The sequence below is a fragment of the Pyrus communis genome, chromosome 12 (genome assembly GCF_963583255.1).
Source record: "Pyrus communis chromosome 12, drPyrComm1.1, whole genome shotgun sequence".
NCBI classification, from domain to species: Eukaryota; Viridiplantae; Streptophyta; class Magnoliopsida; order Rosales; family Rosaceae; genus Pyrus; species Pyrus communis.
The window spans coordinates 19,054,869-19,126,354 of record NC_084814.1 but is presented as its reverse complement, the minus strand read 5'-3'; the positions used below and the strand labels follow the sequence as shown (position 1 = coordinate 19,126,354).

The window sequence follows — 71,486 nt, the reverse complement described above, 5'->3', positions numbered from 1 at the left end:
TTTCTGCAAAAAGTTCCAATTCGAACGAAAACATCAAGAAATCACACTCTACCCATCAATCAATACCTCAAGAATTTCAAGCCTTTTCACAAATCGTAAGATCCCATTTAATAACCATTCATAATTCATTAAGATCACACTGTAACTGTAACAATCAATCGAAAACATAAAGATTCAATCTTTATTCATAAATCATGAACCCCACATAAAAAAATAAAAAAATAAAAACATACATCTCTATACAGGAATAAGCAGAAAAAACAAAATCACACGCTACTCTAACTATCATCCAAATATGGAAAGATTCAATCTTTTCTCATAAATAATAAACCCAATATCAATAAAACTTGCATATTTAACTTGGAAACACAAATAAAGCAAAAAATGCAAACTTCACAAAGCAAGAACAAGATCCAGACACTTGGAAGGCAAAGCTAAGAGATCCCATTAAACAAAAAGATAAACATAAAAATTAAGGAAATGGAAGGAAAAAGAAACGAAAAAGAAACGAAATGCAATCAGAAATGTACCTATTTCCAGCAACAGAAGTTTGAAGCTAGAAACAAAACAAGTACTCAGTACCCTAAAGTTCTCTCAAAATCTTAAAGAAACTACACGGAGGTCTGCACCTTTCCTCTTTCCCTTTTTTTTGTTATTCTTTGCTTGTTTCTGCACCCCAAGTTTTATGGCAAAAAACACCACAAACCCAACAAATCAACTGGAAACAAGCAAAGATTTGTACTGGGAACCAGCAGCTGCAAATTGGGTAACTTGTATTTCTCTAAAGAAAAAGCTGCTTAAATAGAAAGTGCTTTTTTTACCTGATGTGAAAAATATCTCAGTCAAGGCTCTCTATATAGGCCGTTCTGACCTCCCCCAGTACAATACTACCTCAAACGGAACCTCTCTACTGCAGAAACCAAAAGGGTAATTTCAAGTGGTATTTGTTGCCATATTTATTTAATCAGAAAGATTAAAAATTGGAAAGAGGAGGCAGAAAAAGGTTATTTAATAAGAGTAGGAAACATGGAAGGAAAGAGGGCAACTTTAAAGGGGCTCCCCGCGATTACAGGAAGAAGGTAAATAGTGATTGGGGCGTGCAAAGCAATAATCTTTGTTTCTTAACCATGTTTTGTTTTTGTTTTTTAATGAAATGGGAAGGTAAAAGAACAAGGAAGCAGTAAGTGCAAAGAGATTTAGAGAGAGAGAGAGAGAGAGAGAGAGAGAGAGAGAGAGAGATGGAGGAGTTGTGATTGGGTGTTTGGTTTTGGTTTAGCCTTCGAGTAATTTTTGTTTTTTGATCTAAAAAAAGAGGGAAGAAGTTAAGGAGACTGAGACTTGTGCGGCCTTCTCAAACGAGCGGAGACTGACCAGCCTCAAATCGCTCCTCACCATCTCGCTAAACTTGCATTTTCTTCATATATATTTATTGAAGAAAAACAATTAATTAATTTTTGTTTAATTTATTTACCATCTTTCTAGGTTACTATTTATAATGGATTAGGATTTTTTTTTTTTTCTATCCATTTTCATATTCTCTATTTTGTCTTTTTTTTTATAAAAAAAATTAATATAAGATATTGATTTAATTTAATCATGATCGTTTAAATAAAAAAAAAGAAAATGATGAAAAAAATAAAAAAATAGAGAATCCTACTGTATTTGTAATTTTGTAATAACTCGAACAATGTGAAAAGCCACTGGCAGACTGACATAGTTGTTTCTTATTTAAATTAAGTGGTCGCGGTTCTCTGCAAAGTTGAAACATTTTTTTATGATATTTTTGGGGCACATAGTTTATGTTTTATTTTCACATTCTTACGAACACAGTTTTGTTTAAGAATAATGTTTGAGAAATTAAAATTTTAAATTAAATTTTGTTTGTAATTGTTTATAATTGAATTATTATTTAAATATTCGTTAACGTATTTATTTCGTTTTGATAAAATACATCATTTAATTTACAAATTTAATCTAAAATTTTAATCTTCCTAATATTATCATTTGTTTAATCCGAGGTTATATTAAATTACTAAACACTCCAACCATTTCACGTCCCACGTTCCAATTTATGTTATGAAAGAGAGATTAATTTGGCATCCCAAGATGGTATTATACATTTCATTTTTGGAGAGTAGTAGTTGAAAAGGAGATCATCTCTCAAAGAAAAAAAAAAGAGATAAAATCTTCTGTATCCACTTTACGGGTGGCATTTCAATAATTTTCATCATTGAATAATACGTGTTAATTTTATGTTAATAAAATAAAAGAGAGCTAAGTTTATTAACACGTGTTTGTCAATAATAAAAGTTATAAACAGATCACACACAAAATGAGTTCAAAAAATTTAAACTTGTTTAAAAAGATATATGCATGCAGAAGAAGTATGTTTCCGCTTCTCCAACTAGCGTCGGTGGAGTAGTGACTAGTGAGACACTGCAATTGCAAGGGTAATAATGTTTTCTCCATTATCGGGAGATTTGCACTAAAAATCATCGCATAATACAACAAAAAAAATGTACGTGCAATAAATCTAACACAATAAATATGTTCATGCAAATTGAAATTTCAATTTGATAGATTGATGAGGTTTTGACAGTTTGACAAGAAAAAAAAAAAAGGATAAGGTTGAGAGCGACACAAAGAGTGAGCTAAATATGCAGAAAGAGATCACGTGATACTCAGGTGGGGCTCATGTTTATGTTGGTGCTAAATTGTGTCTTGTAATATTTAGTTTTTAGAGTTGGACACCACTACGTATTACATAATTACATATGGGTCCAATTTGAGGTCCACTTTCACGTTCCCATGATTTTGGTTGCATTATTATCGATGCATGCAAGGCGGTGAGCCTACGTACGAGAAAAATTAAGGTAGGTCCCTAGCTATGGATGTTGTCATGAGGTCATTTTTCAAAGTGGTTTAGATTAGCATGGTGTTAGGTGAAACTAAAAGATAAGGGTGTGTTTATTGCACCGAATTATCTCGAACTAAATTAGTTTCAATACTAGAATTAGATTGGATTGGGTTGGACTAAACAGAATAAGAATTATGAAGTGTTTGATACAACGTCGGACTAATAAGTAGAATAAGGAATCATTAATTTTTTGTAATTATAAAATATTGATGCTTCATTTTTTAGTTCACCGTGCAGAAATAAAAGAATTCACAGCAACATCATCCCTCTCACCGACCACCTCAATGGCTGTATGATTTTGGGTAAAGTCGGTTCGACGCTCACGACCATTCAATTTCCAACGGACGAGAATGTCGTCGAAGCACTGTCTTCCAGACGTCGGTCTTACGCTTGCTTGTCGAGGCTCTGTTGGTCAGGCTGCTGCTGGCGTGCGAAGGAGAAGATGAGACTAGCAGTCCTCTCATTTTGGGGGGGCCTGGCTAATACCGCCTAGTGAAGGTGTTAGGCCACGCGAGTTCCATTAAACTTAGTGTCTCTCTACAACAAACGTGAGACTTCACTAATAACTAGTTCAATCCAGTTCAATGAAGGCTAGTGATGCCAAATAAATACACCCTACGAGTCTTATTTTTTTGGAAGAATTGCTCGACATAATGATGTAGTTAGGTTGTCTTATTGAAAATTTTCTCTACACAAGATGGTGACGTGTGGTTCTATATTATGCACTAGTGCAAGCCCAATTTAATTATCAATGTTTATGAGTGTGAATTGCAAGACTATATGTATACTTTAAACTAATCTAATTTAAACAAAGAGAGATTAAAACTTGAGAACTAACGCATATACATTGCTTTAATCAATGATCTTAACTTATATCTGCAATTGTTCGTAAAAATAAAAGGTGTTAATATGACCTTAAAGTCAATTAAGATAAGCAGTACTTTGGATGATTGGAATGATACTCCAATTTTCGAAAGTCGTGATCATGGCTTATAGAGGCCATCTGTGAAAATTACCAACTGGATTCTCCCTAACATAATCTTGTATGAAAATATTAAGATTTTTTAAATAATATACTGAGATTAGAAAGAAAAATTTATAACTTAAACAAAAGAAAATTTAAAAACTGAATTCATTACATCAGTTAACAAAAATAATTGAAGTTTAGCAAAACTACGAAGACATCATAATTTCGGGGATTATTATAATACTTAAAAGACCTCAATATTATGTATTTTTAGGAAAGTGATATTCTAAATTATTATAGGGAATTGTTATTGGTACTCCAAAATTTTTATTCTACACTCCAAACTTTCTATATTTAGAAAGAAAAATACACTTGTGAGGAGTGTAGAATGAGAATTTTAAAGTGCCAATAACACTTCCCTTATTATAAATGTGAAAATAAATATCCAGACTTGGAAGGGATTTTGACATAATCAACTGTATTAAGTGTGTAAGCATTAATAGGTGTTTGAGAACATCTATAGGTGTGTGTTTGTAAATACTTTTAAAGTGATTGAAAATGCTTTAATAAAAGTGCTTTTAGAATGAATTCTTAGTAAAAATATAAGTAAATCATGGGAAAAAAAAAAAAAAAAAAAAACCCTCCAATTGCTTTTGAAATTCCAAACGAGTGCGAAATTGAGTGTTTTGGAGGTTGTGAGAGAGAGTAGTACGCAGGCATTTTATTTGCACGGTGATAGAACTGAGAAGATAATGACACTTTTGAGTAGGGAATGAGAGGAACGGAACAATCTCTCTATGATCATCCACTTTCGAAGGTCCCCTCCTTTGCAATAGAGGACACTCATCCACTCTCGATTGTCAGGAGTTTACGTGTTCAATCAACCAATTAGAAACTGGAAATATGCAGAAGAGTGTGGAGTTGAGTTGGGTAAGATCCGTAACAAGGAAATGAGTATGTAATTTGCACTCTGTCGCACTGGCACGCATTGCATGTATACATAGTAGTAACAAGGAATATTACATTATTATTATTACTATTACTATTACTAGCATTTGCCTTGTGTGTATGAACACATTTTTTTAGAAAATGAGAAGGAGAGAGGGAGAGAGAGAACATGGGGGGAGTGGGGGAGGTTTTTGTTTTTATTTTTTTTTGTTTTTTTAATTTAATATTGGAGGTATTTTAACATCACCTATATGTGAGGTTTCAATAAAAAACAATCAAATTTGGACATGTGAAATTACATTTTTGCTCATCATTTTTTTGTGTGATAGAAGACTAAGTAGTATTTTCACCCTCTTTTGGTTGACAAAGAGAGTTTCATTAAATAATAGATATTATTATTATTATTATTATTATTATTATTATTATTATTAAAAGATTAGGCCACATCATGTTCCTTCTGCTTTCTTTGTTTTTATGGATTGAAAAATGGGGCTAAATGCTAATAGCCCAAACAACACTATCTAATAACAAATCTAAACCAGAACATCTAAAGTCAATTTTTACGAACAAAACTAACTAAAGAAGAAGGAGGATTATCCAAGTGAAAATTATCTAAATCTAAATCAAGATTATCCGTTAATAGATTGCTCAGTTATTCGCCACAAAATTTTTTTCTCTGTAGACATGCCTAAGTTTGCATTGTCAAGATCTTGAAAGAAACTCTTGACATGCCAAAATAAAGGGACCAAACGATGATTACTGCTAGCAACTTGCAACCAAATGAACTATGAGTGCAGAGTTTGATTTAAGCAGTAATTTATCAATCCATAATCTTCATGCCAACTATAAGTCCAAATAAAGTCCTTAGGGCAGTAGTGAGAATCTCAAGAGTTCAAATTGGCTCAAAACCCATAAATTCATTTACTATCAGAATCTCTGAAAACACCGCATGCTCCAATAGAATTATTATTTCTCTTCTTGCAACCATCAACATTAAGCTTAAACCAATCTAAAGGAAGAGCTTCCCAATAGAGCAAAGATTCGGTCCTATAAGGTTTATCAAATGTGTGAGTATTAGCTGTCAACCATTCATGAAGTTAAGTACAAATAGAAATTGTAGGTTCCAGTCAGTGTAAAATTCTACTAAAAAACAAATTTATCTCGTCAATTCCAAATAAACTAATAAGCAACGAAAAAAAACTAACATTCACTTTAAACCACCCCCCCCCCCCCAAAATGAATGATTTAGTGGCGAGATTAAAATGAAGCCAATCATGAAAATCACTGTAGTTTGACTATTGATTATACATTCTTAACTTCTGCCAAACTTCTCTTGCCTGAGGACAATCTTTAAAAGATAGCCACTGATTCAAAGCCCCAAGTACATCTTTGACAACCATAACAATGACAAAGCCTTATCACACTAAGTGAGGTCCGCTTTATGAATTATAGAACCCTACTGCGCTTGGTTTTGCGCCACGTCTTAGTTAGCTCCAAGTATTCCTAGTGTTTTCTTAAAGTTTCTTTCAAGCTTTCTTAAGTCTTCATCTACCCTTTTTGCCCTCGAGGTTATTAGTCATACTCTTTTTCACATTTGATCATTAGTTAGGAGCTTATTAAGAGATAGCATTAAGGCCCAACATATAAGTAAAATTAACAGAAAAATTAGCATCACTTGTTCCAGTCCAAGTACACGTATCAGCCAAAGTATCATAACCATCTAGAATGCTAAGAATTTGTTTAACAATCTCCTTTGGTAAAACAAGTAATAGTTTACCAATATCCCAATCATTATTGTAACAATAATAAGTTCCAGTAGCCTTAAGCATATTAGTGGAGAGCAGGCAACTAGCAAGATGAAGCAAAATACCATATTTAACACATTTGTTAGTCCAAAATTTTACTTTACTACCATTTCGAATTCGCCATAGTAGCCCTTCATTGCAAAAGTTTAGTCTCTTCAAGAACACCTTTCCAAGTGTAAGAAGAGCCTAAAGCAGTTTTATCATTGAGCAACTAATCCACAACGCCTTTAATATACTTGCCATTGAAAACTTTTGCCCAAAGACCGTTATACCCCTACATCAATCTCTAAGTGTTCTTATCAAGAAGAGCCGAATTCTTAACCGTCATGTTTTTCAAGCCAAGCCCGCCCACCAAGAGACTTCGGAAGGCAAACTTGGCTCCATTTAACCATGTTATTTTATTTATTTTATTTTCCGATTAAGTGGAGCCCAGGACAAAATTCTTATTCAACTTGTCTAGTTGATCACAAATGGTAATTGGTAATTTCACTGTCTCCATAGCACATGCTGGGATAGAGGAGGTGACAGACCGAACAAGAGTGGACCGTCCAACAAAAGATAACGAATTCACTTTTCAAGTAGAAAGTCGAGCTTGAGTCTTTTCTACCAAGCCTTTGTAGGTGGTTCTAGTGATGTGATAATGAATGAGTAGAACTCTCAAATACTTCTCCAAACCATTAGTTAGAAGAGAACCACAGATGCAACTAACCACAGATGCAACTAAGATCAAGAACCAATGCCGAACCGAATATTAATAGATTAGTTCAGTTTTGTATCGAAACTTAAAAAAAAAAAAAAAAAACCCTTATTTGAAACTAACCGACCAATTTTTTCCGGGTCAAACCAAGTTCGGTTTCAGTTTTCGGTCCATTCTGCCACCCGTACCCAAAAAAATTTGATCCTTTTGGATTTTGGTTTCTTTTTTTCCTCAATAGTTTCAGGATAAAGCAGTGAAAATCTGCCTCATAATAATTATGTAAATTATATTTCAGTCCTTTTTTACTGGACCTTAAAATGCACAGAATATACTTGTCCTCACAACAGCAGCAACTAAATGCTTGATTAGTCAGAGAAACTCGGATACTTGTTCTCACATCCGCACGGAACTAATCTCAAAACCAAACACATTCTGGAAATGCTCGTAAATGACACTAACTGTAGCGAATGGTCTCATCATATATATAGCATCTTCCCTTGGTATTGATATGTCGTATTATACCAGTAGCAAATGGTCTCTTTGATAGGGAGAAGGACTTATACAAAACGGGTTTATGAAAAGTCTACTTGCTTACGGGATCCTTTTGTTTTCTAGTTTGCTTGTGCTTTTAGTTTGAGTAAACGATAGACCAAACATTACAAAGCTAATAACTCTTAGCGGAGCGAAAACGGTTTCCATGAGATAGAAATGAAAACTATTAGCTCCACAAAAAGTTTGTGAATAAGTGACTGTTTTATAATGAGCAAAGAATATCTATCTTTTTGCTAACATGACGTCCTGTATCTTGTAATACATTATTAAGTGCAAGATTTTCTTTACATGACAATGTATTATTAGATTAAGACGTCACGTTGCAGTGAACTCATTCTATATAAGTTGTTCTTCTTGAAAAAATGTAAATTAATAGACCGTATATATCATGAATTGTTAGCTTTTGCTACAGTAATAGAGAATTTTGATAAAATATATTCGATTAGGTCAAAGGTTCACAATAATTTATCAACCAAAAGCCCCAAGATCAGTCCGAGTAGTGAAGGGAGGCATAAGAATAAATTAGAACTAGGTTAAGTCAACGGTTCGATTACAAATACATCTTTCTTTATATACAAAAGAAAAACAACCTTTATTTATTTTTCTATTTCCCATTTTTGGCAGTGTTGCTTTCTATACTCTCAAAGAATTTATACGTCATCCAGATTTGTTGACACTACAACTGATGGCAAACCATGATTATCCACTTCTTTCGGAGGCCGAGAAAACTCGCAAAGGTATTTCAACCTCCTCCTGATCACAAATCTGGCTTTCACACCAGCAAAAGTTTCGAACATATGAAGTGGCTTACTTTGCATAAACGTTCATAATTTGGGGCCGAAAGTAGCGTTCTATATTTTAGTCCAGATACACCATAAAATAATATATATATATATACACACACACACGCCCAACAATACAACCTATATAGGAAATAGGTCCTATCCAACCCCCTCCCATGAAAAGGGCACAGAAATCCAATCTCATATGATCCTCAAGAGTCTTGTATGCTGCCAGCGCATCTCCGAGATATCGTGCCGCCATGAAAAATTTGCCTTCAAAGGGAGGCATTTTTCCAGTATATGTGGCTGTGCAAGGACCTTGATCACAAGGTTGGCACGTACAGCAGGAGTATGAAAGTCAACCGAGAACTCACTAGATGCTGTTCACTAACTTCTCAAATTTCTGGGCAATTGCATGATGCTTCCTACTATTGTACAATTGGATTAGCGACCCAATTGCGTTGCATATCATCTCGTTCTTCGGATTCCCGGTGGATTTATTCTCAAGTTCAGCTTGACTACTCGTCTCTCCAAGTGACGAGCATAGCACCTTGAACCAGTCTTCGAGGAACGAGGCTTTCTGTATCCGCAGAAAGAAAATGAGTCCAAGAAAATGGACAGATCAGCAAACATGAACATATGCACACATGACCATTTTCTTCATCTCCGAAATGAAAACTGTTATTATGGTTCACTTGGTCGCTTCGTGAAAATGATCTAAGGTATGACACCGTAAAATCTTTTTCTACAATAAAACTCGTGGATAGGTAACCATGAATGTTATACTGGGCCAAGTTAATTCAATGTACGTGTAAGAAACACTTACTTTTACAAGGAAATCTTTGACGGGTTCATGATCGGAACTTGAAGTGAGGATAAGAACATGCAGCACGGTTGAGGTCAACTGAACCAGACAGAAGAAAAAACTATTAAACACATCATATAACCCAAACAGATGCACATTAAGCCAAAATGCACTATTTCAACCAATATTAATACATAACTGCTCAGGTGCATTACGTACCTGGTTTTCAAGTGCAACCCTATATTTGAAATTTGATGGTGATGCAATTCGGTCTGAACTTTGATTCTCTAATATATGCATAAGACCCTGGACGACATCGGAGAAGGATTCTCCATAATCTACAACAAACCAAAAGGCTTCTCTTTTAGTTTCCAGACTATATGAAGCAATGATTTACAAGATTCTCATACAAAACATAACGAGCAAGATTTTCTTGATCAAGAATGCATCCAGAAGATGTCAGTCAACTAATTGAACCGATAACAGTAAAAAATGAACTTTGGTGGAGACCAATGTTTTAAAAGGCTCGCCGCAGGGCGTGCCTAGGCGCCCTGTGAGGCTGGGCTTGAGAGTTGCCGCCTCTGTTTTGAGGGAGTGGGCGGAAGGCGCTGCCGGAGCAGCTTAGGCGCACCTCAGGGGATTTTATTTATTTATTTATTTTTGTTCTTTTACTCCCAAAGTTAATGTTTTAAAAGGCTCGCCTCAGGGCGCGCCTAGGAGCCCTGTGAAGCTGGCCTTAAGGGTTGCCGCCTCTGTTTTGAGGGAGTGGGTGGAAGGCAGCGTCGGAGCCGCCTAGGCGCGCCTCAGGGGATTTTTTTTTTTTTTTTGTTTTTTTACTCCCAAACCCAAATTTTGGGTAGGGTTTTAATTGCCTCATACCTCTTCCTTGCGCTATCATCTCTTTGCCTTTTTTTCTTATTTTTATTTTTTTATATAATGGATGTGTGTGTTGTCTCCATGCATTGTTATATGTGTGCTCAATGTGCTTTTCATCCTTTATTATATATATAATAAAATATAATATATGTATATATGTGTGTATATGTATTTATAATATATGTGTGTGCTCAGGGTGATTATTGATTAATAATCTTTTTTTTTTTTTAATGTATATATGTGTACGCTCAATGTATATATTAAAAAATTTAGGTCCCGTGAGGCTTTGCCTCACGCCTAGGCTGGGCTATCCCTCGGACACCTCGCCTACGCCTCACGCTTTTAATACATTGGTGGAGACTGACAGCTGGCATATAACATTGTGAAGTTACAAGGCAACCACGACATAGAAACAGGGGTAAATCCAACTACATACCAAATACTGATGCTGGCACGGCCAAAGCAGAAGCAGCTTGAATCCTGATCTTAAAGTTGGAAGAATCGCGTAATAGCAGTAAAAGAATACTAAACACAGACGAAGCCCTGTCAGAAAACAATGCATAGTTAGCTTTTTTTTAGTTATGATTTATGAGCTTACTTTCGTACTTTAGGAGAATGCGGAGAAAACAAGCTATTATTGTAAACACTAGTAAAATATTGGGCATTTCAACCTCATACATCAATAAATTGATTTCCAACAGGAAAAAAAAAAAAACATCGTAACCATGCCAGCATAAGATTCAAACTATACCAATCCATGTCTCGCAGTCTTAATGTCTCATTCAGAAATAGGTTGCTTAAAGCATGACAAACATTCCATTGGACCTGTTAGATGCACAGTAAAATTAGAGTTGAAAACAGAAGATAATAATGAGGATACAGTCTCATCCATTCCACTCTAATTAGAATAAAATCTCAGCAAGTTAGAACTGTCAGGATGATACCTTAACATTACCAGTCGTAACACAAGAAATAAATGCCTGAACGACCCTCTCTAGCCAACGCGAATCTCCCAAAGAAGCTGGATGGCATGATATTGATACATCTCTTTGACTTCCTTCCCTGTAATTGCTTGATGATATTTTGTCAGGTTTAGTGCTCTTTATTGGCATACCATTATTGTCTACTATCCTGTCACTATCGCTTCTATATTTGATAGATCTTGAAAGATTCCCTAGAGCCCTTACAGCATTTGATTTAATCTGATTGTAGAAACGAAAAAAAAAAAAAAAACTCAGAACTGTGAGATATACATAAATTATCGATGACTATAAATGAGCAGACACTATGAATTCTTTACATCTAAGTGTCTAACTGATAACTTGGCTTATTATCATCATATTCAACTAACATATAGAAAGGAGGAAAAAACGAAATGACTTGACTTATTAACATGTCCAACCTTATCTCCATCCTTTGTCAGACGCAAAGCGCACTCGGTTAATAATGTGAATAATTTAGAGATTTCAGGATAGCCTATACAAAAATGAAAAAAGAATAAGAAAAAAGAACAATAGAAAGAAGATTAGTAGTTTGAATAATCAATGATACAGTGTGAATACCATTGATATATCACGCTTCTAAATTAAGCTCACCTCCAGATTGTTTCAAGCCAAAATCATCAATACAATGACGGATAGAATCACATATGTTTGCCAGAGCCCAAGAAGCAGTTATTCGCACCTGAAATAAGAATTATATGAAAGGTTTTGACTGCTTAAGAAGTAAAGGTTTTGACTGCTTAAGAAGTAAAATGAAATACGAATCTTAATAAATAGAAAATATAATTAGATAGACAGGAAAATACCGAGATCAGGGGATCACGAGTGTTAATCTCCACAGCGTGAACAAACTTATCAAGGATCTCTGCACTATATAATTTAAGTTCTTAATGAATCTCTGTCAAAGGTTCTCGAACAAAGCATATAATTGGTAGACGACGAAGTCGATAACAGATAAAAGAACTCTGAGAATCATTCAATGCCATTAAAAACAAGTCAAAATCACCTTTGAGAAACTTGAGGAAACATTGATATGACTCCAATGGCTCGACAAGCAGCTGACCTAACCGAAGGCACATCATCACTTATGGCAGCACGAACCTAAAAGGATTTGTACGTATAACCGATAAGAAAAAAAGCTTTCTATTCCATTTACAAAAAACAGAGAGGTTACAGTATAGCACCAGTGATTCGTTACAAGAAAACTTACAGAAGAAGAAAGAATGAAGTCTTGTTTTTCCTTCGACAATGAGAAGAATACAGAAGAAGTTATACCCGCAAAACATGTAACAGAGGCTGCTCTCACCTTCAAGGAAATTTATAAGGTTCAGAACAGTAGATAAAAACGCAAAAAGATAATCTCTACATTTGGTATATTACCCCACTTGGGAAAAAGTCAAACGTTTATAACAACTAACCACTGCAGAAGGATGGTGAAGAATCAGAGCCATATGTTTCTCAATTGTCTCACACCACTGCTCTGTTCCAGATTGACATGATGTGGGTTCATCTGAGTTCTCTGGTTCATAAAAAGGGGCAGATGAAACTTTTTTCATCCTTATGCAGTCAGAAATAAATGGAGCATCAAGTAATTTATCATCTAAAGGGTCTTCAGTTCCTTTAAATCCAGATATTGCCCGTAGACATTCATCCAAAACCTGATAATTGACATCAAGGATCATTATACGTATATGTCCGAGAGGGGAAAAAATCAATTACATGAATATGACCTAAAAATACCATTTTGTAAGGTCTCGCTTGTTTCTAATGTACAACAAACTCAACAAAAATTAATATTATTTATTCACTTTTTGGAGAGGAAAAATAACTGATATTAAAGGACTCTTACTTTAATAGCAGCTGTAATGACTTTTTCCCCAATAAATCCAACAAAATTTCTAGTATTGCCCTTATATCCTGTAGGAACTTCAGGAATAGCTGCCCTCAAAACACCATAAACAATGGTGGAAATTTGTTCCCAACAGGAAAACATTATGCTTGGGTAATTATGGGACACAGCCCTAAGCGCCTACAAGAAACAATATAAGCCTTAAATATAATCACCACATGCGTCAAAATAGCCACACTCCTTTAAGAAAAGAAAAAAGTGCATAGAAGAAAAGACACTACTATAAAAACCACAAGCATTTCATGACAGTTGATGGCATGCTACATGCTTGCCCAGAAAAGAATCAGCACTGCTGCAAAACCTGATTATCATAAATCAATTACCAGAAGAGCCTCAAAGCATATTGTTGGGTTGCTAACTTGTTCTGAAAATTGAAACAGTGTAGAGAGAACACCTGACTTCTTTTTAGCATCGACAAAATCTGGAGAAAGGCACGGAAATAAGACAAAGTGGAAAGGCACAGAAATGAGACAAAGTGTGACGATTTGCAATAGGATGGTGTAGCTTAAGAATTAGCAAACATGAGCACCAGTAAAGTTAATCAGTTATGCTATCAATATTAAGCTCACCATTAGATATCTCTGCCAGAAGCATTTCTTTAATTTGCAGTGAAGAAGGTGAGATATTCAGAGCGGTTGTCAAGCAACTAATAGAAGAAGCCTAATCAACGAGATAAAAATAGTTAAGATATAACAGTGGAGAAGGGCAGGCAATGCAGATATTACCCTTTACCTGAAAAAGAAATAGAAAAAAAAGGACAACTAACCAGCAGACCAGTCTGATCACTTTTGAATGGAAACCCATTTTTCATCCTTTCTTGTAGAGATGTAAAAACTGTTGGCAACAACTCTCCAGGCATTCTTGAATATCTGTAAAATGATCATTGACAGGAAATATAAGTACAAAAGATTTTCCTCAAAAAAGAGTAGGGAGTAACATCATATATCATTTTGTTGTGTACACAAGTGTCTAATAAAATAAATAAAATGCTATTATGAAGAATCCATATTCATAGCGCGCCACTTTTCCTATCCTCGTTGCAATAAATAAAGAATATTGTTTGAAATCAAGATTTGCGGAGTCAGATCCTAAAGTAAAGGAGGTGACTTACTCACCCAAAAGTAAGGGAAGTTGGTAAGGGAAAGATTCAAACCCAAAAAGGCCATAAAGGCAAAATAAAATGCTATTAAAGCTGTAAGCCAAATTGCCCAATTTCAGAATTGAATTAAAAAGTACACACTGAATAGTTCTAACAGGAGGTTTTTGGAATCAGAATACAGCTTAAGAGAAACATAAGATGATACAAATGGTTTGAACACCAAATCACATTTAAACGAAACCAAAGAAAAGAAGCAAATCATTAACAATTACAAAAAATTTGGGGGAGAACTCATACGGTGTAGATGATATCAATAGCATGAGAATCTTGAACAGGGATGCCATCAGTCTACTATGAGTTTCACGTTGAATTAAGTATAAAATACCTACACCAGATACATCATAAAAATTGTGACATCATGAGAATAAGTTACTTGAACATGTAAAAGTAATATTATTGCAGCGAAAGTATGAATTTGTGTGGCATAGTGGCTTTCACATACCTGTATGAAGCTGCATTAGTATATGTCCAAGGGAACTTGAAAGCGATGTGAAAGATCCACGTTTAGAAGATTCCTTGAACTCTGCTACCTGCAGAAAAACAGATGACGGGCCATCCAACATTGCTTCCAGGGTTGATGCAGAAGCAAGCCGTGCCTAGCCACAATAGAAAAGCACATGTCAGCTAGAAGCACCACTGAACATAGATTATTATATAACCATTGGAGTATGTATGAAAGTTGTGAAAATGAGAAAACAAATTGCCATGAACCATAGCAGAAGTACAAAGATATTTTACATAAACCCAGGGTCTAGATTCAAATAATTCACCAAAAGCAAGTGCAGTGTCTAAATCTAATCAGTAACAACAGTTAATTATACCTTTAGATAAGGATCAAATAGCAAGCATGTCATTAGTGTTGCTTCATATTTCCTGTAATTCAGAATTAACAGGTAAAACTGAGTTTGGTGGTGGAGGATCAAGTATACGAAATTATCTATTTGGGAATAGGAGAAAGTGGTATGCTTTACCTAGGTTGTAGTACATCACTGCTTGGCAATAGCAGCGTCCATTGGCTAGTAAATGATTTGGAATCAGCTTGACAAAGATCCTTCACCAAATTAACAAAGAAAAGAAGTAAGTGTGCAAACAGTAAAAGATTTCATTGTCAAAATACAGCATCCCGATTTCTCCATACATAATGGATAATGTCATTGTGTTAAGATGTTGTCACTTGTCACCATCTTGTTAGATTTCATAATATTAACAGGTACTCCAGTTAACAAAATCAACTCAAAGAGCGAGGTAATCAATATAGCTACTTACTCCAGCCAGAGGGCCAGATCACATAACATTTGCTTAACATTTTCCTTCGGCCAGAACTTTTAACAAGTAAAGAAATATTGCTTTTCCAAAAGGATTGGTGGGATTCCGTAGCTTCAAGAAGACAATAAATTTTTAAAACAAAAGCAGCTACTTTTTGCTCAGCCATATTATCCACTGCTTCAATCGAATCCTAAGATTTAATCACTGTCATTAATCACTTAAGATTAAAAACAACGTTAATCACTTAATACTGAACTTTTTTCTTCTAGCTAGCTTACACCACAAGATGGCTAGTTTGGTATTGATGTGCTTTGAAAAAAAGCTGCTTCTGCTGTGCTGTGAGAATAAGCAGCTGTGAAATAAAGCAGCAGAGTGTTTGGTAAACTTTTTTATAAAAGTGCTTTTGAAAAAAAAAAAGCAGTATTAGAGTGTTTGATAAACTTTTATGTAAAACAGATGTGAAAAAAAACCGGTTTTTCAAAGCTGGGTTTTGCAGCTTCTTGTTTTTGGCTTTTTTTCACCCAAAATTGTGAAAAAAAGCTGAAGCTGAGTGTTTACCAAACACAAAAACAGCTACCAGCTTTTTTTGATAGCAGCTTTTTTCAGAATCACCTCAGTACCAAACCAGGTCTTAATTGGATGCCGTGATGTAAATTAGTATTTCCTCCTTTAAGTAAAATAAGAGAGCTAAGATCTATGGGAGGTGAGATTCTAAGGCAGGGCACAGCCTATTCTGTAGCCTATTATTGACATTGAGATAAAAAGAAGTGAATACTAAAAAGACAAAAAAACTGAAAAAAGCTTTAATAACTTAGACATTAGGAAAAAGTATAAGAATCAAAAAATTGCAAAACTTACCTGTATACAAACAGTGGCAGCTACTCGGACTTTTGATTTCTGAATGTTGTCAGTGTCTTTAATTGATCCATCACTGTCACTGTAATCTGAATCTGACAATGCAAACTCATTTGCGGAAGATTCATGATCCGATAAACTTTGAGAACCTTGAGCTCCACTCTTCTTCATATTTGAATTGTCCCTTTGGCGCAGGTGTGGAGGCCTATATGGAGTACGATCCGTCTTTTTAGAATCTTCCAAACCCAACTTAAGGCTTGCTAAAGTAAGTTCTTTTTCCTTTTGACCAATTGCTGAACAGGTATGTTGGGTTCTACTATTAATGCCATAGGAAAAGAACATTCGCAAAGCAGCCACAAAACTTGACACCTGAAAAGGATAATCAGATCCAGTAGGTGTGAAATATGATGGTTGAAGATAAAACTCTATCAGAACCAGGCTATAAGTTTATTATAATTGCAGTAAACAAAAGCATCAACTTACATGGTCAGAAAGCGAACACTTACGATCCGCGAGAGTCAAATGCAGACAATGCAGAAGAGATAAATAAAACCTGCAGCAGCACAAATGGCGTACCATTGCCAATATATAGGATGATAAATTCGTTTATAAAATGTCGAAGCAAGCAATAGTAGAGATTGTTGGAATACCTGGACATAAAAGCGTCTTCCACAAGCTGGCTTTTAGTTGCCAAGCCATCCATCACTTTCCTAAAAACCTAGGTGAGAGCAAAACTGCGTCAGCATCAAATATACATACATACACATACACAGAATTACAAGCGTCAAATAAATTATCGGACCTCGATTGTTGATCCCCAGATGTCCAATGGCAAGGTTAAACCAACTCTGGAGATTGCCTCTCCAAGCATGGTAAATGCAAGTGTCTGAACTTCCCATAAGCTACAATATAGAGGCACCGGCATTCTCTTCCCAGCTTCAAGAACCGAGCTTTGGTTGCAAACTGAGCTCAACTCTGCATGAGAGCTCTCAATGATGCGCAGCAGGAACTTCACCAGCTGAACCTCCTCCCCCGTCGTGCATTTCCTCTGATACGCGCTCATAACACGTCTAAAGATAACGAATTTACAAATTACAATCGAATTCACAATCAGAACGCAAATTTTCTGGAAATGGAACCGGAAACCAGAGGAGTTGAGCATACCTTAGAGTCTGTAGAGCTTCCATAACCGGCGTGAAGGACGAAGAGCCGATGAACGAGCGAATCATTTTGTTGAAAGCCTCGAGGATCAGAGTCCAAGAAGCTGAATTGATCTCGAGCGGAACACGATGGGAGATATCATGGATCTGAATCAAAACGACAACAATTTTCAAAATTTTCAGAGAAAAAACGAAGAAGAAATGTAGCAGAGCCAAATTCTCAGTCGAATACATACCAAGTGCGTTATGTGAGTGAACGAGGGAGTCAGGTCTTCGCCGCCGTGAGACTTTGTGGTGACGAGATCCATGATGAAGAGCAAATCGGAGGTGACTTCCTGCGGAGGTAGGTCGTGGGCGGCGGAGAGGAGAGTGTGGGAGTGGGAGAAGATGGAATGGTTGAGGAGCTCGGGGATTGGAGTGCACAGAGGAGTTGTTAGGGTTTCGTCCCTCACAGTTAGAAACGCCGTCCTCCACCACCGTACTGGCGATGACGACGGTGATGCCGCTGCCGCCATTTCAGAGCTTGGCTTCTCAGTCCTTCCAATTCCAACCCACTTTCAGTTAGTCGTATCGGACACTGTCCAAACTGATTCGGTTGGACAAGAGAGACCCGGTCCATTGGGCCCAAAAGATTGGATGCTGGGCCCATTTGGAATATTCATATATGGGCTTAAAATATGCCCTCGTCTAATGGCGAATGTTAGTCCACTTGCTTTTGATTCAATTCAAGAATCGGAGAAATTTTTGCAAGTGGTTTGTAGTTCAGTTGGTTAATAGTATTCACCTTCGCATTCGAGGTCTCGTATTTTAATCTCTTTCCTCATAGTTTAATGTAGATTATCCTATCATTTATAAATAAATAAAAAACAAAAACAAAGAACAAAAATCTTAAATTCGGATACCTGAACCATGTCAGTCATTGGGTACTCTTCACAAAGAGCAAGAGGATTCCTTGCATTTGGTTCCACTCAATCTCATATTTCCCTTATTACTTTGAGTCTGTAGCCATATACAGCGTCCGTAGAGAAGAATCTCTATCCTAAGTTCTTTCTTGTCTAAGAAACCTCAATTTCACAATACATTAACCATTTTTCCACATTGTTTAACTTTAAGAAAGGGTGCCTAGACTTGCTAAGACGCCCGCCTAAGTCGCAGCTCTCACTTAGATAGAAAATATATAACTTTCATTTTGCATTTTATTTATTTATTTTAATAAATTGTAAACGACTTGTTGAATACTTAGATGAACACACAGTATATGTTTGTTCTTCATGTTTTCATTATATTCTAATACTTTATAATCTATATGTCATTTTATTTTGCAATTCATGTATCTCAATACAATTATGTAGTTTTTTAGTATAAGCAGGTGCTTATTTATACGATATATGATAAATTTACTTAAATCCACATAGTCCACCTAAACCCCCACCTATCCACCTAAGTGCTAGGCCCCGACCCGCCGCCCGACTAAAGTCTACCGTCTTTCTTTACTATAAAGTATGTGAAGGTAAAATATTAGCAATAACTATACTAAGTGTAGGTCATAACCATCTAACTAGCGTGGTCGTCATAGCATTGGTACTGTAACGATCCATGATTGCATTTGCATGGGGCGATGAGGCACTTTTGCATCATAATTTGAGCACTGTTTACATCTTAGTTCAGAAGCCAAATCCCAACATGCAGAAAAAAATAGAGAGAAATTAAAGACACAAATTACGTGCAAAAGGAAGACAGCTGAGCTGATTCGTACTCGGCCATCCAATTAATTGGGAGGAATTAGTTCAGAATTGCCTCGCAGTGGTCACTGTGGTGGAACTAGGGGGTATGATACTAAGGTACCGTTTGGTACGTGGAACGGGACGGAATAAAGTGGGACAAGGCGTTCTGTCTCACGTTTGGTGTGCCTAAAACGGGTGGAACAAGTTGTTCCACAGGACGAGTTTTGGGTGAATTTTCGTTCCACCTCACCCTCCTGGAACGACTCGTTCCACATCCGTGGAACACAAAATTATAACCTCTTCGTCGCCTTCTTCTTCCTCCTTGTTTCCATCCGAGGGCATCTTTGCTCCCGCTCCATTCCGTTCCGTCCTATCCCGTCTGCATACCAAACGATACCTAAAATACTATTAATATACATATTTATACTTGTACATATAAAGAATATTTTCATTTTTCATACACTTCTAAATCCATTCGCTAAAATATATGTTTTTCAAAATCAAACGTACTATATGTGTACTATATACGTATATTTACACTGTTAATGTTGAATGCATTTAGTTTCACATATTTTTTAGTATAACATATAAAAATTTCACGTATTATACAAATATTTATAACTTAACAAAGAAAGATTAAAAAAAAAAAAAATTTTGTAAAAAGAACTTTTAACATTTTTAAATAATAGCCGAACTTCGTATTTATTTAAAAAGTTGCATAATAATATACGAACTTATTTTTAAGTGCTATAACGGCATCGTCTTCTCCTAATTATAAGAATCGTTGTCAATGTTAGAAATTGATACTCCAAGATAATTTATAATGGAGAGAGATGGTGATGTGAGTGCGTACATGACGATATGTGCGGACAGACTGAACATGTGTCCGTATTTTTAAGTAGGTCTTACAATGCATGCGGACAGACAGAATATGTGATCCAAACACCCGTCAGTTAGATAGGTTGAGTCACACATGAACAGTGAATATTATCTACATGTCTATTTCCTGCCATGACATAAAAAACGGAAAACTGATGCCCTAGCATGTACAGAAATGGGCTACTCTGAAACTGAAAGCAGCCTCAACCAAACACATTGAATATTGTCCCAATCCCCCCATTAATTTCTGCTGTGAAGTTACCTTCGAAGCTGGCAACCTCACTAAAATATTTTTTTTCACTTGGCTTTCTTTTGTTTTGAGCGTTTTATTAGTTGTTGGTTTTGCAGGTTGGTGATGAACAAAGTTCAGAGTGTGTGATGGAGGCCTAGTTGGACAGCCCACAGCCACACGATGTGAACTCTATTAGCCGACTGTGTGAGTCCAAATAAGCCGGCGTCGTTCCAAGCCCATACATAAGCTCATTTACTCTCGTGGTCCTGGTACATTAGAGCTTGTTCTACTCACATCACCATCTCTCTCCATCAGAAATTATTTTGGAGTTATCAATTTCTGACATTGACAACGGTTCTTATCTCTCTCTTTTACTCTTCTTTTTTATTTCTTTGCCGGATCTTGGTTGTAATATCATGTGCATGCCAATGTTTGGCTTGTTAATGCATGACGAAGTATGCTACAATTAGTCGCACATGCACACATATTATAAATTCTTGATTAATGCATGTGAAATTTAAAACTAATGCATCAATGATCAGACTTCTTCCACTAGTCCCTAGCCGACTTGCGCAAGCTAACTACATGCATGATTTGGCATAGTGACTGGACAAACTAACAACATACATGCATCAACAGTCAAAACTTAAGCACATATCTAAACAACTGATGTTAGCAAAAATCATAGATGACTCACATCACCTGCATCAGAAGTCAAAAACCACCCAGACACGCAATTACCTGGCCGTCTCTTGTTGTAATGTTATTTGAAAGCTTTTGAATACCTAGCAGCAGCCAAGTATAATATAATAGATGTTGCCTTCTCAACTTAAGTGACGTCTAATCTTTTGAATACCTAGCAGCAGCCAAGGAATCAAAGATGGAAACGGGGCTACACAAACGTCGACGTCTCTTGAAAATTATATGGAGCCATCTCTCTGTGCCCTAATAACACCAAAAACAGACACTCCGGTTGTTTCTATTTGGAGACAAGCTGAAGCTGCTGCCCTTATCAGCTTATCCACTACTGCTGTTTGCTTTTCTTTTTTCAGAAGGGAAAAACTACCGCACACTGCAACAGAAAAAAGCTCACTGATTAGTTTACAGAAGCACACAGTAATTTTTAGGTAATGGGTTTTTCTGTAATTTTATTTCATACATACATGATAGATGATACAGACCCACCAACTCCACCTTATCATAATCATGATTACTCTTACTATTTTTCTAATCCTCTATCTCCTTGTCTATTATCGAGCGTGTGTGTGTCTATATATATATGTGTGTGTACGCACGCGCGTATTGTATCTCTCATCACATGATTTCATTTGATGTATATAATAAATAATGCCGATAAACATAGTTATAAGTCTGATTACATGCAAGATTTCCTCTGTTGAGGAAGAGGCTATGTGGAACTTAATTACATCATTACCATGGTCGTATCATCATACACAAAGCAAAACTAAAATTGATGGCTTGAGTTAGAAGGAAAATGAGTTGGGATATGCATGAAGCTCAATGGGGTCAGTTGGGAATTAATTTAATTATTCATGTGTGGATAACTACCAAAGTTCTATGTAATTTAAATCATTTGATTAATTCTACTTATGTTTAGTTTATATAAATGAGAAATGTTAAGGGGATTATCTCAAAAGTGTTACCTTCTATGGATTTTCTGTCACTTTATGTTTTTAGCATAATATTTTATAATGTTGGCATGATAATTAATATTAAACTGCGAAGTGACAGAAAGTCTATGGAGAGTCCTACTTTAAGAGATTTTCCTTAGCATTTCTCTATATAACTATATAGAAAAGGTTAGGGCATATTTGGTACTCTTCTTGAATCCAATTTTTAAAATAAAAAATAATTTTCAAATTTTAAGCCTTAAAAACTTATTTGGTAGGACTATTTTAAAAAACTGAACTCAAGACTAACTAAAAAAATATAGTCTATTATCTAAAAACATAAAAAGTGAGTTTTTAAAGTTTTTAAATTTAAACTCATTCCTTTCTTTTATCAACCTCTTTCTCTCTCACTCCAAATCTACCTCTCTTTTCTTCTCTCTCTCCTGTTTTTTATTTTTTACCTTTTTCGTCTATCCTCCAACCTGTTCTCTTCATTCTCTCGGTTCTCTCTCACTCCTCTTCCTCTCTATCTCGTCCGATCATCTCTCCTCTTTCTGTTTCCTTCAATCATCTCTTACTTTCTTTCTTCCTCTCTCCTATTTCTCCCTCTCCTGCGAACCAATCATTTTTTTGAGTCTTAAAGAAAATTGATTTCAAGAAATGTTCTTAAGAAATGTTTTGAGGAATGATAAAAATTTTCAAATAGGATACCTAACAGGTCCTTAGCTTTAGTATAATAAAAAAAAAGTGAAGGAGAAGGAAATGTGTGCGACAATATTTTGCGTCCTAATGGTGCTCTTTGCTAATCTTAAGAGAAAGCAATATAAAATTGAGAAAACTAAGTTTAACCTTGTTCGTTTGGATACGTATTAGGATTTTGTGAGGTCATGACTCATGACACTCATTATTTACTTATATTGTTTGCTTAATTATGATGAGAAATAAGATCTTAAATAACATTTAAGGGGGTGTAGTCAAATTAGGATTTGATATGATTTTAATGGACTTTAAGATCAGCGGGTAGTCAATTAGGATTTTAGAAAAAGGATTTTAAAAGACTTTGAAATCATGGTGTTGTCAAATTAGGATTTAAGAGGATTTTAAAAATACATTCAAATCCATAGGTAGTTAAGTGAGATTTTAAAAGACATTTTTAGAATGATTCTAAATCTATGGGTATGCAAAAAATAAAGATCTGGTAGGATTTCATGAAGAGCTGGATTTTGTTGGATTTGATAGCTTGAAGTATATATGCGCAACACCAAATACAATCCCACCTCAACCCCTGGGATTTCTTTCAAGCTTATGTTCCATTGTCTCTCTTCGGCCTTCACTTCTTAGCCATAAGTAGCAGGAGAACTACTTCTCTGGTCCATAAACTGGTGAATCAATACTCACTCGCACACCCTTGACCCTTTCCACTATTGTTCTTTATATTTTTATGCCTCAATGTGGTAAAGGGTTGGTTAAACTCATTGAATCTGCCATGGAAGTGGTAGGTTTGTTAATAGAGTTGCAGATTGACTTGAGCTATGGAAATATATCATTTCAAATCAAACCCAGAAGTTTGATTACCAATCCAATCAGCAAAGTAAGACTAAAATTCAAAACCCACCATTGATAATGTAAGAACATATCGACCCATTGGTAAAAAAATCAAACCCAAAGAAGAAGAATTTGATTTGCACCTGAAAATCCTATTGAATCACTCGTCGATGCTCCGAATTGAGTTTGAATAAAAAACAATCATTCTTCAGGGAGACAGAAAATGGATAAGATAATGAAAAAGTTTGAATTGGGTTGACAGGCCGGCTTGAAAATGAAGCAGCGGCATAATCACGTTTTACGGCACGGAGGCAGAAAATGGTTTTTCTTTTGTTATTTGAAAAAAATTAAAACAATCTAATAAAGATAAATGAAAAGAAAAGACTATGCAAAATCCATCAAAATCTACAAATAAAATCCACACAAATCCATAATAATCTATAATATAAATTCATATAAATATGTCAAAATCCATATAGAAGGGAAGTGTTATTGACACTCAAAAAATCTCATTCTACATTCCTCACAAGTGTATTTTTCTTTCTAAATATAGAAAGTTAGGAATGTAGAATGAGAATTTTAGAGTGCCAATAACAATTCCCATATAAAATTGTACGTACATTAAAATCATTTGAAATTTGTCACTTAAAAAAAGTCTATTAAAATCATCTGAAATCTAAATTGACTACTCTCTCGCTCCACTCACAACTCCAACTCCGCTATTTCCCTCAAGTATATCCACTTGAAGGTAACCTCTTTTTTCTTTTACATTTTAAGAAGGGTAATGTTAAGGAAATTAAATTTGTAAATTAAATAACATGAAAATTGATGATTGAATTATTAGTTAAGCGTTGATAAACGTGCTTATTTATATTGGTGAGACATTATTTAGTTTGCAAATTTTGTTTATAAATTTTGTTTCCTTGGCATTATCGTTCAACTATAAACCTCGTATTTGTAAGAATTTACACGCTCATTTCACCTTTTACATTTTAATTAATTTTTATCTATTAATTTTCTTCAATCAAATAGCAGCACCCTATTTGCAAAAGGTCATCACATCTAATTAAAGCGATGACAAAAGAGATGACGTTTTGTTGACCCTAATAATTACAAGACCTACGTGGCGCGCAGGCCGAGCAACTAGTAAGCTAACTACGTCCTTCGGTTGAATGCGGGGCGTGCCAACTCGTCGGCCGAGCTCGGCCGAGGAGTACAATTTGTTGATGTCGCTTGGAGCGCGTCGTTGACTTCTGTATCTTGCGATTGCGACCGAGGAAGGAACGCTCTCGGTCTCTGAGTTCTACAGCCTGAAGACAAGGCTGCCAATTCTGCGGAGTTCAATAATCGTCGGAGCCCGATTCGGTCACTGTGATTATATTCGTGAGAGTATAAGCACGTCGAATCGAGACCAAGGTGTATGGGCACAGGTACTCGAACGTGATATATGTCTTGATGGTAAACGTAGTTCGGCCGTCGGAATGCCGAACCCTGAAACTCACCTGTGAGTATCCAATCATAAAACCACTCGGCAACCAGTACGCCGAGCAATGTAATTCGTAACACCTAACTATGCCGAGAAAGCTTAGTAAGGTGACCTCTGCCAACAAAGGTTCGAAAACCTTCCTCGACCGAGACTTGGATAGATAATCGGTCGGCCTCGACGCAGTGCTGTTTATCCAAACTGAAGATGCTTCTTGGTCGGCTGATCCTGCGGCAGCAGTGCTGTTTATCCAAACTGAAGGTGTTCGCCGGTTGCTTCCACAGTGCTGTTTATCCAAACTGAAGGTGTGTCGGCAGGAAAAAGAAAAGGAAAAATCTCAAGGTGATTGAGAGGTTTTGCGCAGGGTAATTGTATGCTGAGTTGAAGGTCCTTTTCTGTTGCATGATTTCTTGTATTTATAGTCCCCCATTCCTTGAATCTGACTCCGATTTGGATCGGGAGTCCTTTTCCCAATTCGCCTCTTCCTCGAACAATCCTACTCCTACTGGGATTCTGAATTTTCCTTCTTTTCGGGACTTCATTCCTTGCTGGTCGAGAATCCTAATTGCATCAGGATTTCCTCGACCTTTCTATTTATCCGGATTACCTCTGATGGGATTTGGCCGACCCTGCCAGCTGGCCCGGGCCTTATTATTCGGCCCATAGTATTTATCATCTCCTTGGGCCGAGCACATCCTGCTGCTCGGCCCAGCAATAATATTTCGGGCCCAAACATTGCCCCCTCGCTTCTGAGGTCGCCGACTGTTAGCTCTTGGTCGGGCCTCGACCTTGAAGAAGCGAAAACGTTTATTGCTTTTTTGAACTTAATGACCGTTATTCCTGCGCATTTATGAAGCATGATTGCACTTTTCTTGCTGCCCCCAAAGCGTGGCCACGTGTCGATTCTCCGCCGCTCTTAAAACTTTCAATCGTGGGCCTCGAAACCGTGCGCTAACTGAAACGTCTCATCCTTATTAATGCCTTAAAACTGGCGTCGCACGCAATCGTGCGTCCTGGATTTTCGACTCCTCGATCCCCTCTTCGCAGTTTCCCAAAATATCCGAAATGATTGAGCCTTTCCCGGTTAAATTTCCCCCCAATTTGAACCAGTGCCTTTTGAATCCCAGACGTTTGATATTCATCCTGAAAGGCCTATAAATACCCATATTTCTGCCATTTGCCTTTTACGCTTTCAGAAATTCTAAAATCTCAAATTCCTCATCCTTGTTCGTTCAAATCAAACCTTCCAGTTCTTCTGCAATACCTTCTTTTTCCAGAAACATCACTTCTCCACAAATGGCCTCTTTCATTTCAAAGTTCTCTGATGAGATCAACAAGTGCAAGGATTTCGTCGACCGGAGCGCCGTCAAGACGCTACGATTTGAAGAAGACATGGCCACGACCCACCAAATTCTGGGTCCCCTTTTCAGAGACACAGTGCCGTCGTCTGTCACTAACCTGCTCAAGGAACAGTGCCTAACACCCCTGCTGCAGGGGTTCGACTGGTCGAAATGGACTCTGGCGCGGCCTCAGGGAGCCTGGCCGTCGACTACTGCGGCTTGGGCTGCCTGGGTCGACCGGATGAGCACATTCTTCTCCAAGGAATGGAAGGCTTTGGGTATTTATGATGCCATCATCCTGTCGACCATGGAGGTCGCCATGGATAAGGAGCTGCTTATGGCGGCCCTGAGTCTATGGTGTTCGGCCACCAACACCATGATCCTGCCTTTCGGCCCACTCGGCCCCACAATCCTTGACGTCTCGGCCATCCTTGGGACTTCCCCGACCGGCCTTCCTATTGACGCTGCCCTTTCCGGATACCCTTCTCCTCTCGACCTGAAGGCACTATTCGACGAAAGGGCCGTCGAGACGCTAAGCCGGGACGACCGGGAGCCCTCAAGGGAAGAAGTTCAGAAGCTGCACAAGAATTTCTTCAACTATAACACGCTCATTCTTCACTTCGCCGGCCGAGGCGAAGAAGGTCTTAGGAAGGGAGAGCACGAGGCCTTCCTCTTCTACTGGTACAACAAATTCATCTGTTGTACCAGGTCAAATAAATGCCTGGTGGAGAATATGCCGGTGGCCCAGGCACTGGCTAATGGTCGCTTGCTGGCGCTCAGTCCAGCCATCCTTGCCAACCTCTACCGCTGCCTGGCCGAGGCGACCATTGGCAAGATCGACCCGCACCAGAACGGACCCCTCTGGGTGTTCCAACTCTGGTTGCAGGTCTACTTCTCCACCCTTCGACCGGAGGTTCCTGCCTTCCAGCGAACGGCCGCCCTCGGCTTTCAACTGGCCTCTCGACCAGCGCCACCTCACCGGGCAGCCGAGGTTTTCAAACACTTCCTTAGCCTCGACGTCCTCTCGGATGACGAGTTCTTGGTGTGTCGGCGCCAGGAGTACCCATCCTCGCTTAGACTCCCTACGGCAGCATGGGCCGAATCTGAGGATGCGGGCATCCGCCAGCGCTGGGGGTCGTTTGTCTTGGCTCGCGACCTTCCTCTTGGTTGCGATGCTCGCCGAGCCAGCTGGGAGGTTTATCACCCTCATTTTCTCGCCCGGCAGCTCGGCTATCTTCAAGGCTGTCCAGTCCCCCTGCTCGCCTCTCGGTCGCTCCTAAGTCGGGGACGTCTTACTGGTTCCTCTGAAAGGGAATGCAAGACGTCAGACCAGGAGTTCCAGGAGAAGTGCAAGAAATTTCGGCTTCGGCCGACGGTTCCTGAGTCTTTGGGAACTGACACCTTCGGGGATTGGTGGGAGGAATATACCGGAGACTTCTTCGGCGCCCCGGCCGAAGATCTGGTAAAGAAAATCTTCGGCGATCGGCCCAGATCAGCATCCTCGACTCACCCTAAGGAGTCGGCCCAAGGTAGTATTTCCGTTTCTTTCCTCCTTTTGTTTTATTTCTCGTCCCTGTTATTAATTACTTTGCTCCAGGGGGTCGTGGGTCGAAGGCGGTCGAAGTAGTCGCTGCGGTGCCAAAGGCGAAGAGGCTAGTGCCCAAGAAGGCAATCCTTGTCACCGAGCGATCGGTGCCTTCCAAGCGCCCCCACCGAGAGGCCGAGCCTGCGGAGGAGACCCCTCGCCCTTCTAAACGTGTCAAGAAATTGGCGAAGAAGGGCGACCGGGAAATTCATGTCGTTCCCAGTGATACTACTGGGACGCCTGCTCCCGCCGGCTCTCCATCTGTGCCGGCAGCCGCGGCCTCCCCAACCTCGAATCCTCCAGCCGTTTCCCCGGCAGATCCAAACGCCGCACCCGCTCTAGCTTCGGAGTCGGTCGCGGCACCTGAGGCACCCTTGTCTCCACCGGTCGTTTTGGAGGTATAATTCTGTTTTCACTTGCTTCCTTAGGTTTCTGATCGTAATGCTAACTGTTCTCTTTTTGTTCAGGATGTCGAGAGCGAGAGTGACGAAGTCCCGCTGCAACGCCGCCGTCGACCAGTCAACTCTCCTCCCGTCCATCCTCCTCCTGTAGTCGAGGTGACCGCTCGACCACGTCCTACTGCGGCGGAACTTGGCAAGAGACCCATGGTCGATCCTGAGGCCACGGCTGAGTCACCGATCCACCCGCAGGACGAAGACCCTCCCATTCCTCCACAGGAAGTCTCTTCGGCCTTTGTAAGTATTGTTTCTTTTGTGTTTTGAGTTTTTTGTGACATTGTTTTTGAAACGATATTAAATGTCAGGTGCCTGAACATTCATTTCACCGGCAATTTTACGCGCCGAGGGGCGTTGTCTATATTTCCTGGCCGCCGTCGTGGCCATCAAATGTAGATAAACTCCATCGGCCGCGTGAATTGCGTAGCGGTCTAAGGCACTGGGCTCGGCCATTAAGCTCCCTGGGTTCGAGCAATGACCCAGAGGGCATGGCCGAAGTCTCCTCTCAGCAGGTCTAAAACAATCCCCTTTTTCTTTATGCACCATATCACGCCTTACTTTCCCTCACATTTTCCTTTTATACGCACAGCCATCGTGGGAAGTGGAACTTGACGCTCTGCTTCAAAGCACGACCGGGGAGGTCGGCTCCTCTGCAGCTCCGGCCGAATCGGCAGAAGACACGCCCGCCGAAGTCTTCGTGAAGCTGCACGAAGTCCTATCTCTGACTGCTTCCCAAGCTCTCCGGAGCAAGGGCCTTGACTCTGTTGGGGAGTGTCTTAATGACCTTGCCAGCGGTGGTCACCTGAGCCCGGAGGGCATCTCTTTCCTGACCGACCTCCTGGAGCGGACTCGGCAACACTTTCTTATCTTTGAGCGTGCCCTACAGGCCGAGGACGATTTGAAGGTGGCCAAGGTTGCGCATGAGGCTGGCCGAGTAGAGATGGAGGCTTTCAAAGCAAAGAAAGCAAAGCTGACCGAGTTTGATCTCCAGATCTCTGACCTCCAGCGTCAGATTTCTGACCTTCAACGTCAAAGGTCGGCTGCTGCTTCCGAGCTTGAGAAGGATTTCGAGGCTAACAAGTCTCGGCTGACGGCCTTCGCTGCCGGCGCACGGCGTATCCAGCAACTGCAGTGCAACAAGAAAACGCGGCAGGCTGAGATAATTTTGAGCGAGGCGAAGTGGCTGGAGCTGAAAGCTGCCCTTGAGACTTACCTCCCCTCGACCCCTTAGGAGTTCATCATTGTATTTGTACTTGTAATGATTTTCTGTTATCAATACAATGGTCGTTTTGCTATACAATGGTCGTCTTGCTCTCAATACAATGGTCTTACTCTTGCATTTCCCATGTAATTGGATAGTACTTCTTTAAAAACTTTCCATTAATCGGTAATTTGTGAACTGAACCCGTCCGATCTCTTAGATGATATGCCCCCTTGCCGAGGACTTTGTGAACGATGAATGGCCCTTCCCAATTTGGCGACCACTTGCCAAATCTGGGGTCTTTTATTCCAACAGGCAACACAGTTTGCCAAACCAGTTCTCCCTCGCCGAACGTTTTTTGTCTTACACGCTGATTATATGCTCGCTCGGCAATTTTCTTTTGTGCTATCAACAAGTTACCCGCGTCGATTCGACTTTCTTCCAAGTCTTCTAACTCTTGTCGCATCGCTTGACTATATTCAATACTGCACAAATCATTCTGCTCAATTACTCGCAACGAGCTTATACTCAATTCGACTGGTAACATAGCGTCGTGTCCATAAGTCAACGCGTAGGGAGTGGTTCCAGTAGCCGACCGGGGTGAAGTTCGGTATGCCCATAATGCTTCATTTAACTTCAAATGCCACAACCCTGGTTTCTCTTTTACCATTTTTTCAAGGATGCCGATCAACACTTTATTGCTTGCCTCGGCCTGCCCGTTTGCCTGTGGGTAATACGGCGTAGATTGCTCCAGTCGGATATTCAAACTTGCCGCGTATTCCCTAAACCTATCGGCCGTAAATATAGTGCCATTATCGGTTATGATCGTTTCTGGCACGCCGAATCTGGTCACAATATTCTCTTCTACGAAGTTGCATACTTCTTTAGCAGTTAATTCGGCGTATGACCTTGCCTCGACCCACTTGGTGAAATAGTCAGTTGCTACCATTATCCACGCGTGTTTCGCTGCCCCTGATGATGGCGTGATTTTGCCAATTACGTCCATTGCCCAACCCCTGAACGGCCAAGGTTTAGTGACCGAGTGTAGTAATTCGGCCGGGGCTCTCTGTACAGGTCCATGAATTTGGCATGGGACGCATCTCCGTGCATATTCGATACAATCTTTTAATATATTGGGCCAGAAATAACCGTGTCGTCGGAGCAACCAACGCATCTTTCGTCCGGACTGATGTGCCCCACAAATTCCTTCATGTACCTCGGCCATTACTTGGGTGGCCTCTTGTGGGCCGAGGCACAATAGTAGTAACCCGTCCTCGCCCTTGCGGTATAACTCATTTTGGTACGACACGTAATTCGTGGCGTGGACCTTCGTTCTTCGGTCATGTTTCCCATTGGGGTTATCGAGGTATCGTAACATCGTCCTTCTCCAATCATCTGGTTCTACTTCGACAGCACATATTTCCACGGGATCTCCTCGTTCTAGTAAGGATGGGAGAGACATTACCCTTGTGCGTATTACGTGTGCGCGCTGGAGAGTTTGCCGATTAATCAAGGCTGGGTATGAGCGCAGACTTGTGACTGCAATTCGGCCTAGCTTGCCCCCCTTGAGTTGTGCTCCGGAGGCGATCTGGGCGAGTTCGTCGGCGTCTGTGTTGTGGATGCGTGAAATGTGTTCAAATGTGATCCGTTCGAACGACTCGGCCAGGTAGGTGGCGACCATGTGATAGGGCGCTAAAGTACAACTCATGCAACGAAACAGGCCGTTTATCTGGTTAATCACCAGTTCGGAATCACCGAGGACGAGAACGCGGGAGGCCCGTAGATCGTGTAAAATGTGGAGGCCGATAATGAGGGCTTCATATTCGGCCTGATTATTGGTGCAGCTGAAATCCAACTTGAGGGAAAAATACCATCGGCAGTGGTCAGGCGATTGAATTGCAATTCCCACACCCGCCGAGGTCGAAGTGCTGGAACCATCAAAATGCATAGTCCAATGACTATCGCGCGTGGTGATGAAACCGATATCGACGTTGTCTCCCTCAGAACCATAAGGAGAAGGGTGTTGGGCCAAGAAATCGGCGAGAGCTTGCCCCTTGACGGCCTTTTGGGGTACATACTGAAGACTGAACTCGGATAACGCGAGCGTCCATTTCCCGATTCGGCTTTTGACAATAGGCCGAGTGAGCATGTATCGAATTACGTCTGTTTGGGCGATGACCTGCGTTACTGATGGGAGCATGTAATGCCGAAGCTTGGACGCAGCAAAAAACAAAGCTAAGCACAGTTTTTCGACAGGGGAGTAATTGAGCTCTGGTGAATTCAGATTTCGGCTAAGATAAAAGATCGCTTGTTCACGCCCTCCATTGTTGTCTTGAGCGAGGAGACAACCAATGGATTCAGTAGCTGCCGAAATGTATAATTTCAAGGGTTTGTTGCGACATGGTGGAACGAGCACGGGTGGGGTTGAAAGAGCCACCTTGATTTGTGTAAATGCCATTTGATGTTCTTCGCGCCATTCAAATTTGTCGGTATCCTTAAGTTTCAAGAGCGTAGAGAATGCCTTCATCTTACCCGCCGAATTGGCGATGAAGCGACGGAGGAAATTTATCTGCCCGAGTAACGACTGGAGCTGCTTCTTTGTCGTTGGTGGTGGGGCGCTAATGATGGCGCGAGCTTTATTTTCGTCGACTTCGATACCGCGGTGGTGCACTAAAAATCCTAGGAAATTACCGGCCGAAACACCGAAAGCACACTTGGCCGGGTTCATCTTGAGCTTGTTCTTGCGCATGCGAAGGAACGCTTGCCTCAGGTCGTCCAGATGTGTTTGACGACGTTTGGATTTCACGACCACATCATCGATATAAACTTCGACGATTGTACCGATTAAGTCGTGGAAGATCATATTCATGGCTCGTTGGTATGTGGCGCCGGCATTCTTGAGGCCGAAAGGCATGACGACCCATTCATAAGTACCAAGTGCCCCCGGGCATCGGAAAGCCGTCTTGTGGACGTCAGCTTCGGCGATGAAAATCTGGTTATAACCCGCATGACCGTCCATAAAAGAGAGCAGTTCATGATTAGCTGCGGCATCAATTAATAAATCTGAAATCGGCATTGTATACTCGTCCTTGGGAGTAGCCAGATTTAGATTACGGAAATCGATGCAAATGCGAAGGGCACCGCTTTTCTTTAACACGGGGACGATATTGGCCAACCATTCGACATACCGTGCGGTCCTAATAAATCCGGCTTTCAGAAGCCGAACTAATTCTTCCTTAATGCCGAGCTGTACTTCGTTCGAAAATCGTCGAGGAGGCTGTCGAAAAGGTTTACACCCCTCCTTGATGCGTAGCTCATGCTCTACAAGGTTTCGGTCGAGGCCGGGCATTTCATGATAGCTCCACGCAAAGCAATCTTTAAATTCGTGGAGTAACTTCCGTAGTTCGACCTTCATGGACGGTGGGAGTAACGCGCTAATAAACAATGTTCGAGGATCCTCGGCCGTGCCTACGTTAACTTCCTCCAACGGGTCCTTGACTTGAGGCCGATGGTCTTCGAGTTCGGCCGGCGCAGCCTGAACTTTATCGAAAGAAAGAACGGGGCCGTTATCTGCTTCGGCCAGAAATTCGATTAAATTGACGCCCGAGTGCGGTTGCTTGGTAATGGCGTACCAATGGGCCAGCAGACGTTCCATTGTAGATGAAACCGCGGCCTGACGCCTTTCTTGCGTGGTGTGCTCAATCATCGGCGTTGGTGACTAGATCTGCCAAGCCAAGTCTCGCCGAATCCTGTTGGACAGTCTCGGCGCCGACCTCAATTACTTTCTGTACCGAAATTCTCGTCGGCCGCCCATCCTCGTTAAGGCCTTGGAGGGTGATGTAGCCGACGTGATCATCGTAATAGCGAGCCTGAATCATGTTGGTTTCAAATGGCTGGTTATCGGCTGGGTGGACCACGACCGATTTGCCATCCCAAAAGATGAGGACTTGGTAGAGTGATGACGGAATGCAACTGGTTTGGTGGATCCAGTCGCGACCAAGTAATGCGTTATAATCGGTCTTGGAATCAATGACAAAGAAAGCTGTCATATGTTGACGACCGGCAATGCTAACTTCCAACGGAAGTACGCCTTTGGTCTGAGACTTGTCACCGACGAAGCTGCTCATAGTAATCCCTGACGGAATGAGTTCACTATCAGAACGGCGTAAAGCCTTCATGACGGAGATTGGCATAATGTTGACTGTGGCGCCGCAGTCGACGAACACCTTAGAAATGGGGAATCCTTCGATATGAGCCGTGACATACAACGGCTTCAGGTGTTGGAGATTAACCGAAGGGGAGCGGGGAAATAGCTCGGCCAAAGCTGCCGTAAGGTTGTCCCCGCTTCGGTTTTCTCTATCGTCGTCGTTTGCGACGAAGTCTACTTGCGTTGCTTCCTCGGTAACTACGTCCCCGTCCAAGAAATTCGACTGGTGGGTACCTGGCTGGAATTCGGCTGGTAGGACGTGGACCATACTGATCTCCATATGTTCGAGGACCGAGGGACCCATTGGCTCGTGGTCATCGTCGTCTGCAGAACTAGCCTCAGTAGTAGTTGGCGGAACATCCTGAATTAAACTTTTGAGTTCCTCGGTAAGAGCCGGTATCTGAGAAGTAGGAACCAAATCGAATGTGGGTGGGCGATTTCCTTCGACAATGTTGACTGCCGAAGATTCATGTTGATCCTTGGTTACACGGGCTCGTTTTTCATAGGCAATACGGGCGTTCCTCGTGTCTAGATACGTATCCAACCGTGCTATCCGTTGTTCCTCGTCGGCCGTGAGGCCGAAAAGCGATACAGCCGAGAAAACTTCGAAATGATAACGTAAATGCTGGAGGTCTTCAAGCGAGAAGGGTAATTCGGCGGTGTCGATATCTGTATAAGGATCGACCTCAAAACCCAGGACCCGAGCCTCCCGTATATGTTGAAACCGAGCTTTAATGGCTGGATCAGAAGTTTTCTGGATAATTTGCTCGGCATCGGGACAAGTCAGCGCTAAGTCGAGGGCTTCCTGACATGCCTTGGGGAGTCCGTACAAATCATTTGCGGAGTATTTCTTATGAAATTCTCGCATGTATTCCATGGATGCACCGAGGAATGGAGGGTGTAAGTTGCGCCGTATTTTGATAAACGGCTCGCGCGGTGGTAACGGAGACAGTTTCCTTTCGGCCTCTTATGTAAAGTACTCTAGACAAGCTCTCGTTTCCCCAGGCCGGAGAAGGATCTTAATACGTTTCTCAGCCTCCTCAATGGTGGTTTCGAAATTAGCATCCGCTACTTTCTTGCCTTCGGCTAACTCGGTCATGATAGTCGGGGTTGGCCGTTCGCTACTATCTTTCACGGCCTTTTTTGGTTGCCATTTGTTGGCCGGGCTGGCCTGCGCTTCTCGTCGCCGAGCCATGCAATCTATCCGTTGACGACGACGTTTTTGGGATTTGGACAGCGCCGTATACAAACCTGTCGGAGAATTGTAACTGTACCAGCGTTGATCCGATGTCCTTGGTGGTTTGAAAGTTTTGCGATCAACTGGCGAGCCCGAACTGTTGGCATTGCGCGAATAATAATCCTCATTGTAGAAGGGTGCGGCGAAGTCAAGACGCCGCCTGACCGAGGTCTGTTCTTTCGGCTTTACTTGTGGGCCGAGTCGGTCGAACACTTGACGTCGTGGACCTAATCCCTTTGATGACGCCGTAGGGGCCGTTGGTGGGGTTGAAGATTTCTTCCCAGGTTCAACTGTTGTTTTACAATGGTCACATAAAACCTTCGATCCACAAGTTTCGTCGGAATTTGACCTCGTCATCGGCTCATCGGCGGGTCGCACCGATTGTTCCGTTGGTGGTGCATTTGAAAATATATCAAGCTTTAGTCTTGTTTGACCATTCCCTTTACGGATATGCTGCACCGGGACATATTCGGCCTTCCCTTTGTTTCTGGGAAGGTGAGCATCCACCATACCAATCGTTGTGGAAGGGAAAGGATTAACATCGACCGCCATCTTTTCCGGAAATTTCAACTTTCCTTTTTCGATCCAACTTTGAATTGTGTCCCGGAACACAACACAATTATTGGTTGCATGCTTATTAGAATTATGATATTTGCAGTATATCTTTCCTTTTAATTCATCGGCCTTAGGGATAGTATGTCCCGGCCGAAGCTTGATGATTTTTGCTGCCAATAATTGATCGAAAATTGCATCAGCCTTGGTGATATCAAAAGTGTATACTTTTGATGACTTACTCGTTTCCTCGGTGGCCAAACGGGTTTTGGCGTCTTTGGTATTTACTTGCGCCAAGGCCTTGCAAACATAGGGTTTGTCTATTATTATCTCGGCCGCATCCACACTAACATACTGAGGGTCTTCACTTTCGGCCGATGCATAGCTCACCGTGGGGTTCTTATACAACGTCCCCCGGGATGGTGACTTGGATATCTTTTCTTCTCGGAGCAGATACTCATATTGTTCGACGTGTTGAGCAAGTTCGTACATATCTCGAATATTTGCCCCCAGAAACTTCTTTTTGTACTCCACGTCTAATCCGTTAAGGGCGATCCTGATGAACTCCACCTCCGGGAGTGGTACTCGGCACCAATTCCTGGCCGACTTAAACCTTGTTAGGTATTCCATTGGAGATTCGTCAGATGCTTGAGCCATCCTGGCCAACGACGATACGGACATCTCCATCCCTGGCCGATAAAATTGTTCATGGAACTTTTCGACCAACTCTTCCCAACTTTGCACGGAGTTGGGTGGAAGATTAATGTACCAGGCGAAAGCTGAGTCTGTCAGTGAAAAGTTAAACAACCGTAGTTTGTAGAAATCGCTATTGACGTCCCCACACTGCGCTGTGAACCGAGCCACATGTTCTAGTGAGGATAAAGATGATTCTCCGGCGAAGAGGCTGAAATCGGGGATCTTAAATCCTCGTGGGTATTCAAACCTTTCTACATAAGCTGGGTATGGATGGATAAATTTTGGAAACTTCGGCCCTTTCTTCAGGGCCGAGTCAATCATTCTCTGGACTTCGGTGATGTTTACGGAAGCGGCTTCTTCTCCCTGGCTTGGTCCCTCGGCTCTATTTCCTGGTCCTCTTCTTTCCAAGAGGACTGGTTGTGGCCGAGCGGACCCTCTCTCGGCTGGGATGGGCAAATTCGTCGGGAGCTGCCGAGGCTGGCCGACCTGGCCATCTTCGAAGGCTTTACTAACCAGTAGTTCAAGCATTCTGGTCTGTGTATCGCTGTTACTACGTATTGCGTCTAGCAAATCATTCATCTTCTGACCAATCGACTGCTCGACCTGACGATATTGTTCATCTAGTCGTCTCCGAAGGAATGTCCTAGTTGGTGGATCGGAACCTTCCCCACCATCGTCATCACAATCTTCCACAATCCCTTCCATGAACATCCCAGCTGTTTGATTCGGGACTGTGGGGTTGTAAGGTTGCCCGCCGAGACAGACCTCATTCTCTCGGCGTGTTACACTTGTGGCCTCGGGCGGCGCAATTATGATCGGATTTTTTGTAGAGTGCAAATCCTGCCCAAGGCCTTGCACTGGCAAGTCAGTCGTTGACTTTCCCATGGTTGTTTTCTGCTTCGTAGACCGTGTCTCAATGGTCATGAACTCCGAAGGTTTAGCACAAATGGTCCCACTGGGCGTGCCAAAATGTTGACCCTAATAATTACAAGACCTACGTGGCGCGCAGGCCGAGCAACTAGTAAGCTAACTACGTCCTTCGGTTGAATGCGGGGCGTGCCAACTCGTCGGCCGAGCTCGGCCGAGGAGTACAATTTGTTGATGTCGCTTGGAGCGCGTCGTTGACTTCTGTATCTTGCGATTGCGACCGAGGAAGGAACGCTCTCGGTCTCTGAGTTCTACAGCCTGAAGACAAGGCTGCCAATTCTGCGGAGTTCAATAATCGTCGGAGCCCGATTCGGTCACTGTGATTATATTCGTGAGAGTATAAGCACGTCGAATCGAGACCAAGGTGTATGGGCACAGGTACTCGAACGTGATATATGTCTTGATGGTAAACGTAGTTCGGCCGTCGGAATGCCGAACCCTGAAACTCACCTGTGAGTATCCAATCATAAAACCACTCGGCAACCAGTACGCCGAGCAATGTAATTCGTAACACCTAACTATGCCGAGAAAGCTTAGTAAGGTGACCTCTGCCAACAAAGGTTCGAAAACCTTCCTCGACCGAGACTTGGATAGATAATCGGTCGGCCTCGACGCAGTGCTGTTTATCCAAACTGAAGATGCTTCTTGGTCGGCTGATCCTGCGACAGCAGTGCTGTTTATCCAAACTGAAGGTGCTCGCCGGTTGCTTCCACAGTGCTGTTTATCCAAACTGAAGGTGTGTCGGCAGGAAAAAGAAAAGGAAAAATCTCAAGGTGATTGAGAGGTTTTGCGCAGGGCAATTGTATGCTGAGTTGAAGGTCCTTTTCTGTTGCATGATTTCTTGTATTTATAGTCCCCCATTCCTTGAATCTGACTCCGATTTGGATCGGGAGTCCTTTTCCCAATTCGCCTCTTCCTCGAACAATCCTACTCCTACTGGGATTCTGAATTTTCCTTCTTTTCGGGACTTCATTCCTTGCTGGTCGAGAATCCTAATTGCATCAGGATTTCCTCGACCTTTCTATTTATCCGGATTACCTCTGATGGGATTTGGCCGACCCTGCCAGCTGGCCCGGGCCTTATTATTCGGCCCATAGTATTTATCATCTCCTTGGGCCGAGCACATCCTGCTGCTCGGCCCAGCAATAATATTTCGGGCCCAAACACGTTTATAAAAACTAATTAAAGTCCAAAAGATTTTTTCACTTTTGAAAATGTCGTCTATTTGTAAGTATAAGGGCATCGCATCTAATTCTCATGCTTTATTATAAAGTTAAAACCATTGTCTAAGTTCACCCAATATTACACAGAAATAGGAATAGTTTGCAAAAGGTCACCTCCATTTATGATTTTTGCAGGTCATATGAGTGGCTGTATTTTTGCTGACCACTCTTAAGTGGTGATAGTACTCACTGCCTTGCTTTATGTATTGAATGAGTTTAAAACTTTAAGATTTATATCTATTCGCTACACAGATCTTAGAGTTTAAACTCATTTAATAGTAATAAATAGAATGGTGATCACTATAATCACTTATGTGGTGAGCAAAAATATTCTCGCCATATTATCCCTTGATTTATTTAATCCAAATGTAAAAAATGAATGTGTGTAGAATTCGACCCCTTTTCTTTATACAAGATCAAACATTTTATTCAATCAAAATCAAATTCTCCCCTTCCACAATAAGGGATCGAATTCTAAACGTATATTTGAGTGTAGTTAAGTTGGCTTAACCTAAATGAGTGTTTTTCCTTTTGTACTAAAGTTTGAATTTTTTTTCCGGTAGTGCAAATTAGATTAGAAATTTAGAATACTCACTTGAATCAATAATAGTAATTACAAACCCCCATCAATCCTTATTTCAAAAATATATTGTCTATCTTCAAGAGGCTTTTTAGTTAAAATGGTATTTGAGATTGACATAACTCCTTATTTTGGTCCTTGATTTTTGAAATCGATGGAAGTGGTCTTTAAGTTTGCTTACTGTCAATTATTTTGGTTATTCTGTAAAAAATCTCTGTTAAATAAGGACCAAATGACAAAAATACTCTGAATTTAATCAACAATGGGCAAAATGATTTGACAAAAATTGAGGATATTTTTATCATTTTAGTCCTTATTTAACAAAGATTTTTCACGTAAAGACAAAAATAATTAACAGCGAACAAACTCAGGGATCACTTCTATCTATTTTAAATCTCAAAACCAAAATAAAGAGTTATATTAATCTCAGAAACCAGTTTGAATAAAAAGCCTTCTTCAACACTTCAAACCACATTTAACAGCTAGATAATAAATTCACCTCCCACCAATTTCTCATTTTTCTTAATTTTTCATGGTTTTGTAATTTTCAGATGGAACTCATGTTACTCGCGCGTCAGCTATCCGCAAGGTTGTAAACCAAAAATGCGTGGGAACTAAGAATTGACCAATGCCATGTATTTGGAAAAAGAATCATTCCTTTCCTTCTAACCAGTCGCAAAGTGTAATTAAATTAAAGAATTATGTAACACAAAGCATATTGTTAGCTTAATTTGTGTAATATTCTCACAAGTAATATGTCAACAACCATAAACACAAGCACACTAAGTATATCAAAAGTTACAACGGGTATGACTTCAATGCTACGCAACACTCGCTGATATGGTTGTTTAGCCGTTAAATGTAATTTCCACTACCACATCACTCAGTGTTACGCACTATTGAAGAAAAAAATATATCTTCATTGGCTATAAAGCTTGAAAAATAGTATGTTGAATATGTGAAATCTCTTAAGCTTATTAACTCAAATTAAGATTTTTGTGTTTGTGAAAAGGTCGAAGCTAAAATGTAAGAATATACACCTTATAAGTTACATCGGTTGCTCGAATTGGTCTTGCAACCTTTTTGTATTCGAGTTCGAATTCTCTCCTCCAATACGAATTTACAGTTTATTCCATTTCCACCTTGTTTTTGTTTCTTAACTAATTTGTGTAGGTTAATAGAGTGTGGAAGCTCCCAGAAGAAGATAGGTAGTGATTCTCAGTACCCCACACATGTCAAGTATTCTAAATAATGACAAATATTTCTCGCATACAATACCCCCCAGGCCAAATATAATAAAGTAAAAGATAATGCCAGCCAGACGATTAATTTAATTATATTTTATAAATCATATAATAATATGGAATTTTTTTTAAACAAGCGATGTTACTTAGCATGGAGGAGTGAACTAAGCTTCACAATAAGCAAGTTATAATAATGTGATTCAAATTCGTTTTTGACGAGAATCGAACTTAAGAACTTCCATTTATAAGTAAAGAAAAATATCACTAAAGTGTAGTACTAAGTAACTTGATCTTGTTGATAATTAAATTATTACTAAATATTAATTAACATGTTTGCTTTTTATTTGTAATACATCACATAATTTGTAAATACGGCCTAAAAATTTGGTCTGCAACCATTCCTCTAATGTGAAACCCAAACTACACGTATGCATTTCTTGCTTCCCTTCCCCGCCCTAGCACCTATAAATCTTCCTAACCTCCACTCTCAAGCAATCTCTCTCTCTCTTTAGAAAACTAAAAAGCCAGAATATAAAACATTCCACCTTTCTGCAAACTTCAGAAAAGAGCTGAGAGATCATCAGCAGCAGCAGAGAATTACTAATTAAAAGAGCATATATAAATGAGACCACCGCCAACAGTGGGGCTGTCAGCGGTGGAAGTAGCTGAGGTTAACCTCATCCACCTTTCTCCGCCACTGCTTTCACCTCCAGCAGGGCCAACGACATGCGACTCCCACGCCTGCCGCTGGTGGCCTTACTCCGGCTCAAAAGAATTCGAGGCCAACGCCGCCATGATCATCATCGTCCTCCTTTGCGCTCTCATTTGCGCGTTGGGTCTTAATGCTGCCATCCGCTGCTTCTTCCGCGGTGGCAGCACCAACCCTTCCGATCGTCAGAACAACAGCGCTCCTCAGAGACAACAGGAGTTGGTTGATGTTCAGCAGAAGAGCAATGTGGCAGCGGCTAAGTGCTTAGAGGCGGCTCCGGCGGTGATTTACACGGCAGAGATGAAGGCGAAGCTGGCAGGAGTGGAGGCGGAGTGCGCCATTTGTTTGTCGGAGTTTGTGGAGGGGGAAGGGATTAGAGTGATAGGCAGGTGTAAACATGGTTTTCATGCTCAGTGTATTCAGGAATGGTTGTCTTCTCACTCCTCTTGTCCCACGTGCCGACGCACGTGCCTTCCTCAGTCTCCTTCTCAGTCACCACCACCTCCGCAACCCGCCAGGGATCATAGTTCCGAACAAAATCCTATGCCGGAAAGCGGCCCGTAGCGGCTTTGTTCTTACTGAGTTTGGCCAATGTACACATGTATGTAAAATGCAACTAGTTCAAGAGTTGAAGTTTTTATCCAGTTTTTTTAAAATGGTGCCGTAGACTTAATTTAATCTGGTATTAGGCAAAAGTTACCAAGCCTGATTCCATAGTTACCATCTTAGCTAGATCGGAAATCACTCTTCTTTCTACCTTCTGCACTCTGCTAATTACTTTTTGTCGTTTGATTCTCTTTTGATAGGCGAGGCGACAATCTAAGACCAAAAACAAAAAAAGAGATATGCATAAGAAAGAAATGAGAATGCGAAAATCAATTCCTATAAAACAGCCAGCAAATAAAGTAATACATCAATTAAAACCAGCATATATGGAAACCCTCGCGTTTTTTCTACCCTTTGGCCTGCATCTGTTGAAATAACCGTCCAAATTTTTACGGCTTTACCGAAAATGCCTCTGGCCTTTAGTACACTGGCCGACTGCTGGGTGCTGATGCAAAATATGAGTAGTCCGGAGTATGTGACTTTATAACTTATCAGATCGATTGATAACGTTTCTCCTTCCAGCCGTTTCTAACCGAAAATGTCGCTTTTCTGGGAACGCACTTCGATTCCGAGGAAGGTCCCAAGCCCCCCTCCTCCGTCGATAGAGGGGGAAAATGCACACACACAAACGGACTTACAACGTCGTTTCTGAAATCCGAACTTTGGGACCGCCTTAATGAGCACAATACAAGAGCTAGGGGAGGCAGGCCACGGTGGTTATGCCATGACAATGCAAATGTTAGGGGAGAACAAAACGCAATTTATGCAGCCAACTCTTGCAGTTTTGTTGCCCCTCCCCCAGCAACTTCCTCATTTCCCAACAGCGAAAGGAAGATAATAATGTAAATTAATAATCCAAAACAACATCATTAATTATTTAATTAGTATCTAATATTCCATTTCAACAACCTTTAAAACCACTTAAACATTGTGTACAAAACAGCACAACTGCATATACTGATCCGATTTAAGAACTATCGTTCTTACTATATCATATGTGATGCAATCTAAAAGCGATGACAAAAGAGATGACGGACCCCAAGCTCACACAATAAACGCTATCTGACAATCCGAAACCACACAAACCCAAGTAGGGGAAGAAGACGATATGATCACATGTCTAGAAGCACTTCCTGTGGACGATGGACGGGCCTGATTCGTCATACTCAGACTTAGAAATCCACATCTGCATTTAAGAAAAACGAGACACCGAGATCATAATCACAGAACCGTACTTCCTAAACAAATAAATTGTACTCGAAGAACGACTTTCAGTAGTGAACATATGTTATATATATACAATCATAAGGTACTAAACTTTTGTATCGGTTTTAGAAATCTGCAACTTATATGCTGATACCATACTTATAAAATCACAACCGATTTTTAATTCTCTCACTTACAAGTTTGCTCCTCAAGAATATCACGAGGTGATTTCACTGTTTTAAGTTATTTGAGCATAAACTCTTGAAAATTTCCATAGTAAATAAGAATTCAATAATCAATACGCATATCTATCTCTTCTATCATCAGTAATACGAAGTGAAATCAAATATAAGCTATCAGTGTAGGACAAGCAGTATAACCCATACCTGCTGGAATGTGCTCAGTGAAGCTAATATGGATCCTCCAATCCAAACACTATACTTTCTCTCTGGAGGTGCTACCACCTTAATTTTCACGCTGCTTGGTGCGAGGGCTGTGATCTCCTTGCTCATTCGATCAGCAATTCCAGGGAACATAGTGGACCCTCCGCTTAGGACAATGTTGCCATACAAGTCTTTTCTAATGTCAACATCGCACTTCATAATAGAGTTATAGGTGGTCTCGTGAATTCCAGGCGATTCCATTCCAATGAATGATGGTTGAAATAGGACCTCAGGGCAACGGAAACGCTCTGCTCCAATGGTAATCACCTGACCATCAGGTAGTTCGTAGCTCTTCTCAATTGATGAGCTGCTTTTAGCAGTTTCAAGTTCCTGTTCATAATCAAGTGCCACATAGGCAAGCTTCTCCTTGATGTCTCGTACAATTTCCCGTTCAGCAGTTGTAGTAAAAGTATACCCTCTCTCAGTCAGGATCTTCATCAAGGAATCTGTTAAATCCCGTCCAGCAAGGTCAAGCCGGAGGATGGCATGTGGAAGTGCATAACCCTCGTAGATGGGAACTGTGTGACTGACTCCGTCACCAGAATCCAGCACAATACCTGGAAAATGTTTTGTTGTTAACAAGGTAATGAGCTTTCAAGATTGCAAACTTTGCTTCCAAATTTATTTGTTTGTTTGCACACGGAAAATAATTATAACAAAATAAATAGATAAATCACTCTTGGTATTTCATATTGGTACAAACCTGTAGTACGCCCACTAGCATAGAGGGAAAGAACTGCTTGGATGGCAACATACATAGCAGGGACATTGAAGGTCTCAAACATGATCTGAGTCATCTTTTCCCTGTTGGCCTTAGGATTCAGGGGTGCTTCAGTAAGGAGCACAGGATGTTCCTCAGGAGAGACACGAAGCTCATTGTAGAAAGTATGATGCCAGATCTTTTCCATGTCATCCCAGTTGCTAACAATCCCGTGTTCAATAGGGTATTTTAATGAGAGAATACCTCTTTTCGACTGGGCCTCATCCCCAACATAGGCATCTTTCTGTCCCATCCCCACCATAACACCTGTGTGTCTAGGACGACCAACAATACTGGGGAAAACAGCCCTTGGAGCATCATCTCCGGCAAATCCAGCCTGTTGAAGGAAGTCACGACGATCATTATATACCAAGGGAAAGCGTGTATGTTAAGATGGGTTCTCACACATTACCAGGCAAAATGAAACAAAGCCCTTACCTTAACCATTCCAGTACCATTATCACAGACGAGAGGCTGAATGTCCTCGGTATCTGCCATTCTTTATGGTGACGCTGCAGAGGAATCAGGGAAATCCGTTAGTAACCTAAGAAGCATACTAGAATGCATACAGTTATGGTAACTTCTTCATTGAATGAATCAGTTCTTGGTTTTTACATCAGAAAACTCTGTTTTGGTCTTGTAAGTTGGATTGTCTACCTTATAACCTAACTAACAAGCATGGATTAATGGGAGATTGCCACAAGTTGAACAAAATAAAGGTCATATCAGTGAGCCATTACAATCCTGGATTAAGTACTAAACATTGGGCAACCGGTAATTGAAGACACGCGTGAAAAGTGAAAATCCACCGCTTATAAAACATAATGCTCTATTTCACCGGAAGATCAACAAAACAGGCAAAAAGCAATAAAGCATAATTTCTAATTCTTTCCAGGAATTACATCCAAAACCGAAGGCTACCTAACTACTTTGTAAAGGGTTTGTCGGGCACCGATCACATATAGAAATAACACGGCCGATTCTTATTCCCACACCACAGATGAATCAATTACACGCACTTCAAACTGTTATCAAGCATTTCGGTTTTTCCTTTCAAGCGCGCGCGCGCACACACACACTATGTTTGTCACCAATTGATAACAAGTAAGGGGTTTTGGATCAGATTAAACCAAAATATGAGATTTGTCATGCTTAATGCTAGTGATGGGTTGATGCCATCAAAATTTAGATGCCAATCAGATTAAGTCACTACAAAATCTGTCAGAATTTGCCACTCACAGTCTCAGTCAGTCACTGACTAATTAACATGAACAGCAACAATCACTCAACAAATTCACAAAACACCAGAAAAATCCACAGTGAACTTGTGAGATGATAGATCAATCAACAAACACAAGATTAAACAAATTAAATTCACAACAGAAAAATCGGAAGCAGGAACAAAAAGAAAACACTTCAACTTACAAAAACTTGGAAACCGATTCACAAGAGGGGGAAATAGCAGATATACTGAAGAGAAACGGAAAAAAAAGGTTTCTTGGTAGCAGGAGGGAGACAAAGAGCTTAAGAAGCACGCATACCTTCGGGGAGTCGAGGAGGATTTGAGCTGACAGCAAAAAGGAGTGGGTGGGCGGCCGGCCAGACGAAATGATGGAAAACGAAATGAAGGTCGGTTTGATTCTGCTTTACGATTAGACAATTGAAGGAATTTCTGCCAACCTCTTAGGAAAGTCTGGACTGTCGAACTTTCCAGAATGTATTTTGCTTATTTTTTCGAATAAATCGTAGCAATGTTCTTTTAACTTTAATTTAAATAAAGTAATAATTTTTTAATTAAAAATTTATTATTATTGGTCCCTCAACTTATTAAAATATGCAACTATAGTCTCTCAACTAAAAAATCTATTAATATTGGTCCCTCAACTTTAATCCAACTAGAGAAATGATCCATCAACTTTAGCTCAATTAGAGCAATGATCCTTCAACTTTAATCCAATTGTAATAATGGTCATTCCAACATAACTCATTTTGACAAAATTCTAACGAAGTTGACGAAAATGATCATAGCTACACGTTTTGATGAGTTGAGGGACCCCAATTGTAGCAATAATCCTTCCAACATAACTCATTTTGAATTTTTTTTGATGAAGTTAACAAAAATGACCATAGTTATACATTTTGATGAATTAAGAGGCCAATAGTCATGAATTTTTAGTTGATAAGACATTACTTAAATTTGATTAAAGTTGAGGACTATTGTTACAATTTACTCTATTTTTACCTGTACTTGATAAATTGTCACTTTAAAAAAAAAAATTAAATTGGTACCGGCAAAACGTAGCCATAAAAAATAATATTCTAATTTCCACGTAGGAACTCATCTACGTCAGTACATTTAACGGAGGTAACAGAATCTAGCCAAAGTGAAGCAACCGGGACTGTTTACACTGTCTTCAAAGCGCCACATAGGAACACATTTAGCTTAGTACATTTGACGGAGTTAGCGGAATCTTATCACAGTACATTAAATATCGAGTTTTAGATACAAGGCGGCCAATATATTTTTTGCAGATATTTATATAAATTAGAAATTAGGAAGAAAAAAAAAATTAAAGAATAGGAAAAAGGAAAGAAAAGGAGGACAGCTGGAATTTTGACTAATTTCTCTGATTATGGTAAAGGGCAGGATGACATCAATGAAAATTTGGAAACCGAAACAGAAAAAGCTAACATTATTGGCACCGAAATTCAGAAAATACGGAAAACAATAAGGGCATGATGATGTCTGCCAAATTTACTAAGTTAAAAAAATTGATAATGTTAGGAAAATCATTGGTTTAATTTATATTTTATAAATTATATAACGTGATTATTAGTATTATTTTAAAGAAAATATTACTCAGAAGTTTCAAGGTCAAAATGGGCAAAGTCAGGAATAAGAGTGAGAATCAATCGGAAGAGGATGGACTACTCCCGTAATCAAATCGAATTCTTGTTTTTCAGGTATTGGATCATGATCCTGATGCTGTTAGGTTGCACCATAAAAGTAAGGTTTGATTATTGCCATATTGCCATATTGGGAAATTGATTATGTTTTCAACTAGCTAAATATTATGAAAATTAATGATAATGACTTGAAAATTTTGAATGTTAATAAAAAACCATATACTTTATTTAATAGTTAGGATAAAGCCCAATATTAAATCAATCCAATTAAAATGGTCCAAACAATCAGTTTCCATTTTTTCTAACAGCAACTCACACACACGCACGTAGAGTTAGAGAGAGCAAAGAGCCGTCAAACCCTAAGGTTGCAATTCGCAGATGAGGAGTTGCAGCATATTATGCGTGTGTTGAATACCAACGTGGTTGGAAAGCAGAAGATCATGTTTCACCATTACCTCCATCAAGGGTATCTGTAGACGTTTCGCCAACATCGTCTACAAGAAGGCCAATGTCGACAATGACATGAACAAAAGGGCTGGTGAGCTATCTGATACAGAGCTCGACAATCTAATGACTATTATGGACAACACCCCCCCCCCCCCCCCCCCCCCCCCCAAGTTGAAGATTCCTGACTAGTTCTTCAACAGAAAGGACTACAAGGATGGTAAATATTCCCAAATGGTCTACAAAGATGGATATTATGGTGTTTCGGTGTTCATCATTTCCAATTTACTCTCTTCATTCCCATTCTTGGTTGCAATTACTCTTATTATCTGGAGAAATTTGGACCAGATGATAGAGAGCCTCATGATGGTTGTAGCTTCTCTAGTTCCCAATTTCCTAATGGGTATTATAACATTTGAGCATCCTGATGATGAACTCGGGTTTCTTCCGCTTGCTACCAGATCTTCCCAAGCCGTTTGGGATACCAATAGACCATTCCAAGTGGTGGGACTTGGCTGTTATTCCCATGTGGTCTTCGACAATACTGGGGCCTTTGTGTGCGTGGACAGAGATTTGTGGCTTTTGAAGAAGCGACATTGCGGAGAGGAGAAAGAAGGGAATGACACACATTAAGTTTCATAAACAGTGTAGTAAGTTTAATAAACAATGTCGTATTTTTCATAAACAGTGTAATACCGTTAAGTTTCATAAACAATGTAGAAAGTTTCATAAAAAGTTTGTGTGATGACCCATGGTTCTGCGCGTCAGATCTTTTTTTTAATATTAAAATTATGTATTTTTCATTAAAATTTAAGTTCTTTTGTCCTTTTTATTAAAATTTAACGGTTTTTCATTAAAATTTAAATCTTTTTAATAAAATAAAGTTATAGCATGGTTTTTTATTCAAATAAACTTAACCCAAGCCATTATCATGAAAGTTCCCCTAAATATTAGATGGGTTGTCACCATGAACTTGGAAGAATCCATCACAAATTGATGAGTCAATTTCATATTATATATTTTACCCTATTTTTAGTATAATTTGGTAGAATTTTAATATTTTGCTTTATATTTTTAGCAGAGGACATTCGACTTCTTCCGGAGCGAAATGTGATCAAACGGATGGATTTTGGTGTAATTCAAGTTGGAGGACGTTCGTGTGTTCCTTAGCTTATTCGTGTCAAAATTTTAGCAATTTCTACCAAGCGGTTATTTTCTGACGATTAAATAAAGAAGCAGTACACATTGTTAGAAAGTAACGTTTTTTAGCTTAATTGCGATTTTTGGAGCCCAAGATGACATCTGATTGGTTCGTGGCCTTTTGAAGAAGTGTTCATAATATTCCAAACTTTAGATCCAACTATTTTGGGCTGCTTATCTTAGTCAATTTAGGATTATGTTTCCTAATTTTTTTGGGTTCTAGTTTTTAGAAGACCTTTTCTGGGAAGGATTGAATTTTCAATGTAGTATAAATAACCCTTTTTGGCCGACCCTAGTTCTTCTTCTTTTACGCAATATTGGAGAGAAGAATTTGGAAAAAGCTTATAGATTTTTAGACTTTATTCTACAAGGTGGTTTCACTCTTTTTCTAGTTTAATAAAACTCTTTTGATTTTAATTATGATATGCGTAACTAACTTTCTTTTGCTAGAGCAATGCCATGAGCCGTAACATGAATATATAGTTTTTATTCAATTGCTTATGATATTATGCATGCATACTTTGAATTATTAACCACTGCGTTTAAATTGTCTTTATGTCTTAATGCTTAGCTACCATTATAATGTTTAGATAAGTAATCGGATGCAATTTCTGTTGGAATGTCACCCTAAAATTGAATAATGCTTCTTGTGGTTAATGATTGTAAGTTCACTTAGGGCCAATGCTACATCTTAAGGGTTGCATGATTTTTCAAAGGGTTTTCACCACGTGTAATGAGTCATGCATGTTTATATTTGATCTGAATGCCACATATAGATTGCATGTTTGATATACGTTCTAACTTGAATACCACAAGTAGAATATGCAATAGGAAAACCTAACCTTCAAAGTTGCATGAGTAATTCATAAGTAATTAGTAAATCTACATAGAATTGTTAAGGGGACGGTGAAACCATAGTGCTTTTCCAAATTTATTTCTCAAAACCTTTTCTTTTTTTATCTGATTTCTTCTTAATTGGTTACTAGTTGTTTTTCTTAAATTACTTTTATTAAAGTCGTTTTTATTATATTTAAATTCAAAAACAACCCTTTCCAATCTTTGTTTTCAAATAATTAACTAAGATTTTGGTTTTCATAAATTGTTTTAAATAATCCCAATGGGAACGATCTTGCATGAGCATTTTTACTACAACTATCTTGTTCTCTTACAAGTATTATGTGTGATTTTAACCCTCTTTGCGTAGGTACTAAAAATCTTATCACAAATTATAAAAGAAAAATCCATGAAAATTTGAAGCAAGTGAAAATTTAGTACTCTTTATTACTTGTCAATGGTACTGGTTCAGCTGATATACGGAGGATCGAGCGTCCTCATGAAATTATCCCTTCAGGAAGGACTCAATCAGATTGTCGTCGTCGTTTACAGGCACGTCCTTGCCATGGTTCTGGTATGACCATTTGCTTATGCCTCTGAAAGGTAAGCATTCTAGCCGTTTTTCAGACTTTCCTCCTGTATAAGAAACAGCGAAAACTAATTCAGAATTCATGTGGCTGAGCAGGAAGCAGAGGCCTTGGCTCTCATTTCCGGTAGCTGCAAAGATTTTCGCGCTTGCATCACTCGGGAATACCATCCAATCGTCATCTTAATGTGTACAATGCTGGATTAGCATACACTTTTGCAACAGTCGGATGTGCCTTGAGTAATGTTATTCCCGCTTTTGTTTAAAGTGAGAATTGTGAGGACAATATTGAGCTATCCATTTCATTGGCACAATATTGTTAAAATCTCCTCGACTGTAACCCCCGTTACATGTTAGAATCTCCTCAAAATCTGGTGAAAACCCACTTCGCTAAAAGTAATTTCCACTAATTAATTAAAATAAGGTGTGTCATGTAAGTCATTAGAAGATTAGAAGCACTCGAGGTCAAGCTAAGGTGGTCGGTACTCTTTTCTGCATTGGCGGTTCTCTTATTTTCACCTTCTGGAAAGGAGGATACCTACTTAAAGCTTTTATTGAGAATCCGCTGGTAAATGTTTCTAACGGCGTGGGGACTGGCCGTGGAATGAGGCATGTTAAGCAAAACTGGTTAAAGGGTTCTGCTCTTATTCTAACGAGTCACATTGCGTGGAGTGCATGGCTAATCCTTCAGGTGATTATTACTCGATTCAAGATGATGGTTATACAATAATAGTGTCAATTATTTGTCCAACTTTGGGTTGCTTTACAGGCTGTGGTCTCCAAAGTCTACCCTGCTCCATTGTCACTGACCACCATGATATGCTTTTTCGCGTCGTTGCAATCTTCTTTACTCGCCCTGTTTTTCGCAAGAGATCCCAACTCATGGAGGCTGCAGTGGAACCTGCAGCTCATTATCATCATCTACTGTGTGAGTGCTTTCTTTCATATATCTTTATCCCTCATATTTGCCTACACTGCATGTTTTACTGATAGTTCCTTAGTTTAAGTTTTGTATTTCCCTTCTTGGTATAAGAAATATTTGAATCTGCAACAAATTCAGGTCTTCATCCGATCCTTTTGCAACAGGGTGTTGTGATCTCGGCATTAGCTACTACCTGCAAGCATGATGCATCAGTCGCAAGGGACCAGTTTTTGCAGCCATGTTTAGTCCACTTCAAGTCATCACAGTGGCAATGTTTTCGGCAATTGCTTTTGCAGAGCGACTTCACTTTGGCTGGTAAACTGAAGAGCACAAACACCCTTTTGCCCTTTCCATCTTACTGTTTTCACATTTTCCTTCGTCGATGCTACCAAAGTAGTTCATCCTCAAAAATCTAAAGTAGATTCTGTGTGCAGCTTGATTGGAGCACTTCTCATTATTGTGGGACTTTACTGTGTGCTGTGGGGAAAGAGGAAAGACGGTCTTGTTGCTGAACACGCAGAGATTGAAAAACTGATGCTCGACGATAATAAGGTGCTGAAGACCATGACTGATATTTCAGTAGTCAATCCTGTCACTAGAGAAAGGACATGATCTTGGAGAAGAGTTTTTTTCTTCCGGTCGTATCAGAAAGAACAGCTGATGTAAGAAAAATTGTGTTTCATCATGAGATATAACATCACTCATAGAACATTCATTCTTATTGATACAATCTAGTCCTTTACACATTACAGTAGTCGCTCGTGGCCTAGGTGTTAAACGATTTCCATCGATGGTTTGAGTTCCAACAATCGATATGAACTTATTCAATCGTCATTTGTATACTGACCTGGAATTATTTTGATCATCGGGTGGATTCCATGAGCAGCACAGAAATCTACCACCTTCTTTGCGCATCCTTCGCTCAGCGTATTGCACTGCCGGAATGGTTTTCATACCTTCCAAAAAGGTCGATGCTTGGTTATAGTTTTAGCATCCCATTTGATTTCATAGCCAGTTTTTATGCGAGTCTTGAATCAGTGAACACCATCGATCTATGAGCTAGAACTGATATCATTACAATCAAGCACAGTTTTTTATTTTTTTTATTTTTTATTTATTTTAATACCAACGATATTCCACTTAAATAAAAGTAATCTAAATTGCAAGGACTCAAAATACTCAAAGGAGCACGTAGTGGTACGTCGGCTCGGATTCTCAGTGGAACCTACAGATATGCGCACTTAACAAGGTGAAAATTTATTAATATTTCGTAATTGTAGAACCCGTTTGGTATTCAACCCAAACTCAAGTTTTTAAATTCAAAAACATATTTTAGTGTCAAGTTAAAAATTCTTGTTTGGTCGATTCATTCTCAAAAACACAATTCAAAACTAACTCAAAATCACATCCTACCCCTAGAAAACAGAAAAAGTGAGAATTTAGATTTTTGATTTTGGAGAACTGGCTCTTTTGGTTTATATATGGTGGAACCTCAACTTTTCATGTTACCAAAATAGGTTGGTTCATGTGTGAAACCCAAAGGCTACACATGCTCCACGCCACCTTATTTGTGTGGTCCACATATTTGGCTTGAAAATTCATCACGTGAGGGGGCGCGTGAGAATGTAAAAGTAAAAGAGTTCTACATTAGTGAAAGAAGAAACCTTATAAAGGCTTATAAGAGATTTAATTACTTTTTATATTGTCAATTAATTTACAATGGAATTCCAACTTTCTTTGTGCTCGCATCTTCCCATTGTCCTCCCTCTCTCTTAATTTCTTGCTCATTTTTTATTCCCTGTCCTCACACTCTCTCTCATTCCAATTCTCCACTAACAAAAGTTAAAATGCCCCAAAAGTTTATCATTATATTTCCACCATCCAAGGAAGATGTCATGGTTCTTTGCTACATTGATTGTAGCTTCCACTAGCTAATGCATGAACTCAAAAGAAGTGGCTGAGGTTGATCCTTCACAGTTATAAAAACCATATTAAAACTCGAAGCATAAAATCCGCATTTCAAATTAGTACAAGAAAAGTTTGATATCCATGGAAGGATGCACTCATTACTTGGCAATGGTACTGGTTCAGCTGATCTACGCCGGATCATACATCCTCATAAAATTATCCCTCCAGGATGGACTCAATCAGATTGTCTTCGTCGTTTACAGGCATGTTCTTGGCATGGTTTTGATAGGACCATTTGCTTATGTGCTTGAAAGGTAAGCATTCTTGCCGCTTTCAAATTTTCTTCTTGTACAAGAAACAGTGAAAACTAATTTGGTAGTGGATGTGCTGAGCAGGAAGCAGAGGCCTTCACTCTCATTTTCGGCAGCTGCAAATATTTTCCTGCTCGCCTTGTTAGGGCCTACCATCTTTATGAATCTATACTGTGCTGGTTTAGCATACACTACTGCAACGGTTGGAACTGCCTTGAGTAATGTTATCCCCGCTTTGACGTTTCTGATGGCAGTTCTTCTCAGGTATATTCTATGCTTTTCCTTTGATTTCTTCCAAGGTTTCATGTCCTGTAATTTGGTTACTTTTATTCAGGATGGAGAAATTGAAGATTAGAAGCGCTCGAGGCCAAGCGAAGGTGGCTGGCACAGTTTTCTGCATCTGCGGTTCTCTTATTTTCACGTTCTGGAAAGGAGGACACCTGTTGAAAGGTGTCGAAAAGCCACTGATAAATGTTTATGACGCCGAGAAGTATATTGGCAAGACCAAGCGTGTTCACGAAAACTGGATCAAGGGTTCTGCCCTTATTCTGATTAGCCACAGTGCGTGGAGTGCGTGGCTAATCCTCCAGGTGATTAGAAACTTGTTTCAAGATGGCTCCGTTTATACAAATACTAGCCTCTTATCACAACCTATTTTTTGGATATTTTAGTTTGATTTGAAAAAGAATACTTAATGTACAGTTTATGATTTTAAATTCAAAACAAAAAAAATAGATAACGTCGAAATTTAGTTTTTTTCATCAACTTTGGCTTTTCTTGCTCCACAGGGTGTGGTGTCCAAAGTCTACCCTGCTCCATTGTCACTAACCACCATAATGTGCTTTTTCGCATCGCTGCAATCTTCTTTCCTTGCCCTATTTTTGGCTAGAAACCCAAGTTCATGGAGACTGGAGTGGAACGTGCAGCTTTTGACCATCGTCTACTTCGTAAGCGTTTTCTTCTATATATCTTAATTCTCCATTAAGATATGTTCAACAACATAAAATGCGAAAATAACATGATGCTGTATTGCTGTTGTGAGATTAATTTTCACTGTCTTAAAACATAACTCATTAATTTAATTTTGTTCTTTCATGTTGTTGGGTTAAGATATATTTGAATCTGTAAAAAAAATTTCTAGTCTTCATCTGATCCTTTTGCAATAGGGAGTTCTGAACACAGCATTAGTCTATTACCTGCAAGCATGGTGCATCAGTCACAAGGGACCAGTTTTTGCAGCTATGTTCACTCCACTTCCAGTCGTCATAGTGGCAGTGTTTTCGGCAATTGCTTTCGCAGAGCGGCTTCACCTTGGCAGGTAAACCGAATAACACAAACACTTTCTCCCCTTACCATCTTACTGCTTTCACATATGGGAAATCTTCGTCGGTGCTAGCAGATTAGTTCATCCTAAAATATCCAAACTTTTTTTGTGGACAGCTTGATTGGAGCACTTATCATTATTGTGGGACTTTACTGTGTGCTGTGGGGAAAGAGGAAAGACGGTCTTTTTGCCGAACACACAGAGATTGAAAAAGTGACGGTCGACGATAATAAAGTGGTTGAGATTTACATGAATGAAATTTCAGTAGTCAATCCTGTTACTAAAGGAGAAACATGATCATGGAGACATGCTTGGTTTTTTTTTTTTTTTTCGCGGTCAGATCTTAAAGAACCTTTGATGTAAGAAAAGTTGTGTTATATCATTATGCAGAAGTTCAGAGAAAACTAATCTAAATTGCAAGGACTTAGAATACTCAAAAGAACACATCCGCTTGGATACTCATTGGAGCACATCCTCTATAGCTAATGTAGTTACCTCCACTTAACAAAAAGTAAAGTCTTATTTAACTAAATAAAACATTTTTTCTGTTTTGTTTCAGTTCCTTGTTTAAAGTGTTAATCGTGATGACTATTATTCATTTCATTGGTACAATAAAAATGTTTCTTATCACTGTGACGCTTAATGAGAGAGATACTAACAATAGTATATCTTTAATTTGTCAATGTGTCTCGCAATTACATGTTAGCTAGAATCTCCTCAAATAGAGAAGACCACTGAAATTATTTTCCACTAATGAATTTAAAATTCCCCAAATAGGAAGATGTCATGGTTCTTTAGTATATTGGTAAACTAGTGTGAATTCCACTAGCTAAACTATAAGATGTGTTGTCATGCGTGAACTCAGAAGAAGTGACTGGGATTGATACTTCACAGTTACAAAAACCCCATTAAAACTTGAAGCACAAGAAAGTTTGATATCCATGGACGGAGGCACTGGTATTAGTTGGCAATGGTACTCGTTCTGCTGGTATACGATGGATCAAAATGTCCTCATAGAGTTGTCCTTCATGAAGGATTAAGGCTCCGTTTGGGATTTGCTTTTTTTATTTTTTTTCTCTAAAAACTGCTTCGTTTTAAAGGACTTTTACACAGAACTCACATTTATTTTTCTTACCAAAGGGTTCATTTTTCTTGTTGGTATGCTACTAGCGATCATGCTTGGGCACCCTTTTCTCTGGTGTACTTCTATCTGAAAATAATGATGAATATGAAGAGAGTGACAACATTCAAATCGAAAGCAATGATTCTGATGTGTTGTCCCACTCAAAAACACTCAAGTTAATGAAATAATTTGGGGAAGAAGAAAAAAAGAAGTCAACAATTCGATACACAAATTAAGAAAGAAGATAAGGAAAAAGGAGTTGCTACAAAGAAGGGAAAAGTGGGAGGTGCTGTTAAGTTGTCACAACAGATTGACCGAATGATTGATGCAGTGGACACTAAATATTTTAAGAATACATTTTACCATTATAGTTGTCTATGGTTGTTTTTATTTAATATAAAAAATGACAATGAAAACTACATATGTTAAGATAATATGAAGGAAAAAGATTAGATACTTTTGACGTCATGCCTATTTTTGTCATTATACAAAAGGTTTTTTTTTTTTGTCAAAATGGTCTCTGAGATTTGTATAATACATCACTTTGGTCCCTAAGATTGAAAATCAATAGAAATGGTCCCTGAGATTGTCTACCATCCATTATTTTGGTCCATCCGTTAAAAACTCCATTAAGTGTCCTGGAACTCTTGGCCGAAAGTTTGGGCAATTTTCAAAGTTTCGTAACTCAATTGTTTCTTAACCAAATTTAACCCATTATAGATCAAAGAAGATAGGAGAGTGTAGAACAAGATTTTACCTATCTGGAAGCCCAATGGTTGCCGGAGATGGCTAGAAAATAGACTGAAAGGTGATTGGTCTGCTAGAAAACTGGAAAACTCACCGAAAAATGGATAAACTTTAAACGTTCATAACTTCTTCAATATTAGATACTTTTAACGTTATGCCTATTTTTGTCATTATACAAAGATACAACACTTTTATATTAATATTCACTAAAGGATTTTATATTGCTTTTTATGCTCACAACAATTTTAAAAGTATAGTTTACCAAATGCTTAGCCACTTTACTTTACCTCTAATTATTATTAAAGCATAACAGAAGCTGTTTTTATTTTTTTTATTTTTATTTTTTATTAAAGCGCAGCAATCCCAGACTGGCAATCCGATAGTCTTCGTGGTTTATAGGCATGTTCTTGCCATGGTTTTGGTTGGACCATTTGCTTATGTGCTTGAAAGTTAAGCATTCTTGCCGTTTTCAGACTTTCTTCTTGCACAAGAAACAACGAAAACTAATTTGGTAGTGGATGTGCTGAGTGTGAGAGTGTGGGACTCTTGAGAATGAATTCCACATTGATGAGAAGAGGGACCGTATATGGGCTTATAAGAGGTTGGGCTACTCTCCATATTGTCAATTGGTTTTATGGTGGAACCTCAATTTTTTTCATAGTATCAGAGCAAGTTGGCCTATGTGTGAAGCCCAATGGCCACACCTGCTCCACATCACGCAATTCATGTTGTCCACGTGTTTGACTTGAAAATTTGCCACACGTGATGAGGCATGTGAGAATGTGAACATAAAAGAGTCTCACATTGGGGAAAGGAGAAACCTCGCTTGAAAATTCGCCACTAGTGACGGGGTGTGTAAGAATGTGAATGTATAAGAGTATCACATTGGTAAAAGGAGAAACCTTGCTTGAAAATTCGCTACACGTGATAGGGCGTGTGAGAATATGGATGTAAAACAGTCTTACATTGATGAAAGGAGAAACCTTGCAAGGGCTTATAAGAGGTTGGGCTACTCCCTATATTGCCAATTAGTTTTATGGTGGAATCTCAACTTTCTTCACTGAGCAGAAGTAGAGGCATTCGCTCTCGTTTTCAGTAGCTGCAAAGGTTTTCATGCTCTTAATGTTTGGGTTTACCATCTATCTGAATGTATAGCCAAAAGGTTTTCATGCTCTTAATGTTTTGGTCTACCATTTAGTTGAAAGGTTTTTATGCTCTCAATGTTTGGGTTTACCATCTATTTGAATGTATACTCTGTTGGTTTGTCATGCTTCTCCAACAATTACCTTTAATTAACCTGAACTCTAAGCTTATTATGTGGCTCTAATACTACATGTAAGATATATTCTGAAATCATAACAACATGACATTCGAATCACAAATATATCAAATCAATATAAAATAGAGATTGACTAATTATATTAAACTTATCTGTAGAGTATGGAAGACATGGTTATGAAGATGAAGTCATTGATCCTTGCGAACAAAGTGAACAAAGTAGAAGTAGTCTTCTACTTCCAATACCTCTCAATGAACTCTACTATCGAAATAGGTTTGTAGTTTTTGTGAGTTTCAGTTGGTATGGAAGCAGGACTGCTCCTTGGTTTTATAGCTATGGTTTTCAACCAATTCCTTCCTATTATTGGAAAGGATATCAACCTAAATCATGTCAAATCAATTAGAGTCCCATCATGACTCTCATTCCTTGTATTTACTTAATAAAGGCCCTTAATTGATTGCATATAATTAGGACTCCAATATGTTTATTTCCTTAATGACACACCCCGACCCAGACGTCCACTTGAACCCTGAATTGAGCTGTGCTGGCCGACACCTGGAAGGTGACGAAGCCATAAAATGTGATAGTGTATAAAAAGTGAATAAATTTGAATCTAAAAGTGTCTAAGTACCAGAGTGCGCTACGAGTGGGAGCGAACCCATTTCACACGCGATGTCAGAGCATAAGTAAGGTACAGTAGTGTGGGTAAGAATCATACCCTTAAAAGTAGCCACCAATACTAAGATTAGCTATATATCCTCGTCGATACAAACTCAGCAGTTAAAACCTGAAGGGGTACAAAACAGAAAGTGTGAGTAAGCAGTAAAACCAAGCTTCCCAAAACTATTACCTTTCTAACTGTAATAACCCCTCACTGTAATTCCCTTATCGTTTTCTATAGGACAGTACAACATATATACATATATCTAAACCATACTCAGAAATGACCAAAACCACGGTTTGCCATCAACTCTATCATACATTAATAAGTAGGCCAAATGAATTTAATCAATACAAAGTGATATATCAGTCAGAGTCATCTAAAATGACATATACAACTTATTCATATCTCATCAATCATGATTAGCATATAAGTCGGAGTCACCTATAGTGACCTATACGACTTATCCATATCTCATCAATCCTGGTTAGCATATAAGTCGGAGTCACCTATAGTGACCTGTACGACTTATCCATATCTCATCAATCATGGCTAGCAAATAGCTCAATAAATATACCTGTACACGAGTCGGAACCACGTAAAGTGGTCTGTACGACAGGACTGGTGTAAATAAATACGCTCAAGTGCTACGATCACGTGAAGACTGTGCGAATAATCGCGGGTCACCTACGAGTCGGAACCACCTAAAGTGGTCTGTACGACAGGACTGTGTACCTACCTTGGATCCAAGGTGAGCGTAAGGTGCGGGAGGTGAACATCACGTGAAGGACTGTGCCCTGGACACGGGTGGGAGCACTAACACCGGGGTGCAGGTTTATGAGCTCTCAATGCATCTCAATATAACATGTGGAACTCATGGCAACCAGTATGACAGTATCGAAGTTGCCTAACACATAACTGTAGTCATGCTATAACTCAATCGATTCAACTAATACCATAAACTCATCTGAACTTACCTGGGTGTCATGAGTTCACCTTTGCACTTGAAAACATTCACAATAATTATATGCAAGTAATATACATATGGATATACCATGATGCAATCTAATACTCAACCATGTCGTAGCATTTTCAATTATAAACAATACGGTGAGAAGTGTACAATCAATAACGCCCTACTCCCAAACTACTTATTTTCAGGGATAATTATCCATGACAACCCAATTAACACTAATTTAACTAACTAATTCATAAAACTAAAACTTGCCTTTACCAATTTCCTTCGCATTACTCAATTTCCCAAGCAAGGCTTTTGTCTCAAATATTTTATGGTTGCATCTAACGTCTCGTTAGACTGCCTACGTACCCTAAACAGGGATCAAGCCATTCGTAGTTCATATAGGTACTTCAAGCATTCATAATAATTATACGAAGGTAATATACCTAATCAATTTAAAAGTGTCGATAGAACTCTCAACAATATGTACGATAAAAAGGAAAAGATCCACTCACCTGGAGTCCACGCTATGATTCTCTAGCGCACGCATCGAGGCGTCCTGAATGATTGGTCCCTGTGACCAATTATCAAATCACATCTCAGAACTCTTATCCGTAGAATATGTAATTCACATAAAACACAACCTCAACGACATTCTAAAATAGTTTGAGACCCATTGACCACAAGTCAACAGTCAATCAAAGATCGACGGTAGGGTTTACAACCCTGTATAACTTGACCCGAAACATCCGCATATCAGATTTCCAATCCGCAACTCCCAACGATCCACAATATGTTTCTAGAATAACATATTAAAATTTCATTACGATCCAACGGTTGGATCTCCGCCATTTGCCCAAAACCAAGTGGACGTGAACATTTATTTTACTAACTTACAAATTCAATTCGGGAAGATCCGTACATCGGATTCCCGATCCATAAATTCCTATGATCTTTAAATATTACGTATTATAATGTACCCAAGTTTGGTGACGATCCAACGGTCGGATCGTCGATTCACATTTTCATCAAGCAATGTATCGTAACGAATTTAGGTTCCAACGATCAACCTATGTCATTCAAATAACAAAACTGAATTCAAGACATTCGACATAGCCTAAAAATAGCATTGGCGGCCCACTGGCCATGCGCCGCCGCACGCGCCGCCGCCCCGACTCGCCGGAAAATCTAACTATTTCTAAAAATTCTCAAACTTCACAAAAATGAAGATCTCAGTGAGTGGAGAAACTTTCATACCTGCCACGAAGTCCAAAAGTGGACGGAAGATGGTCAATTTTGCCCACAAAGCCGGCGGGTGCCTAAAACTTCCTGACGTTGATTCGTCGTCTACAGTGGTCCAACGGGGTCAAGGTTGGTTGGGTTTTGCTCCTGGGATGATGGGCAACAAAGCCCAAGTGGTGGCATCGGCCATCGCTTTGCCGATTTGCCAGAAAATCGAAAAGGGTGGCCGGAGCACCATTGATTTTCGTCAACTTTCGCGGCCTCAAACCGCCACATACCATGGTTAATCAAGGTGGTTCTTGGGTCGGTTTTGTAGAGGGGAATGAGAGCTTCAAGATGGTGATGGTGGCATCGAAAAACTCTACCGGAGTTGGCCGGAATGGGCCTTGGAAAATGGACTCGCGATGGGTGCGAGTGGACGGGAAGCCACTTCCCTTTTTTTCTTTTTTTTTTTTTTTTTTTTTTTTTTCTTTCTTTCCTCCATTTCTGATTGGACTTCACCCCACAAAGTGGGGATTTAATTTAAATAAACACTAAACCTTGAATAACCAATTTCGAACGTCCGTAACTATACCGTTATAATCCGGACTCGCAAACGGCTTTCGCCTATACGTTCGTACCAATGAGTACTACGAGGATATGCTAAAAGAATAAGTCTCACATCTCTCAAGTCGATGGTCAATGGAAGTCAAAGTCCTTGCCTCTAGGGCAATTTCGTAAATTCACGCTTTTAAAATAAAATAAAAACGTAAAATTTGGAACGGGTTGTCACACTTAAGACACCTAGAGTCCTAGAGATTTCATTAACTTGTATGCCAAGTCAACTATTCTCTCAATAATTCTCAACAAAATTCATTGCCATTCACAAAATGGTTTTACATTCTCCCAATGTCAATGAGAATACCTCAACGAGATAAACATATATGGTGATCACTATAGTCCACTAAAGTATGCAATCATACCTTTCAAGTAACTTGTCACTTTGAGATTAAGTGCAAAACCAAAGAAAACAAGGCACACATTGGACGGTTCCTTGTACTCCATGATTACATGCGCACTTAATTCAAAGCACTATGTTACTAACAAAGTCATGATATCAAGAGCTAATAGTCAAAACATTAACTCACAATAGTCGAACTGAAAATATGAAAATATATTTCAGTACAAAAGTAGTTCACAAAAGAACTCTAAGGTTGGTAACAAAATCCAACTTTTCTATCAATTTAGAATATAATAAGAGAACAAGTAAAATACGACATACTGTTTACAAAATCAAGACCTCTTATTAAAACTTATGAACAAAATTTAAACAAAATTTACTCTTAAAGTATCATCCACTAACACTTCAAAATTTCAATACAAAAGGTAATCTTTTACTCACACTGATTAAAAGAGATAAAAAAATATACATACAAATTATTACTCCCACTGCTTAAGAGAGTAATAAAAATTATAAATGCCTGAAATGAAACAGATACCTTACAAATACTCCCACTAACAAAGCATTGGCCATGGGATCTACAATCATAAAATTTGTGAGCTAACACTTTTATTCCAGATATCTGTAGGGAAGTGATTCTTGTGACTGAAAACTATACAAAATAATTTGGTCAGTTTTGTTCATCTAACATTTGACAAAAATAGAAAACTTTAACTGATTGTTTTCTTATTGCATCAAAAGCATATAATCCCATAATCATCTTTGAACAGAAACTAATTATATTAAGTTTGCATAGCTAAAACATAAAATACAAGGGAAAATGTAAATAGCTTCAACACTTTTGAGCATATGAACTATATACAATATTGTCAATTTCATGTTTCACTATACATTGATTTATTGTTGTACTAAATAAGAAAACATTTTTGAGCAGATTAATTATCCATCAATAATATATAAATCACAAGTTCAATTTCTTGAACAACAAACAAGAACTAATAAGTAAAACACTTATGAGCAGAATGTACCCATTAATCCTCTTGAATATGAATCTGGTTGTATTGTATTTATCAGTTCAATATTGATAAAAACAATAGTGATTCAACCTAAAACTTCATGCAAGTTAGTTGCATATAACAAATATAAACAAATATGATGATTTATGTTTTATCTACGCATGCAAAATTGATGAGTGTGAAGCCTATAATATATTATTTCTCCCACTTGGGCAAACACACCTCAAAATTACAAGGTTCATAAATAAAAAATTTCATAGAAAAAAACGTAAATAATGATCATGATTTTTTATTTTTTTTATTTTAGTATTCGAGAAGACATACATATGTGAATATTAAAAAAATCAGGGTAAATTACATTTTACCACCTCAGATTTGTGGTCGATTTCAATTCCTTACAACATTATTAAAATATTTTACCTTCATACCTCATGTACTATTTTATTTCAATATAATACATCTGTTACATTTTTCATCCATTGGTCTATTAAGAGTTGATGTGGCTGCCACGTGGCAAAACAATAAATTTTTATACATTACAAATATTATAATATTAACCCTATTAAAAAAATAAAAAATAAAAAACCCAGAAATCCTTCTCCGCAACCCCACATCCCACCCCCACCCCCACCCATCTCTTCCTTCCCATCCGTCCATCCTCTCCACCCCTTCATCCCTTCTACCCGAGTACCCCTCAGCGCGGGTCCCACCACTGCCGGGCTCACTCCGACACATCCTTCCGCACCCCCAACTTGGACAACCTCCTCCTCTTTGATCCTTCCAACCTCGACCTCTCTTGCCTCGCCTCCCCCAACCTCCTGCCATGTTTCTCAAGTCCGACGACTCCTCGGGGGGCCAACCACCCAACCCTTTCTCCTCGACCCTCAAGCCCACCGCTTCCTTCGGCTCCATTGCCATTGCTGCCCACCTCCATAGCCTCTCCGTCTACTCTGACTTTTTCGACGGCCTGGGTAGGACTCTCTACGGGTTTGGGGGGGTTAGGTTATTAGGGTTTCGGAGTGGGGATTTTGTAAAGGGGAGTTGCAGAGAGGTGAGGGGGAAGGAAGGGGATATGGGTTTAGGTTTCTTTTATTTTTTTAATAGGGTTAATATTATAATATTTTTAATGTATAAAAATTTATTTTTTTTGCCATGTGGCAGTCATGTTAGCTCTTAATGGACCAATGGATGGAAATTGTAACAGATGTATTATATTGAAATAAAATAGTACATGAGGTATGAAAGTGAAATGTTTTAAAGATGTTGTAAGGAATTGAAATCGACCCCAAACCTGAGGGGGTAAAATGTAATTTACCCTAATTTTTTAAATATTCACATATGTATGTCTTATTGAATACTAAAATGTATGTCATCCCAATACTAAATAATTCACCAAAAATTTAATTTTTCTCCAATGTATATGAAAATTTCCAGAAATAAAGTAGACATATAAATTTATTGTCACCCAAAATTCCTTGATTTTGCGATTTTAAAAGTGGGCTAAAAATAAAATCGAAATGGAATTTGCTGCAAAAACTACATAAATTCTGCAGGACTGTCCTGAGATTAAAAAATTCACCAATAATTCATTTTCAAACCAATGCTAATGAAAATTTTCAAATTTGAAATGAATATCTCAATGTATATCATACTAAAATTTCATGAATTTATAAATTACATAAATATATCAAAATAATATTACAAACACACTATTTTGCAGAAGTCTGCAGAATTCCAGCAACATGGTATCACACTTAAAAATTTACCATAAATCCATTTCTTGTCCAAAAAATGGGAAAAAAAATACCAGCGACTACAATCCATTTGATATTACAACATGACAAAATTTCATAATATTTGGAGTTATGGAAGTCTATCAAGCCCAGGTTATTGACATGAATGGTTTTCCTTATGAAAATTACATCAGTTATATAGAACACTAAAAGTAATATTCATTGCAATAATATAAGCAACTATCATTTCATAGAGAAATAACCAAGAACCAAAAATTACTTATTCATTTGCATATGCACTATAAGGATAAGAATCGAAAAATGCAAAATTGAAATAATCCCAAATGAAAACACTATTTTTGCTCAGAAAATGAAAACACTATAATGATGCATAAAATCCAAATTTGAGAATTAAAATATATAATTAATTCCTTTTAATGAGACTTTAAGGTAGACACAACTTTGGCTGTTAGTGACAAGATTATAATCATACCCCCATAATAATTATAGTTTGAAAATATTATTATTTAGCATGATTAATTTTGACAAAAGGTTAGGCAAAAATAAGTCACACCACAATTGAATTTCTTACAAAATTAAAAAGCCCAATACGAACCGACTGAAAGCAATTCATAATAATGTAATTAACCACACATCAAAATTATGACAGCAAGCAGTCCTTCATAATACAATAATTTGTTTATATATACGTAAGTTGCCAAATAGTTTCACCTATCGGTTCATCAGAAAACAAACAAATGCCTTTTAGAACATGTTAATTCACTACAAGAAAAGTGGGCTAAGAACACAATTGATTTGTGTCCTTTTCAATTTCATTGAGCACAAATACATATCTGTGCGTTTTGAGTATCATTGAACACAATACTATTTTATATGTGCTCTCTAAACAAAATGAACATTGGTTTGTGCCGAAAATGAAGTGTATTTGTGCCTACTTGTTGTGTCACCTTTAAATGTCATAAATGAGATTTGTTATTTAATTTACGAAAGCACAATAAAAGTTTTCGTGCTCTCCGATGTAATATATTTAAATTAAAAGTAGGTTTTCGTGTCCATTGCTTTTACTTTTTCCCATTTTCAATTCCTTTACATTAGTGCACGCCCTTCCTCTCTCCCCCCCCTCTCTTAAACTCTACTCCTTGTCCTCCTCAGCAATCTTCCATTCTTCCTCCCTCCCCCTCTCCCTCCTCTTTCACGCAACAAACCGCTGTCCACCCGTCACCAACGACCGTCTAATTATACCTCTAGAATCCTCTTGTCGTCCTCTTTCCAACTCCCAAATTTGTTTCTCCAAATTCTTAGCCAAATTTCCTCAATTTCACATCTAAGCAACGGTGATCGTGGGATTTCCTGCCAATTTCCGGCAAAGGCTGCCGGAATTGGACCTCGATGCAAGAGGTAAAAATGATCTCTCTTTCCTCTTCTTTCTTTCTCATCTCTCTTTTCCTCTTTCTCATCTATCCTTCTCCCTACTTTCATCTTCTGCTCTGCCTCCCTCAGACTCTCTTTCTCTCGCCTCTATCTCTGTCTCCGACTCCCTTTCTCTCTCTACCTTCCCAGATTCGGTCCATCTCTTTTCCTTTTCCCGATCTGGTGGTTTTTGATGAACCAATCCAAAGCATAACTCCCAGATTCGGTCTCTCTCTAATTCTCTCTTATTTGATTTGATTTTCAAAAAATATATAGATCTATTTGATTTTCTTTCCTACTATTGTCTTCTTCAAGCTACATTGATCTAGATTTGATGAAGGAGAATCTTCGAGTCAGAAAGATGTGGGCAAGCAAAAAAGGAGGGTCGCCGGAGGCCGCCCTAGAAACCACCATTGCCATCTTCACCATCGAGGTAAATTCTCCTTCCCAAACTTTCCCTTCAATTTTCTTTCACTTTCTCAGTAACCAAACGGACAATTCAATCCATAAAGTTTGTATCTTTGACATTATTTGTGTTGTCAAATCGTTAACAATAGTAGCTTTATTACAAACACTCGCCGAGGACTTGCAGGAACTTCATCGGGCTCGCTTGCAGAGGATATTACGACAACGTAATTTCACAGAATCATCCTGGTTTCATATTTTCTGCTTTTGTAGTGTGTATAAATATTAGATATATATATATATATATATATATTTTTTTTTTTTACTAACGGTTAAATTGGAATTGGGGTAGGATTTCATAGGGCAAGGTGGTGATCCCACCGGGGCAGGAAAGGGTGGCGAATCCATTTATGGGTAAAAAAAAAATTCCCTTGAATTTACCCATAATGTATTGAAATTTGCTTTATTTTTTATTACCCCCGATTTTAATTAGATTTGAGAACCATGGTGAAGAACTTGTTTTGTATAATGAGTTTCAGGGAAAAGTTAAGAGGACGAGATAAAACAAGAGTTGAAGCATAGTGGAGCTGGCATCTTATCGATGGCGAATGCTGGTCTGAATACAAATGGAAGCCAGTTCTTTTTCATGTTGGCACCGTGCCCATCATTGGATGGTATGCTAATTTTTACCCAGTAATGTTAAGACTGTTTTTTACTACTATATGTGCTGTATCTGATTTTTTGTTTTACTTAATCTGCATAAAAGTGATTAAAAAGCAGTAAGCGTTTTTGCCTTAAGATGGTATGTTTATCTTGCGTACAATGTGGTTTGGCGGACTTGTGACCTGTTGACTTTAGAAGTTATTTGCATGAGACATCAGTTCATCGCTCTGTGACCTATTAAAATATCTGGAGACTGAAAAACATTTCTTGCTATAATACCATTTCTTTGTGATTTTGCTATGAGGATTTTATGATTTGACATGCACACGCAATCTGAATATAGTTATGAGCTGTATTTGTGTACGGGAATCTTTAGGCTTTAGTTGACTTTCAGGTGACTGTAATAATCTACACCATCACCATTAGGATTCTGTTTGAGCTATAAAGTGACTAAAGTAAAACTCCTACCCGTTTCTTGATTTAGCGTTCTTATGAAAGATTTTGACTATGTATGTTGAACACGAGGTTGTGAAGGTATAAAACCAGCTCCTTGCAATGAATAATTAAAAAAAAACCTCAGTGTATGTCAATTTTGTGACTCACGTGATTCCTCCCAAACTTGATTATCTGTATGCCCTGAATTTTCATGTGCCTTACTAATTGATTGTGATTAGGTGTACAAATTTGTAGTAGATTTAGAAGTGGTAAATCGCAGTTTAGCAAAGGCATTTGTAGATTCAAATATCAATGTTTGTTCATTAGTTCCCCTAAGCATCACACATTTTGCTTCTTGTTTTCCAGTTTGCTCGACTTTGTCCGTTGGATCAGAAAGACATGGCCCTTGCCTTAATCCATTTGATGAAAATTTTGCTTCTGTTATTACATAAGTTTTTTCAATTTATTATTTTTTTTATGACTTGTCATTTGTATATAATGTTTGATTTTGGATTATACATATTTTTACAGGATTGACGGGAATATATTATGTTGTAGAGGTATACTTTACCTTCGTGCTATTTCTCATCTTTGTAAGTGGTTAATGTACCATACATTAATAAGTTTGGTTTTTATTTGCTTGAAATATATACAACATTATTGGAGGTCCTATTAATGTTTTGCTCTTATTATATATAAAATAACTATTTTTTTATTTTTTATGAAACTTATATTTACTAAATTTCTTTCTTTTCCAGGAAGAGGATGAACTTCCTTCTACAATTATGGTTCACGGTGTCGATATGGATTTGCTTCCTTGTCTTGTTAAGGTACATTGGACATTTAGTTGTACCAATGGTAAAATGTTCTCTTTTTTGTCGAAGAAAATGAAACTCTTATTGTTATCAGATATGTGTAGAGCTAATGAATTCTCAATGTTGATTGGATGTTTGGGTAACATCACTGGAAATATGTGATCCTTTCCCTTTTTCATTTTTCCTTTGGTTTGGATTTCAGGAAGGTGATTGCATAACCACCGAGCTGGGAAAAAGGGTAAAATCAGTTATGGGTGGCTATATGTAGGAATGCATGGATACATTGATAGGAAAATCTCATTATTTTGTTGGTCTTTTATCTTGAACACTTGTAAACATGTTCTTTATAAGGAATATTTATGTAGTTTCATTATAGACATTCCATTTCTACTATTGGATTGCTTTTTACAGTTGAGACTGCTATCTTTGATTTTATGAAAATTTTAAATTTTTGGTTTTATTTCAAAATTTTACATTTCTATTTTTTTTAATAGAACCTACTGGGCACAATAACAAAATAGTGCAAACATGGATGGAGAGGGTCATCTGACAAGTTGTCAGAATAAGGACACAAAAAGGCCTTTATTTGTGCCTGCCTCTTTGAGCACCAAACAGTTTATTGTGCCCTTTTAGCAATGGTGATGCCCATAGAGGGCACAGACACAAAGATGGTAGCTGCACTGTTGCTATTGGTCTATGAGCACAATTGTTGGTGCTTTTTGACCTCAAAGGGCACAGATAATTTATTGTGTGTAGTGCTCATTTTTTTTGTAGTGATTAACAATAGTAAATCTAAATTTTAAAGCATGAAAGCATGAAATCCAATACAATATTCATCCTGAAACCTCACATCTGCAAGGGTTAATTCAATCATTTGACAGAATCCTAACAGAGAACGGCCCAAAACATAAGCAAACTAAGCATAAATTTTAAATTTTTTAAAGGCTAAATTTTGCAACGCAATAATTATCAAGTTAATCAATTTTGAGATGGAGAAATTAAATAAGAAATAAAGGTTGATTGCCCATAATCAACGACACCTGTATCTAATTCTCAACTTACTTGGAACCAAAAGCTTAATTTTAACTCAACCAAATTAGGTAGACTAAATTGCGAGATTTCATACCTTTTTAGAGAGAATTCTTACTAAAAAACGCCGAATGTATCCAAGAAACGGAGTTATGTGAGAGAGAACTAAAAACCTCACACACGAGGGAGAAGACCCCGTACTGTGTTTCAACGCCATATCTCACCATTTTTTTTAATTAATAATAATTAAATAGAATTATTGCATCTAAATCGATAATAGGAGGATTATATAAGAAATCCAAATATCATCCAAGATTAGGTTTGGTCAAACGCCATCAAAACCTGCAATTATTTTACAAAATTTGTTGCAATTCGAAAAGAAACCATGTCATAATGCAATTCGAAACGAAATTTTCTTTTCACTGTGAATTACGAAAACAATACTGACCTTGATTATATACATGCTTTTATTCTTCCACAAAATATAAACATAATAAACTTAGTTATTACGCTGATTGATACAAAATTGCGGAAGCATGTTAACTGATTTCATAGGATCAAAGAGTGGAATTAATCCAACCAAAACAATATTATGTAGGCAAACAATTACCTTTAATTAACCCGAACCCTAAGCTTGTTATGTGGCTCTGATACTACATGTAAGACATTCTGAAATCATAACAACATGAAATTCGAATCACAAATATATCAAATCAATATAAAATAGAGATCGACTAATTATATTAAACTTATCTGTAAAATACGGAAGATATGGTTATGAAGATGAAGTCATTGATCCTTGCGAACAAAGTGAACAAAGTAGAAGTAGTCTTCTACTTCCAATACCTCTCAATGAACTCTACTATATTGAAATAGGTTTGTAGTTTTCGTGAGTTTCGGTTGGTATGGAAGCAGGACTGCTCCTTGGTTTTATAGCTATGGTTTTCAATCAATTCCTTCCTATTATTGGAAAGGATATCAACCTAAATCATGTCAAATCAATTAGAGTCCCATCATGACTCTCATTCCTTGTATTTACTTAATAAAGACCCTTAATTGATTGCATGTAATTAGGACTCCAATATGTTTATTTCCTTAAGACACCGAGTGTCCTAGAGATTTCATTAACTTGTATGCCAAGTCAACTATTCTCTCAATAATTCTCGGCATAATTCATTGCGATTCACAAAATGGTTTTACACGCCTTTCCTTTAATTTCATATACGGTTTCCTGTTCTGTAATTTGCTTACTTTCGGATGGAGAAATTGAAGATTAGAAGCGCTCGGGGCCAAGCGAAGGTGGCTCACACACTTCTCTGCATCCGCGGTTCTCTTGTTTTCACATTCTGGAAAGGAGGATACCTGTGTTAAGGTGTCGAGAAGCCACCAATTAAATTTTTCAATGCCGAGCACAGTTTGTTGGCGAGATCAAGCATGATGAGTCACATTGCTTGCAGTGCATACTCCAGGTGACTACATACTCGATTCAAGATGACACCGTTTATACAAATATAATGTCAAAATTAAATTATATTTGTCCAACTTCGGTTTCTTGCTTGGCAGGATTTCATCTCCAGAATATAGCCAGCTCCATTGTCACTAACCACTATGATATTCCATTTTGCGTCGCTCCTGTTGGAACCCCCAGTCCCACATCGGACAGAGGGAGAAGAGAAGAGTGCTTTAAATAGAAATACCCCTCTCTAATTAACACCGAGACCTTTTGTGATAAAACCCCACACCTGAAGATCTCAAGTGCGGGGGAGTGTTGGAACCCCCAGTCCCACATCGGACAGAGGGAGAAGAGAAGAGTGCTTTAAATAGAAATACCCCTCTCTAATTAACACCGAGGCCTTTTGTGATAAAACCCCACACCTGAGGATTGTGTAGGTGGTTAAGTGGGGACAGTATCGGTGTTGTTGGAGTGGGCCCTCGGCCCGTCGACCTGAAAATTTCCACACTGGTATCAGAGCCAGGGGACGGGCCCGTACTGCCACGTGATTGGGTGGGTCCCCATTGGCCCCGCGTGATTGTCCACGTAGGCCAAAGATGCCACGTGTTTGGGTGGGTCCCCATTGGCCCCGCGTGATTGGGTGAGTCCCGACATGGTTCCACGTGGTTGCCGATGTGTGGAAATTCACATGTGACCCATAAGTGGGGTCTCACGTGCGGGGGAGTGTTGGAACCCCCAGTCCCACATCAGACAGAGGGAGAAGAGAAGAGTGCTTTAAATAGAAATACCCCTATCTAATTAACACCGAGACCTTTTGTGATAAAACCCCACACCTGAAGATCTCACGTGCGGGGGAGTGTTGGAACCCCCAGTCCCACATCGGACAGAGGGAGAAGAGAATAGTGCTTTAAATAGAAATACCCCTCTCTAATTAACACCGAGGCCTTTTGTGATAA

The 71,486-nt window shown here is 38.9% G+C and overlaps 5 protein-coding genes and 1 pseudogene across 8 annotated transcripts in view; 3 read left to right on the top strand and 3 right to left on the bottom strand.

The window, feature by feature from the left end:
• Positions 1 to 1,116, bottom strand: part of LOC137710879 (probable methyltransferase PMT18) — a 3,727-nt gene extending 2,611 nt beyond the window's left edge. Inside the window, exons 1-2 of one of the 2 annotated variants that reach the window (XM_068450033.1) lie at positions 822 to 1,116; positions 1 to 3 (exon numbers count right to left, since the gene is read on the bottom strand). The exon at positions 1 to 3 is cut by the window's left edge and continues 706 nt beyond it. The gene's annotated coding sequence lies outside the window, so the exon portion shown is untranslated. Of the gene's footprint in view, positions 4 to 530; positions 801 to 821 lie in introns of those variants that run through there. The other variant, XM_068450032.1, reaches the window with a different exon arrangement.
• A 7,612-nt stretch (positions 1,117 to 8,728) lies between these two features.
• Positions 8,729 to 18,276, bottom strand: LOC137710366 (uncharacterized). 2 transcript variants are annotated; one of them, XM_068449321.1, is made up of 26 exons: positions 17,936 to 18,276; positions 17,704 to 17,846; positions 17,342 to 17,609; positions 17,190 to 17,257; positions 17,023 to 17,092; positions 16,543 to 16,908; positions 15,390 to 15,469; positions 15,240 to 15,291; positions 14,861 to 15,014; positions 14,656 to 14,743; positions 14,026 to 14,128; positions 13,829 to 13,919; positions 13,583 to 13,680; positions 13,200 to 13,379; positions 12,769 to 13,008; positions 12,561 to 12,656; positions 12,357 to 12,451; positions 12,157 to 12,220; positions 11,945 to 12,032; positions 11,752 to 11,825; positions 11,294 to 11,551; positions 11,101 to 11,174; positions 10,786 to 10,892; positions 9,693 to 9,811; positions 9,495 to 9,572; positions 8,729 to 9,248 (listed from the first exon to the last, which is right to left on the bottom strand). In XM_068449321.1, the coding sequence occupies exons 1-26, from the start codon at positions 18,212 to 18,214 to the stop codon at positions 9,042 to 9,044; spliced, it is 3,540 nt and encodes a 1,179-aa protein (XP_068305422.1). In that variant the 5' UTR covers positions 18,215 to 18,276; the 3' UTR covers positions 8,729 to 9,041. The 2 variants fall into 2 exon arrangements, with proteins under 2 accessions (XP_068305422.1, XP_068305423.1); XM_068449322.1 differs by lacking the exon at positions 13,200 to 13,379.
• A 22,679-nt stretch (positions 18,277 to 40,955) lies between these two features.
• On the top strand, positions 40,956 to 42,482 carry LOC137710309 (RING-H2 finger protein ATL79-like). The gene has a single exon (XM_068449241.1). The coding sequence runs from the start codon at positions 41,063 to 41,065 to the stop codon at positions 41,711 to 41,713; it is 651 nt and encodes a 216-aa protein (XP_068305342.1). The 5' UTR covers positions 40,956 to 41,062; the 3' UTR covers positions 41,714 to 42,482.
• A 116-nt stretch (positions 42,483 to 42,598) lies between these two features.
• Positions 42,599 to 45,867, bottom strand: LOC137710308 (actin-7-like). 2 transcript variants are annotated; one of them, XM_068449239.1, is made up of 5 exons: positions 45,706 to 45,867; positions 44,603 to 44,676; positions 44,108 to 44,501; positions 43,348 to 43,961; positions 42,599 to 42,941 (listed from the first exon to the last, which is right to left on the bottom strand). In XM_068449239.1, exons 2-5 carry the CDS (start codon positions 44,660 to 44,662, stop codon positions 42,876 to 42,878), a joined length of 1,134 nt encoding a protein of 377 aa, XP_068305340.1. In that variant the 5' UTR covers positions 44,663 to 44,676; positions 45,706 to 45,867; the 3' UTR covers positions 42,599 to 42,875. The 2 variants fall into 2 exon arrangements, with proteins under 2 accessions (XP_068305340.1, XP_068305341.1); XM_068449240.1 differs by lacking the exon at positions 45,706 to 45,867 and adding an exon at positions 45,590 to 45,702.
• A 1,882-nt stretch (positions 45,868 to 47,749) lies between these two features.
• LOC137710118 (WAT1-related protein At5g64700-like) lies at positions 47,750 to 51,669 on the top strand (annotated as a pseudogene).
• Positions 51,670 to 53,086: 1,417 nt separating this feature from the next.
• On the top strand, positions 53,087 to 55,015 carry LOC137709829 (WAT1-related protein At1g43650-like). Its single transcript, XM_068448814.1, has 6 exons — positions 53,087 to 53,279; positions 53,361 to 53,540; positions 53,611 to 53,866; positions 54,065 to 54,223; positions 54,443 to 54,594; positions 54,717 to 55,015. Exons 1-6 carry the CDS (start codon positions 53,107 to 53,109, stop codon positions 54,895 to 54,897), a joined length of 1,101 nt encoding a protein of 366 aa, XP_068304915.1. The 5' UTR covers positions 53,087 to 53,106; the 3' UTR covers positions 54,898 to 55,015.
• Positions 55,016 to 71,486: the final 16,471 nt, after the last annotated feature.

Bases quoted from the DNA above. Each gene is read 5' to 3' on its own strand.
- LOC137710366 (XM_068449321.1), bottom strand. From the start codon at position 18,214: ATGGCGGCAGCGGCATCACCGTCGTCATCGCCAGTACGGTGGTGGAGG. The intron at 13,380-13,582 runs GTAATTGATTTA...TGTTTCTTGTAG, and splicing joins TATGCTTTGAGGCTCTTCTG to GCGCTTAGGGCTGTGTCCCA. The intron at 12,452-12,560 runs GTAAGTTTTCTT...AAATCCTTTTAG, and splicing joins ACTTCATTCTTTCTTCTTCT to GTTCGTGCTGCCATAAGTGA.
- LOC137710309 (XM_068449241.1), top strand. From the start codon at position 41,063: ATGAGACCACCGCCAACAGTGGGGCTGTCAGCGGTGGAAGTAGCTGAG.
- LOC137710308 (XM_068449239.1), bottom strand. From the start codon at position 44,662: ATGGCAGATACCGAGGACATTCAGCCTCTCGTCTGTGATAATGGTACT. The intron at 44,502-44,602 runs GTAAGGGCTTTG...TTCCTTCAACAG, and splicing joins ATGGTACTGGAATGGTTAAG to GCTGGATTTGCCGGAGATGA. The intron at 42,942-43,347 runs GTATGGGTTATA...TCTTAAATGCAG, and splicing joins CACTGAGCACATTCCAGCAG to ATGTGGATTTCTAAGTCTGA.
- LOC137709829 (XM_068448814.1), top strand. From the start codon at position 53,107: ATGGAAGGATGCACTCATTACTTGGCAATGGTACTGGTTCAGCTGATC. The intron at 53,867-54,064 runs GTGATTAGAAAC...CTTGCTCCACAG, and splicing joins GTGCGTGGCTAATCCTCCAG to GGTGTGGTGTCCAAAGTCTA. The intron at 54,224-54,442 runs GTAAGCGTTTTC...CTTTTGCAATAG, and splicing joins TTTTGACCATCGTCTACTTC to GGAGTTCTGAACACAGCATT.